This window comes from Dendrobates tinctorius, unplaced genomic scaffold (assembly GCF_039654945.1).
Source record: "Dendrobates tinctorius isolate UK_male_01 unplaced genomic scaffold, ASM3965494v1 ptg000157l, whole genome shotgun sequence".
Lineage (NCBI taxonomy): Eukaryota > Metazoa > Chordata > Amphibia > Anura > Dendrobatidae > Dendrobates > Dendrobates tinctorius.
In genome coordinates, this window is record NW_027361824.1 from 10,457,144 (window position 1) to 10,529,232 (window position 72,089).

The 72,089-nt window shown below is 47.7% G+C and overlaps 3 protein-coding genes across 3 annotated transcripts in view; 1 reads left to right on the top strand and 2 right to left on the bottom strand.

Annotated features, from left to right (window-relative positions):
- The window catches only part of LOC141051483 (odorant receptor 131-2-like), a 912-nt gene extending 825 nt beyond the window's left edge, over positions 1-87 (top strand). The window contains exon 1 of the mRNA XM_073548405.1: positions 1-87. This exon is cut by the window's left edge and continues 825 nt beyond it. Within this exon, the coding sequence (XP_073404506.1) occupies positions 1-87 (87 nt within the window).
- A 24,293-nt stretch (positions 88-24,380) lies between these two features.
- LOC141051417 (odorant receptor 131-2-like) lies at positions 24,381-25,349 on the bottom strand. The gene has a single exon (XM_073548355.1). It carries the CDS (start codon positions 25,317-25,319, stop codon positions 24,450-24,452), a length of 870 nt encoding a protein of 289 aa, XP_073404456.1. The 5' UTR covers positions 25,320-25,349; the 3' UTR covers positions 24,381-24,449.
- Positions 25,350-61,464: 36,115 nt separating this feature from the next.
- LOC141051484 (odorant receptor 131-2-like) lies at positions 61,465-62,391 on the bottom strand. The gene has a single exon (XM_073548406.1). It carries the CDS (start codon positions 62,389-62,391, stop codon positions 61,465-61,467), a length of 927 nt encoding a protein of 308 aa, XP_073404507.1.
- Positions 62,392-72,089: the final 9,698 nt, after the last annotated feature.

Genomic DNA, 72,089 nt, shown 5'->3' on the forward strand with positions numbered 1-72,089 from the left:
TGTTTGCCTCGACTCCTCAGTCCTCTTATATACGGGATCCGAGATGAAGTGTTCAGCAAATGCATTCGGAGAATGTGGAAGCAATGAGAAAATGTTCGTCACGAGCACCACAATTCAATGACTAAAGCTGGCCAGACACATGAGATTGAGATAGCTGTCGGCTGAACCACAACTATTTCTCCAGACTCAAAGAGCTTCATGAGTTTTCCACAAGGTGAGAGTAGAATGCCGCAATCAGACAGCTCGGCAAGCAACTTATCAGCTGAAAACAAAAGGATGGCATGGAAAATACTAATGGCCCAATCATTTTTTCCTCAAAAATTATGTGTCAAGATGGAGTCTGGAGGCCCCAAAACACATGAAATGGTTGGCCCGTCGTGTCAATATCTAGTGTATTTGGAGACCATAAAGTTTACCCCAATAGTCCACCCTCAACAATGTCATACTCATAGAGGTCCAGGAAGCTAAGATCTGAGAAACTTTTGGATGGGGTTAAGTCATGGCCTAAGGTTTTGAGACTGACACAAGTTTTGTTTCTTTTTTGCCTTGTTACATGGTTTCCATCATGCTAAAAAGCATTATTCGTCACCAAAATTGCTCCTGGATGATGGAATAAGTTGTCATGGCAGAGGTTTAGATCCCATTCTGTATTGATGGTCGTGTTCATAGGGAGAATTGTGAGTGAGCCCCCGCCATGGACGAGAAACCCTTACACGTAAGTGGCCTCAGGACACTTTACTGTTGCATGGCACAGGACTCAAGTTAGGGCCCAGCTTTCCTTCTCTGGACTTTAATTCTTCCAAATGTCCCAAACATTCTAAAGGGACTTCATCAGAGAAAATAATCCTGTGCAGTCCAAACCCTGCACTTATTGCAGAAAATCAGTCTGTCTTTGAAGTTTTTCTTGAAGAGAACTGGCTTCTTTGCTGGCCTTCTTGATGTCTTCAAACGCCTTTTCTACCACGAGTCATCTGTCTGCCAATAGTAAAGCATCCTGAGACCATTCTTGTGTGGGGGCTTCTCATCCATGGAGGAGGTCACTCACAATTTTTCCTAAGATCACGGCCATGAATAAAGAGTTGGATCTAAACCTCTTCCAAGAGCAATTTCTCCCATCATCCATTACAAAGTGGTGATGATTCTTTTTCCAACATGATGGCTACTATGCAACAAGGTAAAAGTGGCTTGGTGAGAAAGCCCATGGCCAGAAAACTCCCCAAATCTCAATATGATCGAGAAACTATTGTCAATCCTCAAAAAGCAACAAACACAAAACTTGTGATAACCTCTGAGTACTGATAAGACATCAGTCAGGATGTGCCCAAAAGCCAATACCAATTTGCTGAGGCAAAGGACAGACGTCTGGAGAATAAAGGCCCCTTTACACATAACGATGTCCCAGCGATCCCACCAACGATCCAACATGGATGGGATCGCTGGGACATCGTTAGGCTGATCACTGGTGAGCTGTCACACAGGCAGCCCCTCCAGCGATCAGGACCAGCGAGCAAGCTGGTTTCCAATGTAAGCAGCGGGTATCCAAGAGCCGTGCGGCTCTTAGATACCCGCTGTTTACATTGGAAACCAGCGTCGCTGATCGCTGGTCTCTCGCTGCCACACGCAGTAATGGGTGCTGGCCAGCAGGAGACCAACGATCAAAAAATGGCCCAGGACGATTAAGCGCGATCAGCGATACTCGGCAGGGGGGCCGGTCGCTGATCCCCGTCACACACAGCGATATCGCTGGTAAGATCGCTGTGGCGTCATAAAATCAGCGATCTCGCTGGCAATATTGCTGTGTGTGATGAGGCCTTAAGGGGCAGCAGCGGGAATATTGAGACTTTACAGAAAATTCATGTATTTGTCAGGTGAAAAATCTGACTAAAAAAAGAACGAAAACACTGAAGAGGCAAAATGTGAAAAAAAATACTTGTGTCATTCTCAAAACGTTTGGCCAGGATTGTGTTGGCCACCGGTGTTTTTTCCATATCAGGTTGTGCTGGCTCCAGTGGTCAAAAACAGATTTTTATGTCCCAGTGCATGGTTCCTCCACCCTGAAAGTCCGATCCTCCAACATCAATAACAAATGTGTATCCTAACTCTTAAGGGCATGTGAGCACAACGTTAGTTTTTGTTTTTTTTAGGCAGGTCCATTTCTACTAAACAATAGAAGTCAGTGGGAAGACTCAAAAGATGCCTCATCTTAATGAATGTTTTGTTAGTGTCTTTAGCTTGAAAAACTATTAGTAACATAGTAACATAGTTATTAAGGTTGAAGGGAGACTTTAAGTCCATCTAGTTCAACCCATATCCTATCCTAACTTGCCCTAACATGTTGATCCAGAGGAAGGCAAAAAAAACCCATGTGGCAAACAGTAAGCTTCACATTGGGGGAAAAAAATTCCTTCCCGACTCCACATACGGCAATCAGACTAGCTCCCTGGATCAACGCAATATTAAGGAAACTAGTGCATATACCCTGTAATATTATACTTTTCAAGAAAGGCATCCAGTCCCTTCTTAGATTTTAGTAGGGAATCACTCATTACAACATCATATGGCAGAGAGTTCCATAGTCTCACTGCTCTTACAGTAAAGAATCCGCGTCTGTGAGTATGCTTAAACCTTCTTTCCTCCAGACGTAGAGGATGCCCCCTTGTCCCCGTCACAGGTCTAAGAGTAAAAAGATCACTAGAAAGGTCTCTGTATTGTCCCTGCATATATTTATACATTGTAATAAGATCACCCCTAAGTAGTGTTGAGCTTTCCGATACCGCAAGTATCGGGTATCGGCCGATATTTGCCGTATCGGAATTCCGATACCGAGTACCGATACTTTTTTCGTATCGGATACCGGAATCGGAAGTCCAAAATGCAATGAGCCACTTTTGTGGCTCTGATTGGCTGCCGAAATGACGTCATCATGATGCGCTGTCTGTGCGCATCATGATGCGCCGTCAGTTCGGGCCTTCGGGGGGGCTGTGCCGACTGTCCGGGGGGCTGTGCCGGCCTGCCGGTGGTCTGTGCAGGCCTGCCGGTGGTCTGTGCAGGCTCCGGGGGTCTGTGCCGGCCTGCCGGGGGAGCTGTGCCGGCCTGCCGGTGGTATGTGCAGGCTCCGGGGGTCTGTGCCGGCCTGCCGGGGGAGCTGTGCCGGCCTGCCGGTGGGGTGTGCAGGCTCCGGGGGTCTGTGCCGGCCTGCCGGTGGGCTGTGCAGGCTCCGGGGGTCTGTGCCGGCCTGCCGGGGGAGCTGTGCCGGCCTGCCGGTGGGCTGTGCAGGCTCCGGGGGTCTGTGCCGGCCTGCCGGGAAGCTGTGCCGGCCTGCCGGTGGTCTGTGCAGGCTCCGGTGGTCTGTGCCGGCCTGCCGGGGAGCTGTGCAGGCTCCGGTGGCCTGTGCCGGCCTGCCGGTGGGCTGTGCAGGCTCCGGTGGTCTGTGCCGGCCTGCCGGGGAGCTGTGCCGACCTGCCGGTGGGCTGTGCAGGCTCCGGGGGTCTGTGCAGGCATCGTCTGATGGGACTACAAGTCCCATCGGGCGATGCCTGCTACCATGACAGTGATTCACACATTAGCCAATGATGGGACAGTAGTAGACCCATCATCCGACTAATGTGTTGAACGTAAAAAAAAAATTTACATGCTACATACATACTACATACATACTACATGTAACATACATACTACATGCAACATGCATACTACATGCAACATGCATACTACATACATGCTACATGTAACATACATACTACATGCAACATGCATACTACATACATGCTACATACTACATGCATGCTACATACATGCTACATACTACATACATGCTACATACATACTACATACATACTACATATATACTACATGTAACATACATACTACATGCAACATGCATACTACATACATGCTACATACTACATGCATGCTACATGCTACATACATGCTACATACATGCTACATACATGCTACATACTACATACATGCTACATACATACTACATACATACTACATATATACTACATGTAACATACATACTACATGCAACATGCATACTACATACATGCTACATACTACATGCATGCTACATGCTACATACATGCTACATACATGCTACATACATGCTACATACATGCTACATGTAACATACATACTACATGCAACCTGCATACTACATACATGCTACATACATGCTACATACATACTACATATATACTACATGCATGCAACATACATACAACATATACTACATGCATGCAACATGCATACTACATATATACTATATATACTACATGTAACATACAAACTACATATATACTACATGCTACATACATGCAACATACATACTACATACATGGTACATACATACTACATACATAATACATATATACTACATACATGCAACCTGCATACAACATATATACTACATGCATGCAACATGCATACTACATATATACTATATATACTACATGTAACATACATACTACATGCTACATACATGCAACATACACACTACATACATGCTACATACATACACACTACATGCTACATACAGTCATGGCCAAAAGTATTGACACCCCTGCAATTCTGTCAGATAATACTCAGTTTCTTCCTGAAAATGATTGCAAACACAAATTCTTTGGTATTATTATCTTCATTTAATTTGTCTTAAATGAAAAAACACAAAAGAGAATGAAGCAAAAGGCAAAACATTGATCATTTCACACACAACTCCAAAAATGGGCCGGACAAAAGTATTGGCACCCTCAGCCTAATACTTGGTTGCACAACCTTTAGCCAAAATAACTGCGACCAACTGCTTCCGGTAACCATTAATGAGTTTCTTACAATGCTCTGCTGGAATTGTAGACCATTCTTCTTTGGCAAACTACTCCAGGTCCCTGATATTTGAAGGGTGCCTTCTCCAAACTGCCATTTTTAGATCTCTCCACAGGTGTTCTATGGGATTCAGGTCTGGACTCATTGCTGGCCACCTTAGAAGTCTCCAGTGCTTTCTCTCAAACCATTTTCTAGTGCTTTTTGAAGTGTGTTTTGGGTCATTGTCCTGCTGGAAGACCCATGACCTCTGAGGGAGACCCAGCTTTCTCACACTGGGCCCTATATTATGCTGCAAAATTTGTTGGTAGTCTTCTGACTTCATAATGCCATGCACACAGTCAAGCAGTCCAGTGCCAGAGGCAGCAAAGCAACCCCAAAACATCAGGGAACCTCCGCCATGTTTGACTGTAGGGACCGTGTACTTTTCGTTGAATGCCTCTTTTTTCTCCTGTAAACTCTATGTTGATGCTTTTGCCCTAAAAGCTCTACTTTTGTCTCATCTGACCAGAGAACATTCTTCCAAAATGTTTAAGGCTTTTTCAGGTAAGTTTTGGCAAACTCCAGCCTGGCTTTTTTATGTCTCGGGGTAAGAAGTGGAGTCTTCCTGGGTCTCCTACCATACAGTCCCTTTTCATTCAGATGCCGACGGATAGTACGGGTTGACACCGTTGTACCCTCGGACTGCAGGGCAGCTTGAAGTTGTTTGGATGTTAGTGGAGGTTCTTTATCCAACATCCGCACAATCTTGCATTGAAATCTCTTGTCAATTTTTCTTTTCCGGCCACATCTAGAGAGGTTAGCCACAGTGCCATGGGCTTTAAACTTCTTGATGACACTGCGCACGGTAGACACAGGAACATTCAGGTCTTTGGAGATGGACTTGTAGCCTTGATATTGCTCATGCTTCCTCACAATTTGGTTTCTCAAGTCCTCAGACAGTTCTTTGGTCTTCTTTCTTTTCTCCATGCTCAATGTGGTACACACAAGGACACAGGACAGAGGTTGAGTCAACTTTAATCCATGTCAACTGGCTGCAAGTGTGATTTAGTTATTGCCAACACCTGTTAGGTGCCACAGGTAGGTTATAGGTGCTGTTAATTACACAAATTAGAGAAGCATCACATGATTTTTCGAACAGTGCCAATACTTTTGTCCACCCTCTTTGTTATGTTTGGTGTGGAATTATATCCAATTTGGCTTTAGGACAATTCTTTTTGTGTTTTTTCATTTTAGACAAATTAAATGAAGATAATAATACCAAAGAATTTGTGTTTGCAATCATTTTCAGGAAGAAACTGAGTATTATCTGACAGAATTGCAGGGGTGTCAATACTTTTGGCCATGACTGTACATGCAACATACATACATGCTACATACATGCTACATACCACATGCATGCAACATGCATACTACATATATACTGCATATATACTACATGCATGCAACATACATATATACTACATACAATACATACATATAGACATACAGTACATATAACATAGAGTACATACTCACCGTCACTTGTCACTTTGATCCCCGAAGCCATTGTCCCCTTGAGGAATAAATAGCAAAATAAAAAAACACCAATATACTTACCCCGATCCGCAGAAGTCCACGAGGGTCCCACGTCGATCTTGCATGGAGAACAGCAGCATCAGCTGATGCTACCGTTCTCTACCAGCTCCAGGAATACAATGACGGAAGGTAGGTATCCTTCCGCACTGTATTCCTCCACCACTTTAAAAAAAAAAAAAAAGTCCCTAGTCTCACTTTATGCCATTGCTGCGTGGGAAATTCCCATGCAGCAATGGCATAAAGTGAGACTAGGGACTTTTTTTTTTAAAGTGGTGGAGGAATACAGTGCGGAAGGATACCTACCTTCCGTCATTGTATTCCTGGAGCTGGTAGAGAACGGTAGCATCAGCTGATGCTGCTGTTCTCCACGCAAGATCGACGTGGGACCCTCGTGGACTTCTGCGGATCGGGGTAAGTATATTAGTGGTTTTTTATTTTGCTATTTATTCCTCAAGGGGACAATGGCTTCGGGGATCAAAGTGACAAGTGACGGTGAGTATGTACTCTATGTTATATGTACTGTATGTCTATATGTATGTATTGTATGTAGTATATATGTATGTTGCATGCATGTAGTATATATGCAGTATATATGTAGTATGCATGTTGCATGCATGTGGTATGTAGCATGTATGTAGTATGTATGTAGCATGTAGTATATATGTAGTATGTATGTTACATGTAGTACATATAGTATATATGTAGTATGCATGTAGTATATATGTTGTATGTATGTTGCATGCATGTAGTATATATGTATTATGTATGTAGTATGTAGCATGTATGTAGTATGTATGTAGCATGTATGTAGCATGTAGTATATGTAGTATGTATGTTACATGTAGTATATATAGTATATATGTAGTATGCATGTTGCATGCATGTAGTATATATGTTGTATGTATGTTGCATGCATGTAGTATATATGTATTATGTATGTAGTATGCATGTTACATGTATGTATATATGTAGTATGTATGTAGTATGTATGTAGCATGTATGTAGCATGTACATTTTTTATTTTTTTTTACATTCAACACATTAGCCGGATGATGGGACTACAACTGTCCCATCATTGGCTAATGTGTCAATCACTGTCATGGTAGCAGGCATCACCCGATGGGACTTGTAGTCCCATCGGACGATGCCTGCACAGACCCCCGGAGCCTGTACAGCCCACCGGCAGGCCGGCACAGACCACCGGAGCCTGCACAGCCCACCGGCAGGCCGGCACAGACCACCGGAGCCTGCACAGACCACCGGCAGGCCGGCACAGCCCCCCCGGCAGGCCTGCACAGACCACCGGAGCCTGCACAGACATGTATGCAACATGCATACTACATATATACTATATATACTACATGTAACATACATACTACATATATACTACATGCTACCTACATGCAACATACATACTACATACATGCTACATACATACTACATACATAATACATATATACTACATACATGCAACCTGCATACAACATATATACTACATGCATGCAACATGCATACTACATATATACTATATATACTACATGTAACATACATACTACATGCTACATACATGCAACATACACACTACATACATGCTACATACATACACACTACATGCTACATACATGCTACATACTACATACATGCTACATACCACATGCATGCAACATGCATACTACATATATACTGCATATATACTACATGCATGCAACATACATATATACTACATACAATACATACATATAGACATACAGTACATATAACATAGAGTACATACTCACCGTCACTTGTCACTTTGATCCCCGAAGCCATTGTCCCCTTGAGGAATAAATAGCAAAATAAAAAAACACCAATATACTTACCCCGATCCGCAGAAGTCCACGAGGGTCCCACGTCGATCTTGCATGGAGAACAGCAGCATCAGCTGATGCTACCGTTTTCTACCAGCTCCAGGAATACAATGACGGAAGGTAGGTATCCTTCCGCACTGTATTCCTCCACCACTTTAAAAAAAAAAAAAAAGTCCCTAGTCTCACTTTATGCCATTGCTGCGTGGGAAATTCCCACGCAGCATTGGCATAAAGTGAGACTAGGGACTTTTTTTTTAAAGTGGTGCACAGACCACCGGAGCCTGCACAGACCCCCCGGCAGGCCGGCACAGCCCCCCGGCAGGCCGGCGCAGACCACCGGAGCCTGCACAGCCCACTGGCAGGCCGGCACAGCCCCCCGGCAGGCCGGCACAGACCATCGGAGCCTGCACAGACCACCGGCAGGCCGGCACAGACCACCGGAGCCTGCACAGCCCACCGGCAGGCCGGCACAGCCCCCCGGCAGGCCGGCACAGACCACCGGAGCCTGCACAGACCACCGGCAGGCCGGCACAGCCCCCCCGGCAGGCCTGCACAGACCACCGGAGCCTGCACAGACCCCCCGGCAGGCCGGCACAGCCCCCCGAAAGGCCCGTACAGACCCCAGAGAGGCTGTACAAGGCAAAAATAGGGTTTTTCTTATTCCGATACCGGAAGTCCCATAGACTTGAATGGGACTTCCGGTATCGGAATCGGCGATACCCGATATTTTTTTTAGATCGGCCGATACCATCCGATACGATACTTTTAAGTATCGGACAGTATCGCTCAACACTACCCCTAAGCCTTCGATTCTCTAAACTAAATGACCCCAAGTGTAATAACTTGTCTTGGTATTGCAGTCCCCCCAGTTCCCTAATAACCTTGGTCGCTCTTCTCTGCACCCGCTCCAGTTCAGCTATGTCTTTCTTATACACCGGAGACCAGAACTGTACACAGTATTCTAAGTGTGGTCGCACTAGTGACTTATATAGAGGTAAAATTATGTTCTCCTCATGAGCATCTATTCCTCTTTTAATGCATCCCATTATTTTATTTGCCTTTGCAGCAGCTGCCTGACACTGGCCACTAAATGTGAGTTTGTCGTCCACCCATACACCCAGGTCTTTTCAGTGACTGTTTTGCCCAGTGTTTCACAATTAAGCACATAATTATACATCTTGTTCGCTCTACCCAAGTGCATGACCTTACATTTATCCCCATTAAAGTTCATTTGCCATTTATCAGCCCAAGCTCCTAGTTTACATAAATCCTCCTGTAATATAAAATTGTCCTCCTCTGTATTGATTACCCTGCAGAGTTTAGTGTCATCTGCAAATATTGAAATTCTACTCTCTATGCCCCCTACAAGGTCATTAATAAATATGTTAAAAAGAAGCGGGCCCAAAACTGACCCCTGTGGTACCCCACTGCTAACCGTGACCCAGTTCGAGTGTGCTCCATTAATAACCACCCTTTGTTTCCTATCCCTGAGCCAGCTCTTAACCCACCTACACATATTTTCCCCTATCCCCATTGTTCTCATTTTATGTATCAACCTTTTGTGTGGCACCGTATCAAAAGCTTTTGAAAAGTCCATGTACATCATGTCCGCTGCATTCCCTTGGTCCAGTCCGGAACTTACCTCTTCATAAAAGCTTATCAGATTAGTCTGACCGGAACGGTCCCTTGTAAACCCATGTTGATATTGGGTCATGAGGTTATTCTTCTCCAGATACTCCAGGATTTTACCCACAGTTGAGGTTAAACTTACTGGCCTATAATTTCCAAGTTCAGTTTTTGTCCCCTTTTTGAATATTGGCACCACATTTGCTATACGCCAGTCCTGTGGTACAGACCCTGTTAATATGGAATCTTTAAAGATTAAAAATAATGGTCTATCTATGACTGTGCTTAATTCCTGCAGTACTCGGGGGTGTATCCCATCCGGGCCCGGGGATTTGTCAATTTTAGTGATTTTTAGACGCCGCCATACTTCCTGCTGGGTTAAGCAGGTGACATTTAACGGAGAATTTTTATCCCTGATCATGTTATCCGTCATGGGATTTTCTTGTGTAAATACTGATGAAAAAAAGTCAGCATATTGGCTTTTTCCTCATCCTCATCCACCATTTCACCCAGACTATTTTTAAGGGGGCCAACACTATCATTTTTTAGTTTCTTACTATTTATGTAGTTAAAGAATATTTTGGGATTATTTTTACTTTCTCTGACAATGAGTCTCTCTGTCTCAATCTTTGCTGTCTTGATTTGCTTTTTACAGAATTTATTTAATCTTCTGTATTTAGTTAATGCCTCATCACTACCTACTTGCTTTAATTCTCTAAATGCTTTATTTTTATCTCTTATTGCTCCCCTTACAGCTCTATTTAGCCATAGTGGTCTCCTCCTATTTCTCGCATGTTTATTCCCATACGGTATATATTGTGCACAGCTCCTATTCAGGAGGATAATAAACATCTCCCATTTTCTTTGTGAATTTTTATGTCTCAGGATATCGTCCCAGGACGATAGGTTTCTTCATTATTGAATAGAGTTAAAAAACGTGAAAAATTTCAGTAAAAAAGACACAAAACTCTAGAAAAACGCTTCTACATATAAGTCCAATGGGTGGTCCAATTAGTGATTGACAGTGCTCATTGCATGCACTGTCTTGTAGGGAAGACTGAATTGGACCGCAAACTGGACTCCTATGCAAATAAGCAAACATCTGTGATTTTAATGAAGAAAATGCATATTGTCTCTTCAAAGATAACGAGGACTAGAACTCTAGTGTCACCTATTGGAAGCAAGGCTTGTGAAAGAGTCGATATTGACTTTTAGGATCGCTGCTTCCAATATTTGGCGCTAGAGTTCTAGTCCTCTTCATCGCTGAAGAGACTATTTGCATATTTAATTTCCCAGAGGAGCATGCATGGCCTATAAGTCTCCTCACTATGACTTGAAAGGCTTGGCTTGTCACTCTCCACAAGGAGAAACATTAACCTTTTGTTAGGAGTCAGATTTCGGCCATTGCTAGGCAGGAATCTAGACCCTCACATGCTGCGGTCTCCTGCTCTGTGTTTAATGCAAAGGAGATTGCAGAGGAGATTGCTTTACAGCAACTCTCCCCGGAGGCTAAGTCCTTCGTCCCTTCTTCTGAGCATGCTCGTGGGATAACCTCCCATTGGAGTTCAGGAGTCAGGTGCTTGTGATGTTGTCACATCTCCTGCTGTTTGTGGGCTGTTGCCCTTGTTTGCATTCTTTGCCTAGTAACAGTGATGTAGGGGAAAGGAGGAGTCGGGGGAGGGACGTAGAGAGGAAGGAGGAAGTAAGGAATAAAAAAAAGAGCACGGCCTGGCAGCCAAGCACTAGCACATCCGTGTATGTCTCTGAATTCTTTATCGCCGACATCACGACACTACAACTGGCGACGAGGAAGCGTTCATTCATCAGCCACAGGTATTTCAGTCCCACGAACAGTCTACAAGGCTATCAGCCTCACTATGGCTTGTCTACCCGCATTTCCTGCTTTTGATGTGCATCAGTCCCAAGCAAACCTGGCAGTATCTTGGGATAAATGGCTAAAGCGATTCGAGATATTTCTGCAAGCCATGAATGTCTCTGATGATACCCGGAAAAAAGCCATGCTGTTACACTACGCAGGGGAGCAGGTTTACGATATATTCACTACTCTGCCGAATACAGGGGAGGACAAGGACTATGAGCTCAGCAAAGCTGCGTTAAGCAAGCACTTCTCCCCTCACAGAAATCCGGCATTTGAAATTTTTAAGTTCAGGCAGTCAAAGCAGTCGCCAACAGAAAGCATGGCTGAGTATCATGTCCGGCTACAACACCTTGCAGCGCACTGTGAATTTGCGGAAGTAGACAAAGAAATCCAAATGCAGATCGTACAAGGATGTATTTCCTCCAAGTTAAGGAGACAAGCACTCAGAGACCCCACCATGACGTTAGCGAAGTTGCTAGATACAGCGCGTATAAATGATGCTGCAGACAAACAAGCTAAACTGATAGAGAACATCGAGCATGAGCCAGACGCGACATCTTCTATAGCAAAGCTTACACAGAAACCAAATGTGCCTCGCACGCAGGCAGCCACATGTTACAACTGCGGTGGATCGTATCCTCACCAGAATGTCTGCCCAGCAAAGGGAGGAACTTGTCATAATTGCGGAAAGCAAAATCATTTTGCAAAGGTGTGTAGATCCAAGCCACAATCTCCTCATACCACCGCACAACCTAGGCCACCGAAGATCCAAACACTGCAGATTAATGACGAGTCCCACAGCACCTATTTATTCTCCGTGACGGAAGAGGGATCTAATACTGTGCACGCAGTTACTAATCCAAAACGAGTAATCCTAGTGAATGGCAATCCAATAGAAGCCCTGGCAGTTGTGTGGGGGTGCCTTCATTTCCATTTATACCTTTTTGGACATCAATTCACAGTGATAACTGACCACAAGCCACTCGTTCCAATTTTCAATAAGCCCTCGTCAAAGCCTCCCCCGCGTCTTGAACGCTGGTTGCTCCGCTTACAGAACTATCATCTCCAGTTGAGATACGAGGCGGGAGCTGGAAATCCCGCAGACTATTTCTCGAGACACCCAGCACCACAGCCCACCACAGACGACATCCCCGCGACGATTCTGGCGGAGGAGCATGTCAACTTTGTCGTCGCCCATTCGGTACCGAAAGCTATGACCATACAGGAAATTAAGCAAGCGCTGGATGCCGATCACCAACTTCAATTTGTGATAGAGACGGTTCGGTCCAAGAACTGGAGCAGTTTTCTCTCTGAGGCCCGCCTTCACCCTCCTGATCAGGCTGGGTACCTGGAGGTTTTCTTTAACGCGAGACATTCACTATCAGTATCAGACTCAAATATGCTTTTAAGAGATAATCGCCTGGTGATACCTCAGAAACTTCAGAGCAGGGTACTGGATCTGGCGCATGAAGCTCATCAAGGGGTCGTGAAAACGAAGCAGCTACTTCGGGAGAAAGTGTGGTTTCCCGGACTTGACAAAAAGGTAGAGGCACTCGTTGAAACATGCATACCGTGCCAAGCCACTACAGTTGCCCATAGACGTGCACCATTACAAATGACACCCCTGCCAGCCGGCCCATGGATAGCTGTTAGCATCGATTTCTGCAGTTTACCAGATAGCTCCTATCTGCTGGTGATCATGGATGACTTTTCAAGGTTTCCAGTCATCGAACATGTTTCTACAACCTCGGCCAAGGCTGTTTTACCAAAATTAGACAAGATCTTCTCAGCATATGGCATACCTGAGATCGTGAAATCTGACAATGGACCGCCTTTCGATAGCACAGACTTTCAGTCCTTCGCAACCTACCTGGGTTTCACACACCGGAAAATAACTCCTTGCTGGCCTCAGGCCAACGGTGAAGTCGAACGATTCATGCAATCGCTCAACAAGACCCTAAGGATTGCTACCATGGAGCACAAGGACTTACAGCAAGAGTTGAACGCATTCCTCAGACAGTACAGGGCTACGCCCCACTCTACAACGGGAATACCACCTGCAACGGCACTGTTCAACTGGCCCTTACGGGTCAAACTTCCAAGCATTCCAGCAATCTCCGTCTAGACCCCGATTTCTATCAATGACTCCATATCAAAGGAAAAGATGAAACGGTATGCAGATAAGCGCAACCATCGAGGCAGACAGCCGGCAATACAGGTGGGCGATTGGGTCCTGGCACAAAGGTTAAAAGCGACTAGCAAGTTTGTGTCACCGTACTATCCGGAACCCTTTCAAGTTATAGACGTTAAGGGCACCATGGTTACTGCCCGGAATCAAAGTCGTCAGGTCACATGGAATGTGTCCCACTTTAAAAAACTCCGGGGCCACGTCCCAAAAACCATGCCTAGTGAGGAAGCGGAGAGCGACGACTCCCTGCCAGAGACTGGAGATGCCGTAAGCCTAACAGGGGATGTCTCCGGGGATACTCAGGGCTCATCTGGTGATGGGCTGTCTCACCGCTATCTGACTAGGACCTATCGAAGACCACCTGCCCACCTTACAGACTATGTTCTGCAGTGAGACTTAATGTTTGAACGACAATATTCTTCAAATGTTTCAGGTTTTTTTTTGTTGTGAGAAAAGAAGAGGTGTGATGTTGTCACATCTCCTGCTGTTTGTGGGCTGTTGCCCTTGTTTGCATTCTTTGCCTAGTAACAGTGATGTAGGGGAGAGGAGGAGTCGGGGGAGGGACGTAGAGAGGAAGGAGGAAGTAAGGAATAAAAAAAAGAGCACGGCCTGGCAGCCAAGCACTAGCACATCCGTGTATGTCTCTGAATTCTTTATCGCCGACATCACGACACTACAGTGCTCAGGTCTTGCTCCTGATTCCATTGGTTCATCCCAGGGCTCTGGAGATTTCCGGAAGGTCCCGGTCACTATAAAAAGTGCGCATGGCTGTTCTGCCATGCGCTAGTAATTCATACTTGCTGCTGTGTGTATGGTGATGGATGCTTAGACTGGTGACTAACTTATTAAGAAACCCCTTCCCTCTGATAATACGTCTGTGTGAGTGGTTGGGCATCGGCCAGTAGCAGCGCTAGCGCCAGCGCGCTTATGCTCCATCTACTTCAGCAGCTAGCGTCCTGCATCGCGCTTGCGACATAGCGGTGCCTTCTCTGCGGCTCAGTTCACGCCGCGCTGTGGTTGCAGTTCTGCCGGGCGTTCGCAGTTGCGATGCCACGCGCCTTACTTTATGGTAGGTCTAGAAGGAGTAGTCCTGTTGTTTAAGGCTACTCCTGTGACCTTTAATACCGTGTCTGTATCGCTGAGAGTCTGTGACCCTGAACAGACTCAGCGTTTTATTTATGCTGTATGCCTACAGCTCTGTGAGTGTAACAGAGTTTGCGTTAGTGCACTTTGGGTGCAGTCAAACCCTGTGCACATTACCGCCATAGTGTTCTGCCTCTTTTAGGAACAGTTTTTCCATCCACCGCACGGTGGACCCCGAGTGGCGAAGGCACTTTATTTATTTTTTATTTAGTGTCTTCCGCCACTCCTAACACCTTTAGACCCAATGAATAAAATGCAAAGTTTATACTTTTTTCCAAAAATATGTAGACCAACCTGACTGGCTCCTCCTGCTCTATAACCTCCTGCCTGCAGATCAGATACCATTTTCAACATCATAAGTTCTGTTATATTTAGAACTAAATTCCTGACTTTAGACTTAAAATAGTCATTAAACTCCCTTCCAATTTTTTGTCTTTTTGCACTTTAGTTTTTCATCCCTTTTGTCCGAGAGCCATGACTTTTTTATTTCTCCATCCATAACTTTTCTTTTCATCGATGGCGCTGTGTGAGATCTTGTTATTTTTTGCCTTGCAAGATGATGATTTATTAATACCATTTTGGAAACACTTTTTATTGGAATTTTTGATTGCTCTTTATTGCATTTTTGGGGAAATCATAGAGACTTAAAATAGAAATTCTGGCATTTTCTTTTTATAGTTTTCTTTTTCTCCTTACAACATTTACAGTATGAGTTAAATAATTTTGACATTTTTGTAGATTGGGTTTTTACAGACTTGATGCTGCTGAATATATTACATTTTTTCTAATTCTTTGTCTTTGAACTGAGAAAATGGGGTTGTTTCAAATTTTTGTGCTTTTTTTATATTTTAGCAACTTTTTTATTATTGTCTTTATTTCTTATTTCCCTTTGGGTACTTCAATCTGACATTGTTTGATTGCTTTTATTATGGTATGGCAGTATAGTGAAAAAAACTACAGCCCCCCATCAAGCTCTCACTATGGCTGGTCTGCACAGAAGTAGAAAGATGGAGGTGACATGGGCCTTCAATAGACCCCCAGATGTAAATCTATCGGGAAGACAGAAAAAAATCAGCACATCCATCCAACAATGAATAAAATATATCAAAAATGTATTGTAAAATCTTTAAAAACAAGGATTCCAAGGATATAAAGCGTTTCTGGCATCCAAGCGCCCTTAGTCATAGGATACAACAAAAGATCTGAGCAAGTCGCAAACGAGGCAAAACATTATTCCAAATGAAGCTCAGGTGCTTGTTATTAGCCACACCGGAGTTCCAAAAGGCTAAAGAACTTTATACCGCAAAGACACTACAAGTAACACCCTTCTTCTGTCCAGTAGTTGCCAATCGAGACACGCTATGGAGGCCATCACGGTTGGGGAGTTCACGCGTTCGAGAGGAATCTGTTCTTTCGACACTTCTTTCCTCCAAGAAGGTAACATCATTAGTGATTGCTTCAAAGCTAGGGGCTACCGTAAGTCAAACATTAATAAAGTTAAAAACGGATCTAGAACTAGCCTACGATACACAGCTGGAAAGGACGAATCGAATCCCTCATCTTGCGTTACTTTTTCTACACCATACAGTGCACAATTTAATGACATCAAAAAAATAATTTTCAAATACTTACCAGGACGAGAATCTTCGTAAAGTGTTTCAAGAGGTCTCACCTAGTATGCCACGTTTTCCCAGCCCTCTCCCTCATGGTTATCCTGTAAAGGTTTTCATAGGTGTAACGATTCTATCAATCATCTTACCACATGGTGTGGACAGCATCATCAAGACCTTCATCAACTGTGATCCACACCATGCGGTCTACTGTTACGAGTGCCACTCATGCAACGTGCGTTACGTAGGATGCAAGACATGTAAATTAAAAAGACGCCTTGCAGAAGACACACCTAACATTGGAAACAAAACAGTGCATATCCCGGGGTGGTCAAACATTTCATAACCTTACACAACGGTGACATGTCAAATTTTTCTTTTTTTTTTGGCATTGAAAGAGTTGGATGCCAAAGCTTTTTTCCCAAACGGGATGGATTACAGAAATGATCTGTTTTATGTGTCTAAACTGTAAAGTGCTGTGGAATATGTTGGCGCTATAGAAATAAAATTATTATGAGTATTCGTTTTTATTTTTCATGTATTTAGGCTCAAAATCCCACCATTCAAATTAATTTAACAATTATGTATTTATATAAATTTTTTGATCAATTTCATATTTTCCTCTCCTGAATATATATATATTTTTTGGTCCTAGTTCCGCCTATTTATTTTCCGTTTTCATTCCTTAGACGGATCCTTTCTGTGTTTCATTGAAAGTTCACGATTATTGGACACATACAATCCCATTCAGCTTCAACCACAGGTTTTTGGTGAATGTGCAAGATACGTTAGGCATGAATTTATCTCCGAATCCTCATCCTATGTCTGCTTTAATCAAGAAGTATACACTTATAATCTGGACTCCTCAGACTTTGAGTTATACTTTCCTCTTTTCTAGGTTTTTATCATTAATTATTCGCACCTAACATTCGTACTTCCCTCTCCTCAGAAATTGAGGAATCCTCTTACTTTCCTTGGATGCCGCACACATCAGACCGGTCTCATCTTCTTATCGGCTCTTCATCTAGATGTTACAGCGATGTCGTCTCCGTCTTTCTCTACCTTTGTGTATCTGCAGTCACCAGTCATCTGCTCTTATCGGTATTCGTTTTCAATAACCATTAAACCTCCAGTCACTCTTATGTGTTTTCAAGAATTCGCTTTTACAGCTCCCTTCACCCAGTGGTGTGTCCGCGACAGCTGCCCAGAAAGTTTACTCAATGTTGGATGATATATTTATATATTCGTCAAAAACCCTTATCCCTTGCTCTTATAGTGAAATTTGTGACAGTTTTTTTTTTACATTTCAACACTTTGTAAGTATTTTTGTACAGACATATTTGTATGTGTATATATATATATGTATATATATATATATACACAGGGTGTTACGGGCTGGCAGAACTCACCAAATAATGAGAAGATGGTAATAAGGTGCGTTCGCAGCCCGGGGTCCACCATGCAGAGATGTTAACTACGGCTCAGTAATGGCGGACACTAAATGGCGGTATCGCACTGGACACGTGGGTTAAACGCCACCCAGTGTGTAGTAGCGACGGGCTCTGTTGCTTCACAGAGCCACGGAACCGCAGAACACAGATACTGTACCCTGTTGACTGTCACAGGGCACAGCTGAGTCAGCGCTAGTGTACGGTCACAAGACTCTGCCTCTCTAGTCCCACTGGCCCCACTACCATCCTGTAGTTCACTCCAAAAATAAAAGCCCATGCCGGGTTTTCTTAAATCTGCCTTAGGCAAAAACTTTGTCCAAGACCAAACTTACTTTTATTCTGCACTGCAACCACAGCTACACCTGTGACTTGCAGCGGCCTCAATACACTTCTATGCGCATCCTAGGGGATACATACTGACCTTCGCATATAATTCCTCTCACTGCCTCACAGGGTGTAGTGAGTATTTTTAACCCAAAGAATTTTATAACATTGATATGTGGAAATATGAGATTTTAGTGGTAAAAAAATGTAATTTTTGCATTTCCTGCAAATTTGTCAGGTGCACAAGGGTTAATAGATTAAACTAGACCCCACAATTTATTGTGCAACATCTCCCGAACTCCTTCTTGCCCCCTATGTTGTCAGAACTTACTGTTAGGCCACACGTCATGGCTCAGAAGGAAGGAGTGCTATTTGGCTTTTGGAGCAAAGATTTTGCTAGAATAGTTTACGGGCGACATTTGCGGAACCCCAAAGAAAAAGAAAAGAAAAAAACAAAGTGACCCCATTATAGAAAGTGCACCTCTCATTTAATTCATATACGGCTGCAGTGACTAATTTGTAACATCCACGCCAGGCTTTTTTTCTGGAGAATTGCAAATCTGCCAATGTAGTGCCCATACATTGTGTACCCATACAGTGTAGCGCCACATTGTGCCCAGCTTCTGATTCTGGTGACACGCACCCGTAAATTTACTGCATTTTCTCCATTACAAAAATGCCAAACATGTGACCGCTTACTGTGGTTTAGGCACAATGGGGCTGAGGAGGGGGGGCATCTGGATTTGAGAGCGCAGAATTCACTGGATTTTATTTGACAGGGTGAAGCAGTAAGGTGTGAACCCCCTACAGTTCCAGTGACAGATGACGCACTTGAGTGGAAGTTCATTTTGTGCAGGATAAATTAGGGTTTTCAGTTGTAACGTTTTGGGGTAAATAATATTATTCCATCGCTTCCAGAATAAGGCTGGGATCACATTCTTGTGTTCTACACTGTACACTTACCTCAGAGCTTCCGTGTAAATCCAGTGGTCTCCATTCTTTTAAGTGTGCACAAATATGTGGTCGCCCACATTTGTGTGCTAAAAAGACACCTAAAATGATGTGACACTGCGGGAACACAGACCAGTCAAAAGTGACTCCATCTGACTCATAAGTGAGTGGTTGTGTCCTGGTTTTTGTCTGAATTGCAGTTTTTGAGAATCTACATGGAAACCCCGACGTAAGCGCTCAGCGGAGAGCACAGGATAAATGTAAACCTAGCCTGATTCTGATTTTAGGAGGTAGAAAGAACAAATAGACAGCAGTACAAGAAAGAATCATTCTTATTTTTATTTCCGTGGTTCACTGTGCAGTATTAGGCTACTTTTACACTTACTGCATTTTTTGAGGTCCGTTATTGTGGCCCGTTTTTGCGGGCCGTATTGCCGCATGTTTTGTGGTCTGCCGCAATAACAGGCCGCAAAAAAGTTTGCGGATTGACTTTTTTTTTACAATACTATGGAAATAGTATCTGAAAAAAACGGCGTTCCGCAAAACCGGAAGTGACGATGCACCACAAAAACAAACTTCCGTTTGTATTTGCGGCCCCATTGATTTACAATGGGGGGCCATGTTCGTATGCTGTATAAAAGATTGAGCAAACTCGATCTTTTATCACAGCCGCAAAAATAACCCTTATGGCCATACGGCACACGGCACACCGTGGAATTTTTGCGGGCTGATTTTGCGGCCCGCTAGAAATCTATTATGGCCGCAAAATCTGCCTGCAAAAACACAGTAAGTGTAAAAGCTGCCTAACTGATAAGGAGGATTTATTGTTCCGGTCGGTGTGATTATAGTGATACCTGATTTATATTTTTTTTAGCTTTTGCTTCTATCACATAGTAAAAATGCTTTTTTATAAAAAGCAGTTTTTTGTCACCGTATTCTGAGAGCTGTAACGCTTTTGTCACTTATCGAATAGAGTTGTACGAGGGCTTATTTTTTAAAGGACGAGTTGCAGATTTTTTTGGTTACCATTTTGGGGTACATTGTATTTTTTATCACTTTTTATTCAGATTTTTCAGGCACAGAATGAACAAAAACCAGCAATTCAGTTATTGATTTTTTGGAGGGGTGGGTTGCGCCATTCACCAAGTGGTAAAAGCGATAAATCCTCGCCCTGGCAACAGACACGGTGGAGGAGTGGGTCTTCTCCTTTATTCCAACTGCACCTTCAACCCAAACCCACCTCTTCCCTCCCTTATCCTCCCCTCTTTTAAAGTCCACTCTGTCCGCATCTACTCTCCCTCCAACCTCCAAGTGGCCGTCATATACCGACCTCCAGGCCCGACCACTGCCTTCATTGACCAATTCTCTACCTGGCTTCTTCATTTTCTTTCAACTGACACCCCCACTATCATCATGGGTGACTTCAACATCCCCACTGATACCCTTCAGTCAGCAGCCTCCAAACTCCTGTCCCTTACATCATCCTTTGGACTTACTCAGCGGTCCTCCACAGCCACCCACACAGACGGACATACATTAGACCTGGTCTTCACCCGTCTCTGCCCTCTTTCTAACTTCACCACCTCCCCTCTCCCTCTATCTGACCACCATCTACTCACTTTCTCATCCCTGTCCTCCTCACCTGGCACCCATGTCCAGCAACACGCGCACCCCTGCAGAAACCTTGCACACCTAGACACCCGCGCGCTCTCTGACTATTCTACCACTGGCATCCAAATCCTCACTCCATGACACAGACGATGCCACTGCTTTCTACAATGCCACTCTCGCATCAGCTATTGACGCGGTTGCCCCTCTCGTTCATGGCAGAATGCGACGTATCAACAGACAACCCTGGTCAAACAACACCACTAAAAAGCTCCGGCAAGCGTCCAGGATTGCAGAGCGGCGCTGGAAGAAAACAAATTCGCAAGATGACTTCACCACATTCAAATAGGCAACACTCGATTTCAAATCTGCCCTCACTTCTGCTAAACAGGCCTACTTCACAACCCTCGTATCTTCCCTATCTTACAACCCCAAACAGTTATTCAAAACTTTTAACTCCCTCCTCCTCCCACCACTGCCTCCTTCAACCTCCCTCATCTCTGCCGAGGACTTTGCCACACACTTCAAAAACAAGATTGACCAAACAAGGCACGTCTTCATCACTCAACCACCACAACCCCTTTGTATACCAGACCAGTGCCCAAACCCCATAACCTCACTCTCCAACATCACTGAAGGGGAGCTTAATCATCTCTTCTCCAAATCGCACCTCACAACCTGTGCACTCGACCCCATCCCACCTCCTCTCCAACCTCACCCACCACACTTATCCCGTCCCTAACCCACCTCTTCAACCTATCATTAACGTCCGGTACCTTCCCTTCTGCTTTCAAACATGCCACAATCACGCCTATCCTTAAAAGCCAACCCACAAACCAACCGCTATATCCAGCTATCGCCCAATATTGTTGCTCCCACTCGCTTCCAAACTCCTGGAACAGCACGTCCACGCTGAACTTTCCTCCCACCTATCATCTACCTTGCTCTTTGACAATCTACAATCTGGTTTCCGCCCCCATCACTCCACTGAGACAGCCCTGACCAAAATTACTAACGACCTACTTACAGCCAAATCAAATGGACAATACTCTATACTCCTGCTTCTAGACCTGTCCTCTGCATTCGACACAGTTGACCACTGCCTCCTACTACAGATCCTCTCCTCCTTCGGCATCAAAGGCCTTGCCCTATCCTGGATCTCCTCATACCTTTCAAATCGTACAATCAGCGTCTCCCACTCCCACACCACCTCCTCATCCCATCCTCTCTCTGTTAGAGTCCCCCAAGGCTCTGTTTTAGGACCCCTACTCTTCTCAATCTATACACTTGGTCTGGGGCAACTCATAAAGTCCCACGGATTCCACTACCACCTTTATTCTGATGACTCTCAGATCTACCTCTCTGGCCCAGACGTCACCTCTCTGCTGTCCAGAATCCCAGAGTGTCTATCAGCCATATCCTGCTTCTTCTCCTCTCGCTTCCTCAAGCTCAATGTGAACAAATCTGAACTCATCATCTTTCCTCCATCTCTCAGATCTTCCTTACCCGACCTAGCTATAACAATTAATCACATCACACTTTCCCCAGTACCGGAAGTCCGCTGCCTCAGACTAACCTTTGACTCTGCCCTGTCCTTCAAACCGCACATCCAAGCTCTTTCTACCTCCTGTCGCCTCCAGCTAAAAAATATTTCCAGAATCCGTCCTTTCCTCAACCCTCAGTCTACTAAAATGCTTGTGAATGCCCTCATCATCTCTCGCCTCGACTACTGCAACATCCTTTTCTGTGGTCTCCCTGCTAACACCCTTGCACCTCTCCAGTCCATCCTTAACTCTGCCGCCCGACTAATTCATCTCTCTCCTCGCTACTCCTCCGCTTCTCCCCTCTGCAAATCTCTTCACTGGCTCCCATTCCCTCAGCGTATCCAGTTCAAATTACTAATACTGACCTACAAGGCCATCTATAACCTGTCTCCCCCATATGTCTCTGAACTAATCTCCCGATACCTTCCCTCACGTAATCTCTGATCTTCCCAAGACCTCCTTCTCTCCTCCACACTTATTCGCTCCTCACCCAACCACCTCCAAGACTTCTCCCGAATAGCCCTTATTCTCTGGAATTCTTTGCCCCAACAAGTCCGACTATCAACCACATTTGCATCCTTCAGACGGAACATGAAAACCCACCTCTTCACGAAAGCCTACAGCCTGCAATGACCCCGCTACCTCCTTCTCTCTCACCACTACCGGTGATATCACCTCAACCAACACCAGAACTACTGCAACCCACCAACCTATTGTCTCCTTCCTCACCATCCTGTAGCATGTAAGCCCGAAAGGGCAGGGTCCTCTTCCCTCTGTATCAGTCTGTGATTGTTAGTTTGTTTACTGTAAGTGATATCTGTAATTTGTATGTAACCCCTTCTCATGTACAGCACCATGGAACCAATGGTGCTATATAAATTAATAATAATAATAATAATAATAATAATAAAACCGATTTGTTCATCAGCTCGACACCAGATTTACATTTTTTTATGCTTTTTTATGCTCTTTTTACACACGAAAACAATATTTTACAAAAATGAATTTGATTTTACATCATCCTATTCTGAGAGTTGTAACTTTTTTGTTTGTTTGCTGAATGATTCATGTTAAGGCTTGTTTTTTTGCGAGACAGTATTTGTGTGTGCTTTTTTGTGTGTTTTTTTACTTTTTTACATATTTTAATTTACTTTTTTTTTTTACACTTTTTCACTGTGGAACATGTATAATATTTACACTGTTCACTTGTCTCAGGTACAGCAGTGTATGAGATTGTCAGTATCTCACTGACTCAGCCTGTGAGATCTAGCTTATTGCTGGATCTCAGAGGCCACCTTACCCTGGGGACATCACATGACCTCAGGGTACCATGGTAACCATCAGGACCCTCGATTCTCATTGCGGGGTTCCGATGGTTACTAAGGGGGATCTGCCTTAAAATGGAGAGTGCTTCCATTTAAACAATGTAAATTGCGTGGTGTTTTAGAGACAATGTATATTTTGATACAGGTACAGAGTCAAACTATACAATATCACTAGTCCTTAATTGATAGCATCCTTTTCCCGCAGGAACCCTCTTGCACATACTTGCCAAAATTCCAGTTAAGTTTGGGAGGATTCAAGAAAAAGGTGAGTACTCCTTGATTTCTAAAACGGGAGGCAATAGTCTCAGGTGCCTCAGAAACCTCCTAGAACGTCCTGGAAAGTGAGGATGCTTCCTGACATGGTGTAGGGGTCAGACTGACTTCCATCAACAGCTTGACCTTCAGGTTAAGAGAAAGGGGCAAGGTCTGTATAATGAGGGTTTGCTACAAAACTACAATTTCCCCCACAAAACCGAGTTGGCAAGGATACACATCAGGGTTGTGATCCTCCTAAAAAATATTTGGGACAACTAGACTCAAATTCATGGATGGCCTCACATTTTTACAGACATTTGACACGCACTCTTATGACGTCCGTAGCCTAAAGCTTTGCAGATACATTTACGGAGAATTTCATCTCTAAGGCCATAAATTACCGGACTGATAAATCTGGGAAGGCAGGTAAGAGCAAAGAAATGCATAAACCGCACTAAATGCGCATCGTGTTTCATCTCTGCGACAGGTAGAGACAAAGAAGCAAAGCATAGAAGGAGCTGAAACGCGTGGAGGAGGACAGTTCGAGCTGCCTTGAAGGCAGAAGACTTCCCTGAGCTGATCTTTAAGGCCACCGCCATGATGTTGACATAAGTATATAGTATTATCAACACTCCCAAAGCTAGGCTAAGGATGAGCGTGATGGACTGAAGAGACTTTTGCATTTCAGTAATTTCAAATAAATCCACGTTACATTTGATATAAGAGGCAAAAAAATCCATGCGTACTGATGTCATGAGTGAAATGAAATCCGCAGCACTGGGGACCAGTCCGACCACCCAGATCACAATGGCGGTGGCTTTGCAACGTGGCCCCGTACACAGTTCAACATGTCGCAATGGGAAGCAAACAGATATGTAACGTTCCAGGGCCATGGCCATCAAGATGTACAGGGTCGCTCTAAATGTAGACGCTCCGAGTGTGATCAAGATGTAGCAGACGGGAACTAGAAAAGTTATAGCAAACACGGTGGCCAAAAGTAAGAGGAAACCCACCAGAAGATACAAAGTGTCATTGATAAGCATGTGGGCAAACAGGGTGTAACGAGCGCTGTCCCGAATATTGGGTGTGGTAACATAGATCTTCAACATGATGACCACGAGGTAGACGAAGACACCAAAGCAAAACACAGCTGGTGGTATCACGGACATATTCACAAAGGTCCAACTACTAACGGAATACGTAGAGTTTCCCGACCAAACATGTTCCTTGAAGAAGTCCTCCTGGAATAGAGTCATTTGGGCAGTTTGGTTTAATAGGTTATTAGTTGGTCAATCAAACATTTGTCATATTGTCAGAAGATAGGTTGGGGCAAAGAATTATGGTGTCCGACTCCTAGTTACCAGAATTATTACCTTATATCTGCACTTTTTCTTAAATTATGCCCCTAATCACACCTAACCTACTGGATTTATATCAAATTTTTCACAAATGACTCCATCATCAAGCCCCAAAAATGTAAAAGCTCCAGCCTTGAATTTAAAATAAATAATTTGCAATTTTTTTAATAATATCAGCTGAGGGGGAGGTGGCGCCATAGGTTATTGTCTACCCCACCAAAACCATTGATGCCTGTAGAGGCAATCTTTAATTAATTTTTCATACCTACATGACATATTATAGGGTATATTCTCAACAAACAGGTCTCATTAATAGAAAAAAAACTTTTATCATAAAACAGATTTTTGTGAGGCTAAAAGTTTTAAAAACAAATGAAAAAAAAAATTAAATTGTAAAATTTCAGAGGGGGTGGGTTACCCTCTCCTAAAAATAGAAAGCAAGTTGGTGAATAAACAATGCATGCCCAAAATGGAGTCAATGATAAATACAAGTTATAAAAAGGAAGAAATGCTGAACTCACCATTCTTAGTTTCACGTCCCATGTGGGGTCCAATGGAACTCCTGCCCAGCAGTAATATAGGAGAAATTTTGCCTAAAAAGCAGGAACTTCCACTTATAAAACAATATCATTTATTTCAAATTAGTTAAACCATTCTGCCGGCTCATGAAGTCGCCTCTGAATCTGATGCGTTTCCGGCATGTTCTCTTCCAAGGGTAATTCTTAGGGAGATATATTATCTCCTAATTTGTTCTCCAAATGGGAGAAACGCACCTGGATATCGCAAAAAAGGTTTTTGCACTTGAGACAAAAAATGCAGAATTTGTCCTTTCATTAAAAAAATGAAATCTATCGCCTTGCCGGATGGTACGGAATATGAGATAAGGACAATCATCACTTGTGATTCTGACCGTATCATTCATTGCCTGGAATGTACGAGGCGTCATTTATTCTACATCAGATGCACAACTAGGAAATTACAGCAGAGAATATCGGAACCTACATATAATATTACTAGATATAATAGTACATACTCAGGGGTGACAGAGCATGTCACAAATGTACAGAGAGCGAATGTCCAGAGTCTAACATGTTATGGGAGTGAGAAGGCGACCTGTCCGGAGACAGCGGAGATCGGCAGGAGTTTATAAGGAAATGGACTGGAACATTAGAAAGAATAGAAAACAACCGAACGGAATGAATTTCTAAATGCTACGATGCTCTTGTGTTAATGGTATATATGTATATGATAATGATTTGATATATTTTATACACCACTGTTTTCTGATTGGTGGATCATTATTTTGAATAGCTTCTGACATAGCACAGACAATATCTCTATGACTAAGGCCGGTCTAATATGCCGGAAACGCATCAGAGACGTCTTCATGAGCCGGCAGATTGGGTTTTAACTAATTTGAAAGAAAGAATATTGTTTTATAAGTGAAGTTCCTGCTTTTTTTGCCAAATTTTTTCCCGTACAGCTTTTGTGAAGTGGCTGCATGCAGCCGTACTTCACCAAGCACAATGCCGAGCGTCGGATGGAGTGGTGTAAAGCCGCCTCCACTGGACTCTGGAGGAGACGTGTTCTGTTTAGAGACCGATCACACTTTTCTATTTGCATCTGATGGAGGAGTCTGGGTTTGGTGACTCCAGGAGGACATTACCCCCTGACTGTTTGTGACCGCTGTACAGATGGTGGAGAAGGAAAACACTATGGGCTGTTATCAGGTGGCGGCCTCAGCCCCTTAATTTTAGTAAAGGGAAATCTTAATCTTCAGCACAAGACATTGAGGACAATCGTAATTTCAGCTTTGTGGAAACAGTTTGGAGAAGGCCCTTTTGTGTTCCCCATGACTGTTCCCAGTGCACAGGCACCAGATAAACATGGTTGGGAGGGTCTGATGGAAGAAGATGACCGGCCACCCAGAGACCGACCTCAAGCTAACTGTGTCCAAGACCGAGGTTCACCAAGGTAAATGGTGGTTAGAGCTATAAACGAGAGCAAACAACTCCCACAATAGATGAGGTGTAGCAATCACTGACTTACCATAGAAGAACTAGTGTTGCTCATAGATCAGCAAGTAATAAAAAAATACAGAAAAAAATTTGGATCTTGAAACCAATGGCAAAAATGTATAATTCACGAGTCGCTAATTTTGAGATGTCTTCAGTACTTTTAGATTTTCTTTATAAAGTAAGAAAGTATCCAGAAGAAACCATTCCCCATTGTAAGATCTCCACCCGGTTCGGGTTTTGTCCCATCCTCATAAATGATTCCATGCAGGAAGATTCTGAGATTTATACATCTGACATCTTCTCCCTTAAGAAATAGAAACTAATAGTGTTTTCTTGGAAATGTTTCTTCAGGTGAGAAACATCTCCCACATGGTGAGCACCGGCGCCAACATGTGTATCCTCGCGGAGAGCTCAATGCCAGGAGGCTTCTCACTTGTTTTGCCCATTTTACGCTTGACCAAGAAAATGATTCCCTAGTCCTCTGTGTAAAGATGAGCAAAACTTTGCTTTTTGTTTTACTGGTGATTTTATAAGATGTAAATGTTTAGTTAGGATATCACATATATGATATATATGATGATGGAGGCTGAAAAACTGTAATACTCAATAACGGCACAGAAAATACTGACAGACCCCGCAATATACATGGAGGACAGGTAGAAAGTGACAGACCCCGCACAATACATGGAAGACAGGTAGAAAGTGACAGACCCCGCACAATACATGGAGGACAGGTAGAGAGTGACAGACCCCGCACAATACATGGAGGACAGGTAGAAAGTGACAGACCCCGCACAATACATGGAGGACAGGTAGAGAGTGACAGACCCCGCACAATACATGGAGGACAGGTAGAGAGTGACAGACCCTGCACTATACATGGAGGACAGGTAGAGAGTGACAGACCCTGCTCTATACATGGAGGACAGGTAGAGAGTGACAGACCCTGCACTATACATGGAGGACAGGTAGAGAGTGACAGACCCCGCACTATACATGGAGGACAGGTAGAGAGTGACAGACCCTGCACTATACATGGAGGACAGGTAGAGAGTGACAGACCCTGCACTATACATGGAGGACAGGTAGAGAGTGACAGACCCCGCACTATACATGGAGGACAGGTAGACAGTGACAGACCCAGCACTACACATGGAGGACAGGTAGAGAGTGACAGACCCCGCACTATACATGGAGGACAGGTAGAGAGTGACAGACCCCGCACTATACATGGAGGACAGGTAGAGAGTGACAGACCCTGCACTATACATGGAGGACAGGTAGAGAGTGACAGACCCTGCACTATATATGGAGGACAGGTAGAGAGTGACAGACCCCGCACTATACATGGAGGACAGGTAGAGAGTGACAGACCCCGCACTATACATGGAGGACAGGTAGAGAGTGACAGACCCCGCACAATACATGGAGGACAGGTAGAGAGTGACAGACCCTGCATTATACATGGAGGACAGGTAGAGAGTGACAGACCCTGCACTATACATGGAGGACAGGTAGAGAGTGACAGACCCCGCACTATACATGGAGGACAGGTAGAGAGTGACAGACCCCGCACTATACATGGAGGACAGGTAGAGAGTGACAGACCCCGCACTATACATGGAGGACAGGTAGAGAGTGACAGACCCTGCACTATACATGGAGGACAGGTAGAGAGTGACAGATCCTGCACTATACATGGAGGACAGGTAGAGAGTGACAGACCCCGCACTATACATGGAGGACAGGTAGAGAGTGACAGACCCCGCACTATACATGGAGGACAGGTAGAGAGTGACAGACCCCGCACTATACATGGAGGACAGGTAGAGAGTGACAGACCCCGCACTATACATGGAGGACAGGTAGAGAGTGACAGACCCCGCACTATACATGGAGGACAGGTAGACAGTGACAGACCCTGCACTACACATGGAGGACAGGTAGAGAGTGACAGACCCTGCACTATACATGGAGGACAGGTAGAGAGTGACAGACCCCGCACTATACATGGAGGACAGGTAGAGAGTGACAGACACCGCACTATACATGGAGGACAGGTAGACAGTGACAGACCCTGCACTATACATGGAAGACAGGTAGACAGTGACAGACCCTGCACTACACATGGAGGACAGGTAGAGAGTGACAGACCCCGCACTACACATGGAGGACAGGTAGACAGTGACAGACCCTGCACTACACATGGAGGACAGGTAGAGAGTGACAGACCCTGCACTATACATGGAGGACAGGTAGAGAGTGACTGACCCTGCACTACACATGGAGGACAGGCAGAGAGTGACTGACCCTGCACTACACATGGAGGACAGGTAGAGAGTGACAGACCCCGCACTATACATGGAGGACAGGTAGACCGTGACAGACCCTGCACTATACATGGAGGACAGGTAGAGAGTGACAGACCCTGCACTATACATGGAGGACAGGTAGAGAGTGACAGACCCTGCACTATACATGGAGGACAGGTAGAGAGTGACAGACCCCGCACTATACATGGAGGACAGGGAGAGAGTGACAGACCCTGCACTATACATGGAGGACAGGTAGAGAGTGACAGACCCTGCACTATACATGGAGGACAGGCAGAGAGTGACAGACCCTGCACTATACATGGAGGACAGGTAGAGAGTGACAGACCCTGCACTATGACAGACCCCACACTACACATGGAGGACAGGTAGAGAGTGACAGACCCTGCACTATACATGGAGGACAGGTAGAGAGTGACAGACCCCGCACTACACATGGAGGACAGGTAGAGAGTGACAGATCCTGCACTATACATGGAGGACAGGTAGAGAGTGACAGACCCCGCACTACACATGGAGGACAGGTAGAGAGTGACAGACCCTGCACTATACATGGAGGACAGGTAGAGAGTGACAGATCCTACACTATACATGGAGGACAGGTAGAGAGTGACAGACCCTGCACTATACATGGAGGACAGGTAGAGAGTGACAGACCCCGCACTATACATGGAGGACAGGTAGAGAGTGACAGATCCTGCACTACACATGGAGGACAGGTAGAGAGCGACAGACCCCGCACTACATATGGAGGACAGGTAGAGAGTGTCAGACCCCACACTACACATGGAGGACAGGTAGAGAGTGACAGACCCTGCACTATACATGGAGGACAGGTAGAGAGTGACAGACCCTGCACTATACATGGAGGACAGGTAGAGAGTGACAGACCCTGCACTATACATGGAGGACAGGTAGAGAGTGACAGACCCTGCACTATACATGGAGGACAGGTAGAGAGTGACAGACCCTGCACTATACATGGAGGACAGGTAGAGAGTGACAGACCCCGCACTATACATGGAGGACAGGTAGAGAGTGACAGACCCCGCACTATACATGGAGGACAGGGAGAGAGTGACAGACCCCACACTACACATGGAGGACAGGTAGAGAGTGACAGACCCCGCACTATACATGGAGGACAGGGAGAGAGTGACAGACCCTGCACTATACATGGAGGACAGGTAGAGAGTGACAGACCCCGCACTATACATGGAGGACAGGTAGAGAGTGACAGACCCCGCACTATACATGGAGGACAGGTAGAGAGTGACAGACCCCGCACTATACATGGAGGACAGGTAGAGAGTGACAGACCCCGCACTATATATGGAGGACAGGTAGAGAGTGACAGACCCCACACTACACATGGAGGACAGGTAGAGAGCGACAGACCCTGCACTACACATGGAGGACAGGTAGAGAGCGACAGACCCCGCACTACACATGGAGGACAGGTAGAGAGCGACAGACCCCGCACTACACATGGAGGACAGGGAGAGAGTGACAGACCCCGCACTATACATGGAGCACAGGTAGAGAGTGACAGACCCCACACTACACATGGAGGACAGGTAGAGAGGACAGACCCCGCACTATACATGGAGGACAGGTAGAGAGTGACAGACCCCGCACTATATATGGAGGACAGGTAGAGAGTGACAGACCCCGCACTACACATGGAGGACAGGTAGAGAGTGACAGACCCCGCACTATACATGGAGGACAGGTAGAGAGCGACAGACCCCGCACTATACATGGAGGACAGGTAGAGAGCGACAGACCCCACACTACACATGGAGGACAGGGAGAGAGCGACAGACCCCGCACTATACATGGAGGACAGGGAGAGAGTGACAGACCCTGCACTATACATGGAGCACAGGTAGAGAGTAACAGACCCTGCACTATACATGGAGGACAGGTAGAGAGTGACAGACCCTGCACTATACATGGAGGACAGGTAGAGAGTGACAGACCCCGCACTACACATGGAGGACAGGTAGAGAGTGACAGACCCCGCACTACACATGGAGGACAGGTAGAGAGTGACAGACCCCATACTACACATGGAGGACAGGTAGAGAGTGACAGACCCTGCACTATACATGGAGGACAGGTAGAGAGTGACAGACCCTGCACTATACATGGAGGACAGGTAGAGAGTGACAGACCCCGCACTATACATGGAGCACAGGTAGAGAGTGACAGACCCTGCACTATACATGGAGGACAGGTAGAGAGTGACAGATCCTGCACTATACATGGAGGATAGCAGGCCCGGATTGGCAATATAACCAACCGGGCATTTTCCCGCTGGGCCGCTGTCACGTGGGCCGCGGGCGGCAGCGACCGATCATCTGTCCGCTTGCCAGCTGCTGCGGCCACTGTTGCTCCTGCCGCCGGCCCTCTGTGAGCATGGCGGTGATAGATTCAAGTTCCTCCCACACTGCAGGGAGATAAGCCGCCACGCCCCCCCACGCACCCCATCCTCGCCTTAGCATAAGACCCCCTCCCCCCGCAGCCACTCACAGCGTCGCACTCGCTTGCCTGCTGGCTCGGTTCGCAGGACCTGTGATGAGGTCACAGGAGGGGAGGAGTCAGGGGGTCACATGATCAGCAGGAGCCTTTGTTCAGACCCGCCCCCGATCATGTCACCCCTGACTCCGCCCCTCCTGTGACCTCATCACAGGTCCTGTGCTCTCAGCCTTGCCTCTACCGTCTGCAAGACTCTGCTTTGCTGTTGTCATGGTGCTGGTTGAGGTAAGTATGTGTGGGGTCAGGATTTACAGTGTAGATGTAGCAGAGCTGTGTGTGTACGAGGTGTACGGAGAGGAGCCGCGTGTGTACGAGGTGTACGGAGCGGAGCCGTGTGTGTACGAGGTGTACAGAGCGGAGCCCTGTGTGTACGAGGTGTACGGAGAGGAGCCACGTGTGTACGAGGTGTACGGAGCGGAGCCGTGTGTGTACGAGGTGGACGGAGCGGAGCCCTGTGTGTACGAGGTGTACGGAGAGGAGCCGTGTGTACGAGGTGTACGGAGCGGAGCCGCGTGTGTACGAGGTGTACGGAGAGGAGCCGCGCGTGTACGAGGTGTACGGAGAGGAGCCACGTGTACGAGGTGTACGGAGAGGAGCCGCGTGTGTACGAGGTGTACGGAGTGGAGCCGCGTGTACGAGGTGTACGGAGAGGAGCCGCGTGTGTACGAGGTGTACGGAGAGGAGCCGCGTGTGTACGAGGTGTACGGAGTGGAGCCGCGTGTACGAGGTGTACAGAGTGGAGCCGCGTGTACGAGGTGTACAGAGTGGAGCCGCGTGTACGAGGTGTACAGAGTGGAGCCGCGTGTACGAGGTGTACAGAGTGGAGCCGCGTGTACGAGGTGTACAGAGTGGAGCCGCGTGTACGAGGTGTACAGAGTGGAGCCGCGTGTGTACGAGGTGTACGGAGAGGAGCCGCGTGTGTACGAGGTGTACGGAGTGGAGCCATATGTGTACGGGATGTACGGAACGGAGCCAAATGTGTACAAAGCATACAAAGCGGGCTTTTCCCACGGACACAGGAGTACACGGCGGAGCCCCGAGGAGCATTTTAAAACACACACATGATGTTCCACCTGAAGTGATGTGCTGGAAGCTGGCCGGAAATGAGATAATTTCTTGAGGAGATTGTGACGGAACCAGCAATGCTTCAGATCCATCACCGTGTCCTCCTCCGACAGCGCAGACAGCAGGATCGCCTTGGAATCGGGGATGCAGGCCATGTGAGCGGATCATGATAGGTCCTGCACCGGGAGGCTCAGGTGGGCACTACAATGGGAGCCAGGCTGCTATAGTATCTTTGTAGAATCTTTCTTTATTTCTTTCTCTCTTTTTCTTTCTTTCTCTGTTCTTTCATTCTCTGTTCTGTCTTTCCCTCATTTTCTTTCTCTCTCTAATATTTCTTTCTTTCTCTCTGTTCTTTCTTTCTTTTCTTTACTTCTTTCTTTCTCTCTCTGTTCTTTCTCTGTCTCTCTCTGTTCTTTCTTTCTTTCCCCTCTTTCTTTCTCTCTCTGTTCTTTCTCTGTCTCTCACTGTTCTTTCTTTGTCTCTCACTGTTCTTTCTTTCTTTCCCCTTTCTTTCTCTCTGTTCTTTCTTCTTTCTCTCCGTGTTCTTTCTTTCTCTCTCTCTCTGTTTTCTCTCTTCCTTAGTGCCAGTCAGTGTGCCCATAATGCCAGCCACTGTGCCCTCAGTACCAGTCAGTGTGATCAGCAGTGCTGAATGGGTGCGATTAGGTGTGGACATGGGTGTGACTAGTTGTGAAATGGGCGTGACTGGGCGTGGCCAAAATTTGCAGCTGCGCGCGCCGCAGTCTTTGTCCATCTTTCCCTTCTTCAAAAGATGGGAGGTATGATAGGGGCGGCTATGACCAGGGGGTCTGGTTGCCCAATAGAGAGCAGTTCTGCCAGGAATTCTGTAATCATGCATACAAAAGGGGACAGAGATTTGGGAGGAGTACTGTACCTAAAAGCACTAAATAGGACTGAGCTGAGATGTTGGGCACAGCTGTGACTACATGTTATATAGTCGTGTTAATCTCCTTTCACTTCTTGTAAACTACAAGTGTACAAAGATATTATATAGTCACCATGTGACTAGTGGGCCTGTGTAACTTCAAATGCCAGGGCTGAATTTTAGTCCCAGTCCGGCCCTGGAGGACAGGTAGAGAGTGACAGACCCGGCACTATACATGGAGGACAGGTAGAGAGTGACAGACCCTGCACTATACATGGAGGACAGGTAGAGAGTGACAGATCCTGCACTATACATGGAGGACAGGTAGAGAGTGACAGACCCCGCACTACACATGGAGGACAGGTAGAGAGTGACAGACCCTGCACTATACATGGAGGACAGGTAGAGAGTGACAGACACCGCACTATACATGGAGGACAGGTAGACAGTGACAGACCCTGCACTACACATGGAGCACAGGTAGAGAGTGACAGACCCCGCACTACACATGGAGGACAGGTAGAGAGTGACAGACCCTGCACTACACATGGAGGACAGGTAGAGAGTGACAGACCCTGCACTATACATGGAGGACAGGTAGAGAGTGACTGACCCTGCACTACACATGGAGGACAGGTAGAGAGTGACAGACCCCGCACTATACATGGAGGATAGGTAGAGAGTGACAGACACCGCACTATACATGGAGGACAGGTAGACCGTGACAGACCCTGCACTATACATGGAGGACAGGTAGAGAGTGACAGACCCCGCACTATACATGGAGGACAGGGAGAGAGTGACAGACCCTGCACTATACATGGAGGACAGGTAGAGAGTGACAGACCCTGCACTATACATGGAGGACAGGCAGAGAGTGACAGACCCTGCACTATACATGGAGGACAGGTAGAGAGTGACAGACCCTGCACTATGACAGACCCCACACTACACATGGAGGACAGGTAGAGAGTGACAGACCCTGCACTATACATGGAGGACAGGTAGAGAGTGACAGACCCTGTACTATACATGGAGGACAGGTAGAGAGTGACAGACCCTGCACTATACATGGAGGACAGGGAGAGAGTGACAGACCCTGCACTATACATGGAGGACAGGTAGAGAGTGACAGACCCCACACTATACATGGATGGGTGCGATTAGGTGTGGACATGGGTGTGACTAGTTGTGAAATGGGCGTGACTGGGCGTGGCCAAAATTTGCAGCTGCGCGCGCCGCAGTCTTTGTCCATCTTTCCCTTCTTCAAAAGATGGGAGGTATGATAGGGGCGGCTATGACCAGGGGGTCTGGTTGCCCAATAGAGAGCAGTTCTGCCAGGAATTCTGTAATCATGCATACAAAAGGGGACAGAGATTTGGGAGGAGTACTGTACCTAAAAGCACTAAATAGGACTGAGCTGAGATGTTGGGCACAGCTGTGACTACATGTTATATAGTCGTGTTAATCTCCTTTCACTTCTTGTAAACTACAAGTGTACAAAGATATTATATAGTCACCATGTGACTAGTGGGCCTGTGTAACTTCAAATGCCAGGGCTGAATTTTAGTCCCAGTCCGGCCCTGGAGGACAGGTAGAGAGTGACAGACCCCGCACTATACATGGAGGACAGGTAGAGAGTGACAGACCCTGCACTATACATGGAGGACAGGTAGAGAGTGACAGATCCTGCACTATACATGGAGGACAGGTAGAGAGTGACAGACCCCGCACTACACATGGAGGACAGGTAGAGAGTGACAGACCCTGCACTATACATGGAGGACAGGTAGAGAGTGACAGACACCGCACTATACATGGAGGACAGGTAGACAGTGACAGACCCTGCACTACACATGGAGCACAGGTAGAGAGTGACAGACCCCGCACTACACATGGAGGACAGGTAGAGAGTGACAGACCCTGCACTACACATGGAGGACAGGTAGAGAGTGACAGACCCTGCACTATACATGGAGGACAGGTAGAGAGTGACTGACCCTGCACTACACATGGAGGACAGGTAGAGAGTGACAGACCCCGCACTATACATGGAGGATAGGTAGAGAGTGACAGACACCGCACTATACATGGAGGACAGGTAGACCGTGACAGACCCTGCACTATACATGGAGGACAGGTAGAGAGTGACAGACCCCGCACTATACATGGAGGACAGGGAGAGAGTGACAGACCCTGCACTATACATGGAGGACAGGTAGAGAGTGACAGACCCTGCACTATACATGGAGGACAGGCAGAGAGTGACAGACCCTGCACTATACATGGAGGACAGGTAGAGAGTGACAGACCCTGCACTATGACAGACCCCACACTACACATGGAGGACAGGTAGAGAGTGACAGACCCTGCACTATACATGGAGGACAGGTAGAGAGTGACAGACCCTGTACTATACATGGAGGACAGGTAGAGAGTGACAGACCCTGCACTATACATGGAGGACAGGGAGAGAGTGACAGACCCTGCACTATACATGGAGGACAGGTAGAGAGTGACAGACCCTGCACTATACATGGAGGACAGGTAGAGAGTGACAGACCCCGCACTATACATGGAGGACAGGTAGAGAGTGACAGACCCCGCACTATACATGGAGGACAGGTAGAGAGTGTCAGACCCCACACTATACATGGAGGACAGGTAGAGAGTGTCAGACCCCACACTATACATGGCGGACAGGTAGAGAGCGACAGACCCTGCACTACACATGGAGGACAGGTAGAGAGTGACAGATCCTGCACTATACGTGGAGGACAGGTAGAGAGTGACAGATCCTGCACTATACATGGAGGACAGGTAGAGAGTGACAGACCCCGCACTACACATGGAGGACAGGTAGAGAGTGACAGACCCTGCACTATACATGGAGGACAGGTAGAGAGTGACAGACCCTGCACTACACATGGAGGACAGGTAGAGAGTGACAGATCCTGCACTATACATGGAGGACAGGTAGAGAGTGACAGATCCTGCACTATACATGGAGGACAGGTAGAGAGTGACAGATCCTGCACTATACATGGAGGACAGGTAGAGAGTGACAGACCCCGCACTACACATGGAGGACAGGTAGAGAGTGACAGACCCTGCACTATACATGGAGGACAGGTAGAGAGTGACAGATCCTGCACTATACATGGAGGACAGGTAGAGAGTGACAGATCCTGCACTATATATGGAGGACAGGTAGAGAGTGACAGATCCTGCACTATACATGGAGGACAGGTAGAGAGTGACAGACCCCGCACTACACATGGAGGACAGGTAGAGAGTGACAGATCCTGCACTATACATGGAGGACAGGTAGAGAGTGACAGACCCCGCACTACACATGGAGGACAGGTAGAGAGTGACAGACCCTGCACTATACATGGAGGACAGGTAGAGAGTGACAGATCCTGCACTATACATGGAGGACAGGTAGAGAGTGACAGACCCTGCACTATACATGGAGGACAGGTAGAGAGTGACAGACCCCGCACTATACATGGAGGACAGGTAGAGAGTGACAGATCCTGCACTACACATGGAGGACAGGTAGAGAGCGACAGACCCCGCACTACATATGGAGGACAGGTAGAGAGTGTCAGACCCCACACTACACATGGAGGACAGGTAGAGAGTGACAGACCCTGCACTATACATGGAGGACAGGTAGAGAGTGACAGACCCTGCACTATACATGGAGGACAGGTAGAGAGTGACAGACCCTGCACTATACATGGAGGACAGGTAGAGAGTGACAGACCCTGCACTATACATGGAGGACAGGTAGAGAGTGACAGACCCTGCACTATACATGGAGGACAGGTAGAGAGTGACAGACCCCGCACTATACATGGAGGACAGGTAGAGAGTGACAGACCCCGCACTATACATGGAGGACAGGGAGAGAGTGACAGACCCCACACTACACATGGAGGACAGGTAGAGAGTGACAGACCCCGCACTATACATGGAGGACAGGGAGAGAGTGACAGACCCCGCACTATACATGGAGGACAGGTAGAGAGTGACAGACCCCGCACTATACATGGAGGACAGGTAGAGAGTGACAGACCCCGCACTATACATGGAGGACAGGTAGAGAGTGACAGACCCCGCACTATACATGGAGGACAGGTAGAGAGTGACAGACCCCGCACTATATATGGAGGACAGGTAGAGAGTGACAGACCCCACACTACACATGGAGGACAGGTAGAGAGCGACAGACCCTGCACTACACATGGAGGACAGGTAGAGAGCGACAGACCCCGCACTACACATGGAGGACAGGTAGAGAGCGACAGACCCCGCACTACACATGGAGGACAGGGAGAGAGTGACAGACCCCGCACTATACATGGAGCACAGGTAGAGAGTGACAGACCCCACACTACACATGGAGGACAGGTAGAGAGGACAGACCCCGCACTATACATGGAGGACAGGTAGAGAGTGACAGATCCCGCACTATATATGGAGGACAGGTAGAGAGTGACAGACCCCGCACTACACATGGAGGACAGGTAGAGAGTGACAGACCCCGCACTATACATGGAGGACAGGTAGAGAGCGACAGACCCCGCACTATACATGGAGGACAGGTAGAGAGCGACAGACCCCACACTACACATGGAGGACAGGGAGAGAGCGACAGACCCCGCACTATACATGGAGGACAGGGAGAGAGTGACAGACCCTGCACTATACATGGAGCACAGGTAGAGAGTAACAGACCCTGCACTATACATGGAGGACAGGTAGAGAGTGACAGACCCTGCACTATACATGGAGGACAGGTAGAGAGTGACAGACCCCGCACTACACATGGAGGACAGGTAGAGAGTGACAGACCCCGCACTACACATGGAGGACAGGTAGAGAGTGACAGACCCCATACTACACATGGAGGACAGGTAGAGAGTGACAGACCCTGCACTATACATGGAGGACAGGTAGAGAGTGACAGACCCTGCACTATACATGGAGGACAGGTAGAGAGTGACAGACCCCGCACTATACATGGAGCACAGGTAGAGAGTGACAGACCCTGCACTATACATGGAGGACAGGTAGAGAGTGACAGATCCTGCACTATACATGGAGGATAGCAGGCCCGGATTGGCAATATAACCAACCGGGCATTTTCCCGCTGGGCCGCTGTCACGTGGGCCGCGGGCGGCAGCGACCGATCATCTGTCCGCTTGCCAGCTGCTGCGGCCACTGTTGCTCCTGCCGCCGACCCTCTGTGAGCATGGCGGTGATAGATTCAAGTTCCTCCCACACTGCAGGGAGATAAGCCGCCACGCCCCCCCACGCACCCCATCCTCGCCTTAGCATAAGACCCCCTCCCCCCGCAGCCACTCACAGCGTCGCACTCGCTTGCCTGCTGGCTCGGTTCGCAGGACCTGTGATGAGGTCACAGGAGGGGAGGAGTCAGGGGGTCACATGATCAGCAGGAGCCTTTGTTCAGACCCGCCCCCGATCATGTCACCCCTGACTCCGCCCCTCCTGTGACCTCATCACAGGTCCTGTGCTCTCAGCCTTGCCTCTACCGTCTGCAAGACTCTGCTTTGCTGTTGTCATGGTGCTGGTTGAGGTAAGTATGTGTGGGGTCAGGATTTACAGTGTAGATGTAGCAGAGCTGTGTGTGTACGAGGTGTACGGAGAGGAGCCGCGTGTGTACGAGGTGTACGGAGCGGAGCCGTGTGTGTACGAGGTGTACAGAGCGGAGCCCTGTGTGTACGAGGTGTACGGAGAGGAGCCACGTGTGTACGAGGTGTACGGAGCGGAGCCGTGTGTGTACGAGGTGGACGGAGCGGAGCCCTGTGTGTACGAGGTGTACGGAGAGGAGCCGTGTGTACGAGGTGTACAGAGCGGAGCCGCGTGTGTACGAGGTGTACGGAGAGGAGCCGCGTGTGTACGAGGTGTACGGAGAGGAGCCACGTGTACGAGGTGTACGGAGAGGAGCCGCGTGTGTACGAGGTGTACGGAGTGGAGCCGCGTGTGTACGAGGTGTACGGAGAGGAGCCGCGTGTGTACGAGGTGTACGGAGAGGAGCCGCGTGTGTACGAGGTGTACGGAGTGGAGCCGCGTGTACGAGGTGTACAGAGTGGAGCCGCGTGTACGAGGTGTACAGAGTGGAGCCGCGTGTGTACGAGGTGTACGGAGAGGAGCCGCGTGTGTACGAGGTGTACGGAGTGGAGCCATATGTGTACGGGATGTACGGAACGGAGCCAAGTGTGTACAAAGCATACAAAGCGGGCTTTTCCCACGGACACAGGAGTACACGGCGGAGCCCCGAGGAGCATTTTAAAACACACACATGATGTTCCACCTGAAGTGATGTGCTGGAAGCTGGCCGGAAATGAGATAATTTCTTGAGGAGATTGTGACGGAACCAGCAATGCTTCAGATCCATCACCGTGTCCTCCTCCGACAGCGCAGACAGCAGGATCGCCTTGGAATCGGGGATGCAGGCCATGTGAGCGGATCATGATAGGTCCTGCACCGGGAGGCTCAGGTGGGCACTACAATGGGAGCCAGGCTGCTATAGTATCTTTGTAGAATCTTTCTTTATTTCTTTCTCTCTTTTTCTTTCTTTCTCTGTTCTTTCATTCTCTGTTCTGTCTTTCCCTCATTTTCTTTCTCTTTCTGTTCTTTCTTTCTCTCTCTAATCTTTCTTTTTTCTCTCTCTGTTCTTTCTTTCTTTTTCTTTCCTCTCCTTCTCTCTGTTCTTTCTTTCTTTTCTTTACTTCTTTCTTTCTCTCTCTGTTCTTTCTCTGTCTCTCTCTGTTCTTTCTTTCTTTCCCCTCTTTCTTTCTCTCTCTGTTCTTTCTCTGTCTCTCACTGTTCTTTCTTTGTCTCTCACTGTTCTTTCTTTCTTTCCCCTTTCTTTCTCTCTGTTCTTTCTTCTTTCTCTCCGTGTTCTTTCTTTCTCTCTCTCTCTGTTTTCTCTCTTCCTTAGTGCCAGTCAGTGTGCCCATAATGCCAGCCACTGTGCCCTCAGTACCAGTCAGTGTGATCAGCAGTGCTGAATGGGTGCGATTAGGTGTGGACATGGGTGTGACTAGTTGTGAAATGGGCGTGACTGGGCGTGGCCAAAATTTGCAGCTGCGCGCGCCGCAGTCTTTGTCCATCTTTCCCTTCTTCAAAAGATGGGAGGTATGATAGGGGCGGCTATGACCAGGGGGTCTGGTTGCCCAATAGAGAGCAGTTCTGCCAGGAATTCTGTAATCATGCATACAAAAGGGGACAGAGATTTGGGAGGAGTACTGTACCTAAAAGCACTAAATAGGACTGAGCTGAGATGTTGGGCACAGCTGTGACTACATGTTATATAGTCGTGTTAATCTCCTTTCACTTCTTGTAAACTACAAGTGTACAAAGATATTATATAGTCACCATGTGACTAGTGGGCCTGTGTAACTTCAAATGCCAGGGCTGAATTTTAGTCCCAGTCCGGCCCTGGAGGACAGGTAGAGAGTGACAGACCCCGCACTATACATGGAGGACAGGTAGAGAGTGACAGACCCTGCACTATACATGGAGGACAGGTAGAGAGTGACAGATCCTGCACTATACATGGAGGACAGGTAGAGAGTGACAGACCCCGCACTACACATGGAGGACAGGTAGAGAGTGACAGACCCTGCACTATACATGGAGGACAGGTAGAGAGTGACAGACACCGCACTATACATGGAGGACAGGTAGACAGTGACAGACCCTGCACTACACATGGAGCACAGGTAGAGAGTGACAGACCCCGCACTACACATGGAGGACAGGTAGAGAGTGACAGACCCTGCACTACACATGGAGGACAGGTAGAGAGTGACAGACCCTGCACTATACATGGAGGACAGGTAGAGAGTGACTGACCCTGCACTACACATGGAGGACAGGTAGAGAGTGACAGACCCCGCACTATACATGGAGGATAGGTAGAGAGTGACAGACACCGCACTATACATGGAGGACAGGTAGACCGTGACAGACCCTGCACTATACATGGAGGACAGGTAGAGAGTGACAGACCCCGCACTATACATGGAGGACAGGGAGAGAGTGACAGACCCTGCACTATACATGGAGGACAGGTAGAGAGTGACAGACCCTGCACTATACATGGAGGACAGGCAGAGAGTGACAGACCCTGCACTATACATGGAGGACAGGTAGAGAGTGACAGACCCTGCACTATGACAGACCCCACACTACACATGGAGGACAGGTAGAGAGTGACAGACCCTGCACTATACATGGAGGACAGGTAGAGAGTGACAGACCCTGTACTATACATGGAGGACAGGTAGAGAGTGACAGACCCTGCACTATACATGGAGGACAGGGAGAGAGTGACAGACCCTGCACTATACATGGAGGACAGGTAGAGAGTGACAGACCCTGCACTATACATGGAGGACAGGTAGAGAGTGACAGACCCCGCACTATACATGGAGGACAGGTAGAGAGTGACAGACCCCGCACTATACATGGAGGACAGGTAGAGAGTGTCAGACCCCACACTATACATGGAGGACAGGTAGAGAGTGTCAGACCCCACACTATACATGGCGGACAGGTAGAGAGCGACAGACCCTGCACTACACATGGAGGACAGGTAGAGAGTGACAGATCCTGCACTATACGTGGAGGACAGGTAGAGAGTGACAGATCCTGCACTATACATGGAGGACAGGTAGAGAGTGACAGACCCCGCACTACACATGGAGGACAGGTAGAGAGTGACAGACCCTGCACTATACATGGAGGACAGGTAGAGAGTGACAGACCCTGCACTACACATGGAGGACAGGTAGAGAGTGACAGATCCTGCACTATACATGGAGGACAGGTAGAGAGTGACAGATCCTGCACTATACATGGAGGACAGGTAGAGAGTGACAGATCCTGCACTATACATGGAGGACAGGTAGAGAGTGACAGACCCCGCACTACACATGGAGGACAGGTAGAGAGTGACAGACCCTGCACTATACATGGAGGACAGGTAGAGAGTGACAGATCCTGCACTATACATGGAGGACAGGTAGAGAGTGACAGATCCTGCACTATATATGGAGGACAGGTAGAGAGTGACAGATCCTGCACTATACATGGAGGACAGGTAGAGAGTGACAGACCCCGCACTATACATGGAGGACAGGTAGAGAGTGACAGATCCTGCACTATACATGGAGGACAGGTAGAGAGTGACAGATCCTGCACTATACATGGAGGACAGGTAGAGAGTGACAGACCCCGCACTACACATGGAGGACAGGTAGAGAGTGACAGACCCTGCACTATACATGGAGGACAGGTAGAGAGTGACAGATCCTGCACTATACATGGAGGACAGGTAGAGAGTGACAGATCCTGCACTATATATGGAGGACAGGTAGAGAGTGACAGATCCTGCACTACACATGGAGGACAGGCAGAGAGTGACAGATCCTGCACTATACATGGAGGACAGGTAGAGAGTGACAGATCCTGCACTATATATGGAGGACAGGCAGAGAGTGACAGACCCCCGCACTATACATGGAGGACAGGTAGAGAGTGACAGACCCCGCACTACACATGGAGGACAGGTAGAGAGTGACAGACCCTGCACTACACATGGAGGACAGGTAGAGAGTAACAGACCCCGCACTATACATGGAGGACAGGTAGAGAGGACAGACCCCGCACTACACATGGAGGACAGGTAGAGAGTAACAGACCCTGCACTATACATGGAGGACAGGTAGAGAGGACAGACCCTGCACTATACATGGAGGACAGGTAGAGAGGACAGACCCTGCACTACACATGGAGGACAGGTAGAGAGTGACAGATCCTGCACTATATATGGAGGACAGGTAGAGAGTGACAGATCCTGCACTACACATGGAGGACAGGCAGAGAGTGACAGATCCTGCACTATACATGGAGGACAGGTAGAGAGTGACAGATCCTGCACTATATATGGAGGACAGGTAGAGAGTGACAGATCCTGCACTACACATGGAGGACAGGCAGAGAGTGACAGATCCTGCACTATACATGGAGGACAGGTAGAGAGTGACAGATCCTGCACTATATATGGAGGACAGGCAGAGAGTGACAGACCCCCGCACTATACATGGAGGACAGGTAGAGAGTGACAGACCCCGCACTACACATGGAGGACAGGTAGAGAGTGACAGACCCTGCACTACACATGGAGGACAGGTAGAGAGTAACAGACCCCGCACTATACATGGAGGACAGGTAGAGAGGACAGACCCCGCACTACACATGGAGGACAGGTAGAGAGTAACAGACCCTGCACTATACATGGAGGACAGGTAGAGAGGACAGACCCTGCACTATACATGGAGGACAGGTAGAGAGGACAGACCCCGCACTACACATGGAGGACAGGTAGAGAGTAACAGACCCTGCACTATACATGGAGGACAGGTAGAGAGGACAGACACCGCACTACACATGGAGGACAGGTAAAGAGAGTAGACAGACCCCACACTATACATGGAGGACAGGTAGAGAGTAACAGACCCTGCACTATACATGGAGGACAGGTAGAGAGGACAGACCCCGCACTACACATGGAGGACAGGTAGAGAGTGACAGACCCTGCACTATACATGGAGGACAGGTAGAGAGTGACAGATCCTGCACTATACATGGAGGATAGCAGGCCCGGATTGGCAATATAACCAACCGGGCATTTTCCCGCTGGGCCGCTGTCACGTGGGCCGCGGGCGGCAGCGACCGATCATCTGTCCGCTTGCCAGCTGCTGCGGCCACTGTTGCTCCTGCCGCTGGCCCTCTGTGGGCATGGCGGTGATAGTTTCAAGTTCCTCCCACACTGCAGGGAGATAAGCCGCCACGCCCCCCCACGCACCCCATCCTCGCCTTAGCATGAGACCCCCTCCCCCCCGCAGCCACTCACAGCGTCGCACTCGCTTGCCTGCTGGCTCGGTTCGCAGGACCTGTGATGAGGTCACAGGAGGGGAGGAGTCAGGGGGTCACATGATCAGCAGGAGCCTTTGTTCAGACCCCCCCGATCATGTCACCCCTGACTCCGCCCCTCCTGTGACCTCATCACAGGTCCTGTGCGCTCAGCCTTGCCTCTACCGTCTGCAAGACTCTGCTTTGCTGTTGTCATGGTGCTGGTTGAGGTAAGTATGTGTGGGGTCAGGATTTACAGTGTGGATGTAGCAGAGCTGTGTGTGTATGAGGTGTACGGAGAGGAGCCGCGTGTGTACGAGGTGTACGGAGCGGAGCCGTGTGTGTACGAGGTGTACGGATCGGAGCCCTGTGTGTACGAGGTGTACGGAGAGGAGCCACGTGTGTACGAGGTGTACGGAGAGGAGCCGTGTGTACGAGGTGTATGGAGCGGAGATGTGTGTACGAGGTGTACGGAGCGGAGCCGTGTGTGTATGAGGTGTACGGAGAGGAGCCGTGTGTACGAGGTGTACGGAGAGGAGCCGTGTGTACGAGGTGTACGGAGAGGAGCCGTGTGTACGAGGTGTATGGAGCGGAGCCGTGTGTACGAGGTGTACGTAGCGGAGCCGTGTGTGTATGAGGTGTACGGAGAGGAGCCGTGTGTGCGAGGTGTATGGAGCGGAGCCGTGTGTACGAGGTGTACGGAGCGGAGCCCTGTGTGTACGAGGTGTACGGAGAGGAGCCACGCGTGTACGAGGTGTACGGAGCGGAGCCGCGTGTGTACGAGGTGTACGGAGCGGAGCCGCGCTTGTACGAGGTGTACGGAGAGGAGCCGCGCGTGTACGAGGTGTACGGAGAGGAGCCGTGCGTGTACGAGGTGTATGGAGCGGAGCCCTGTGTGTATGAGGTGTACGGAGCGGAGCCGTATGTACGAGGTGTACGGAGCGGAGCCGCGTGTGTACGAGGTGTACGGAGAGGAGCCGCGTGTGTACGAGGTGTATGGAGCGGAGCCGCGTGTGTACGAGGTGTACGGAGCGGAGCCGCGTGTGTACGAGGTGTACGGAGTGGAGCCGTGTGTGTACGGAGTGGAGCCATATGTGTACGGGATGTACGGAGCGGAGCCAAGTGTGTACAAAGCATACAAAGCTGGCTTTTCCCACGGGCACAGGAGTACACGGCGGAGTCCCGAGGAGCATTTTAAAACACACACATGACGTTCCACCTGAAGTGATGTGCTGGAAGCTGACCGGAAATGAGATAATTTCTTGAGGAGATTGTGACGGAACCAGGAATGCTTCAGATCCATCACCATGTCCTCCTCCGACAGCGCAGACAGCAGGATCGCCTTGGAATCGGGGATGCAGGCCATGTGAGCTGATCATGATGGGTCCTGCACCGGGAGGCTCAGGTGGGCACTACAATGGGAGCCAGGCTGCTATAGTATCTTTGTAGAATCTTTCTTTATTTCTTTCTCTCTTTTTCTTTCTTTCTCTGTTCTTTCATTCTCTGTTCTGTCTTTCCCTCATTTTCTTTCTCTCTCTAATCTTTCTTTCTTTCTCTCTGTTCTTTCTTTCTTTTCTTTACTTCTTTCTTTCTCTCTCTGTTCTTTCTCTGTCTCTCTCTGTTCTTTCTTTCTTTCCCCTCTTTCTTTCTCTCTCTGTTCTTTCTCTGTCTCTCACTGTTCTTTCTTTGTCTCTCACTGTTCTTTCTTTCTTTCCCCTTTCTTTCTCTCCGTGTTCTTTCTTTCTCTCTCTCTCTGTTTTCTCTCTTCCTTAGTGCCAGTCAGTGTGCCCATAATGCCAGCCACTGTGCCCTCAGTACCAGTCATTGTGATCAGCAGTGCTGAATGGGTGCGATTAGGTGTGGACATGGGTGTGACTAGTTGTGAAATGGGTGTGGCTGGGTGTGGCCAAAATTTGCAGCTGCGCGCGCCGCAGTCTTTGTCCATCTTTCCCTTCTTCAAAAGATGGGAGGTATGATAGGGGCGGCTATGACCAGGGGGTCTGGTTGCCCAATAGAGAGCAGATCTGCCAGGAATTCTGTAATCATGCATACAAAAGGGGACAGAGATTTGGGAGGAGTACTGTACCTAAAAGCACTAAATAGGACTGAGCTGAGATGTTGGGCACAGCTGTGACTACATGTTATATAGTCGTGTTAATCTCCTTTCACTTCTTGTAACCTACAACTGTACAAAGATATTATATAGTCACCATGTGACTAGTGGGCCTGTGTAACTTCAAATGCCAGGGCTGAATTTTAGTCCCAGTCCGGCCCTGGAGGACAGGTAGAGAGTGACAGACCCCGCACTATACATGGAGGACAGGTAGAGAGTCACAGACCCTGCACTATACATGGAGGACAGGTAGAGAGTGACAGATCCTGCACTATACATGGAGGACAGGTAGAGAGTGACAGACCCCGCACTACACATGGAGGACAGGTAGAGAGTGACAGACCCTGCACTATACATGGAGGACAGGTAGAGAGTGACAGACACCGCACTACACATGGAGGACAGGTAGAGAGTGACAGACCCTGCACTACACATGGAGGACAGGTAGAGAGTGACAGACCCTGCACTATACATGGAGGACAGGTAGAGAGGACAGACCCTGCACTACACATGGAGGACAGGTAGAGAGTGACAGATCCTGCACTATACATGGAGCACAGGTAGAGAGTAACAGACCCTGCACTATACATGGAGGACAGGTAGAGAGTGACAGACCCTGCACTATACATGGAGGACAGGTAGAGAGTGACAGACCCCGCACTACACATGGAGGACAGGTAGAGAGTGACAGACCCCGCACTATACATGGAGCACAGGTAGAGAGTAACAGACCCTGCACTATACATGGAGGACAGGTAGAGAGTGACAGACCCTGCACTATACATGGAGGACAGGTAGAGAGTGACAGACCCCGCACTATACATGGAGGACAGGTAGAGAGTGACAGACCCCGCACTACACATGGAGGACAGGTAGAGAGTGACAGACCCTGCACTATACATGGAGGACAGGTAGAGAGTGACATACCCTGCACTATACATGGAGGACAGGTAGAGAGTGACAGACCCTGCACTATACATGGAGGACAGGTAGAGAGTGACAGACCCCGCACTACACATGGAGGACAGGTAGAGAGTGACAGACCCTGCACTATACATGGAGGACAGGTAGAGAGTGACAGACCCCGCACTACACATGGAGGACAGGTAGAGAGTGACAGACCCTGCACTACACATGGAGGACAGGTAGAGAGTGACAGATCCTGCACTATACATGGAGCACAGGTAGAGAGTAACAGACCCTGCACTATACATGGAGGACAGGTAGAGAGTGACAGATCCTGCAATATACATGGAGGACAGGTAGAGAGGACAGACACCGCACTACACATGGAGGACAGGTAAAGAGAGTAGACAGACCCCACACTATACATGGAGGACAGGTAGAGAGTAACAGACCCTGCACTATACATGGAGGACAGGTAGAGAGTGACAGACCCCACACTACACATGGAGGACAGGTAGAGAGTGACAGACCCTGCACTATACATGGAGGACAGGTAGAGAGTGACAGATCCTGCACTATACATGGAGGATAGCAGGCCCGGATTGGCAATATAACCAACCGGGCATTTTCCCGCTGGGCCGCTGTCACGTGGGCCGCGGGCGGCAGCGACCGATCATCTATCCGCTTGCCAGCTGCTGCGGCCACTGTTGCTCCTGCCGCCGGCCCTCTGTGGGCATGGCGGTGATAGTTTCAAGTTCCTCCCACACTGCAGGGAGATAAGCCGCCACGCCCCCCCACGCACCCCATCCTCGCCTTAGCATGAGACCCCCTCCCCCCCGCAGCCACTCACAGCGTCGCACTCGCTTGCCTGCTGGCTCGGTTCGCAGGACCTGTGATGAGGTCACAGGAGGGGAGGAGTCAGGGGGTCACATAATCAGCAGGAGCCTTTGTTCAGACCCCCCGATCATGTCACCCCTGACTCCGCCCCTCCTGTGACCTCATCACAGGTCCTGTGCGCTCAGCCTTGCCTCTACCGTCTGCAAGACTCTGCTTTGCTGTTGTCATGGTGCTGGTTGAGGTAAGTATGTGTGGGGTCAGGATTTACAGTGTAGATGTAGCAGAGCTGTGTGTGTACGAGGTGTACGGAGAGGAGCCGCGTGTGTACGAGGTGTACGGAGCGGAGCCGTGTGTGTACGAGGTGTACGGAGCGGAGCCCTGTGTGTACGAGGTGTACGGAGAGGAGCCACGTGTGTACGAGGTGTACGGAGAGGAGCCACGTGTGTACGAGGTGTACGGAGCGGAGCCGTGTGTACGAGGTGTACGTAGCGGAGCCGTGTGTGTATGAGGTGTACGGAGAGGAGCCGTGTGTACGAGGTGTACGGAGAGGAGCCGTATGTACGAGGTGTACGGAGCGGAGCCGTGTGTACGAGGTGTACGGAGCGGAGCCCTGTGTGTACGAGGTGTACGGAGAGGAGCCACGCGTGTACGAGGTGTACGGAGCGGAGCCGCGTGTGTACGAGGTGTACGGAGCGGAGCCGCGTGTGTACGAGGTGTACGGAGAGGAGCCGTGTGTGTACGAGGTGTATGGAGCGGAGCCGTGTGTGTACGAGGTGTATGGAGCGGAGCCCTGTGTGTACGAGGTGTACGGAGTGGAGCCGCGTGTGTACGAGGTGTACGGAGCGGAGCCGCGTGTGTACGAGGTGTACGGAGCGGAGCCGCGTGTGTACGAGGTGTACGGAGCGGAGCCGCGTGTGTACGAGGTGTACGGAGCGGAGCCGCGTGTGTACGAGGTGTACGGAGAGGAGCCACGCGTGTACGAGGTGTACGGAGTGGAGCCGTGTGTGTACGGAGTGGAGCCATATGTGTACGGGATGTACGGAGCGGAGCCAAGTGTGTACAAAGCATACGAAGCGTGCTTTTCCCACGGGCACAGGAGTACACGGCGGAGCCCCGAGGAGCATTTTAAAACACACACATGACGTTCCACCTGAAGTGATGTGCTGGAAGCTGACCGGAAATTAGATAATTTCTTGAGGAGATTGTGACGGAACCAGGAATGCTTCAGATCCATCACCGTGTCCTCCTCCGACAGCGCAGACAGCAGGATCGCCTTGGAATCGGGGATGCAGGCCATGTGAGCGGATCATGATAGGTCCTGCACCGGGAGGCTCAGGTGGGCACTACAATGGGAGCCAGGCTGCTATAATATCTTTGTAGAATCTTTCTTTATTTCTTTCTCTCTTTTTCTTTCTTTCTCTGTTCTTTCATTCTCTGTTCTGTCTTTCCCTCATTTTCTTTCTCTTTCTGTTCTTTCTTTCTCTCTCTAATCTTTCTTTTTTCTCTCTCTGTTCTTTCTTTCTTTTTCTTTCCTCTCTTTCTCTCTGTTCTTTCTTTCTTTCTTTTCTTTACTTCTTTCTTTCTCTCTGTTCTTTCTCTGTCTCTCTCTGTTCTTTCTTTCTTTCCCCTCTTTCTTTCTCTCTCTGTTCTTTCTCTGTCTCTCACTGTTCTTTCTTTGTCTCTCACTGTTCTTTCTTTCTTTCCCCTTTTTTTCTCTCTGTTCTTTCTTCTTTCTCTCCGTGTTCTTTCTTTCTCTCTCTCTCTGTTTTCTCTCTTCCTTAGTGCCAGTCAGTGTGCCCATAATGCCAGCCACTGTGCCCTCAGTACCAGTCAGTGTGATCAGCAGTGCTGAATGGGTGCGATTAGGTGTGGACATGGGTGTGACTAGTTGTGAAATGGGTGTGGCTGGGCGTGGCCAAAATTTGCAGCTGCGCGCGCCGCAGTCTTTGTCCATCTTTCCCTTCTTCAAAAGATGGGAGGTATGATAGGGGCGGCTATGACCAGGGGGTCTGGTTGCCCAATAGAGAGCAGATCTGCCAGGAATTCTGTAATCATGCATACAAAAGGGGACAGAGATTTGGGAGGAGTGCTGTACCTAAAAGCACTAAATAGGACTGAGCTGAGATGTTGGGCACAGCTGTGACTACATGTTATATAGTCGTGTTAATCTCCTTTCACTTCTTGTAAACTACAAGTGTACAAAGATATTATATAGTCACCATGTGACTAGTGGGCCTGTGTAACTTCAAATGCCAGGGCTGAATTTTAGTCCCAGTCCGGCCCTGGAGGACAGGTAGAGAGTGACAGACCCCGCACTATACATGGAGGGCAGGGAGAGAGTGTCAGACCCCGCACTATACATGGAGGACAGGTAGAGAGTGACAGACCCCGCACTATACATGGAGGACAGGTAGAGAGTGTCAGACCCCGCACTATACATGGAGGACAGGTAGAGAGTGACAGACCCCGCACTATACATGGAGGACAGGTAGAGAGTCACAGACCCTGCACTATACATGGAGGACAGGTAGAGAGGACAGACCCCGCACTACACATGGAGGACAGGTAGACAGTGACAGACCCCGCACTACACATGGAGGACAGGTAGAGAGTGACAGACCCTGCACTACACATGGAGGACAGGTAGAGAGTGACAGACCCCGCACTATACATGGAGGACAGGTAGAGAGTGACAGACCCTGCACTATACATGGAGGACAGGTAGAGAGGACAGACCCCGCACTACACATGGAGGACAGGTAGAGAGGACAGACCCCGCACTACACATGGAGGACAGGTAGAGAGTGACAGACCCTGCACTACACATGGAGGACAGGTAGAGAGTGACAGACCCTGCACTACACATGGAGGACAGGTAGAGAGTGACAGACCCCGCACTATACATGGAGGACAGGTAGAGAGTGACAGACCCTGCACTATACATGGAGGACAGGTAGAGAGGACAGACCCCGCACTACACATGGAGGACAGGTAGAGAGGACAGACCCCGCACTACACATGGAGGACAGGTAGAGAGTGACAGACCCTGCACTATACATGGAGGACAGGTAGAGAGTGACAGACCCTGCACTATACATGGAGGACAGGTAGAGAGGACAGACCCCGCACTACACATGGAGGACAGGTAGAGATTGACAGACCCTGCACTATACATGGAGGACAGGTAGAGAGTGACAGACCCTGCACTATACATGGAGGACAGGTAGAGAGGACAGACCCCGCACTACACATGGAGGACAGGTAGAGAGTGACAGACCCTGCACTATACATGGAGGACAGGTAGAGAGTGACAGACCCCGCACTACACATGGAGGACAGGTAGAGAGTGACAGACCCTGCACTACACATGGAGGACAGGTAGAGAGTGACAGACCCTGCACTACACATGGAGGACAGGTAGAGAGTGACAGACCCTGCACTATACATGGAGGACAGGTAGAGAGTGACAGACCCTGCACTATACATGGAGGACAGGTAGAGAGGACAGACCCCGCACTACACATGGAGGACAGGTAGAGAAGACAGACCCCGCACTACACATGAAGGACAGGTAGAGAGTGACAGACCCCGCACTACACATGGAGGACCCCTCGGCTGTGCCACCTCTCTCCTCCCATATCTGAGGATCCTTTGCTAGGTGAAGAGAATATGGCATCAGGCTGCGCTGCTCGCCTGTCAGGATGTTATACCAGAGGAGTCCAAGTGGATGTAATAGAAAATGGACTTTATTTGAAATAAAGTGTTTTCTATTACATCCATTTGGACTCCCCTGGCCCATGCGTTCATTTTTATTCCATTGGTTTCTTGCTTTTGCAAGACTTTGGGAGGTCTCCACCCCTCCCATGCGGGCCATGCACATATAAAGCCGTCTCACACAGCATGCCCACATCAGACATTACCTCTCTGAACCCTGCTCATATAGGTACTGTTCACATGGTCAGGTTTTAAATACATTGGTTGGGACTGCTCTGAGGGGTATACCTTGGCGTTGGTAGAGCGGCTTAGCGTACATTTTTTGCAAAAAACTTATGAACTAAATACCCTGTTTTGTTATCATCTTTTTACTAGCGCTTGCTGTTCATTGTTGGAATTTTTTTACAGCAGAGTATTTTTTCACGTTTGTTGTACTGTGTTTCTCTGTGTTCCAGTCTCTTGGTGGTGTGAACACTGTCTTACCGACCTGTTCACTGTATGTGCATGGCCCATGCGTTCGTTTTTAATCCTGACAGGCGAGCAGCGCAGCCTGACGCCCCATTCTCTTCACCTAGCAAAGGATCAGCAGCCGCCAATGTTAAGTGCATTGGTGGTGTCTCACAAAACCATAATAGGTGAGTGAATTTGATTATCCCTCACAAATATTCCTTTTATCTCGGATAAGACCCTATGTGCGCTCTATATTCCTTCTAGGTACATTGTCTCCCATATCTGAGAGCATAGTTTTCCGGCCAGAACGGTGGATGCCCATAACTTTCCGCCTGAAGCTCTAAATGAGGCGGCACCAATGAGTTCTGCTGTATTTTATCTGTGCAGGGAGATCAAATACGGCTACTGTATTTATTTCTGGTAGCTATGCTTTAAAATTCAACAATGCAGAGTTGTAGAGGTGGCTGCATGGTATGGGCTTGTGGGGAAAAGAATGCAGATTCTGATTATGTTCTCGGCTAGGTTCAGAGATATTACATTCTTTTATTATAGGTAATTTTCTAGATTCAATATCAGAGCCTTGTGCTGTTGAACCTTGGATCTGTGGTGCCACTATGTCTGCGTGTCAGTCCAACAAAGGAAGCCAGTTGGCTGGTGACTGCACAAGAGTTCACATCCCTGTGATAATTGCTTTACTTGGTGCTGGGGGACACAGGGTCTATGCCTTTTGCCCTCCTGGGGAGAGTTTCAAAGGCCTTTTTGCTCGAGCTAATTAAAAATGCCATTGGTCTGCCCGGCTGTAGGGAGCTTGGCACATCTGGCGGACTTTATGTATCGTTGCCTTTCCCGTGACCCTCGCATTACATTCACCTTGGCCAAAAAAGAGTACTGTTATTCCTGCTAGACCCACGCTGCAAGGAGAACTTTTCATCTCTCCTTCCTGTGGTGGATAGGGCTACTAACATGGTGCTATACCAGAATGTTTAGTTTGCAAAAGAGAAGACTGAGAGGAGACTTAATAGCTGTCTACAAATATCTAAAGGGCTGTCACACTGTAGAAGGATCAACTTTATTCTCATTTGCACAAGGAAAGACTAGAAGCAATGGGATGAAACTGAATGGGAGGAGACACAAATTAGATATTAGAAAAAACTTTTTGACAGTTAGAGTGATCAATGAGTGTAACAAGCTGCCACGAGAGGTGGTGAGATCTCCTTCAATGGAAGTCTTCAAACAGAGGCTGGACAGACATCTGACTGGGATGATTTAGCGAATCCTGCTTTGAGCAGGGGGTTGGACCAGATGGCCCAGGAGGTCCCTTCCAACTCTACGATTCTGTGATTCTATGATTCTATGAAGGCCATTATGGAAAATATGTTGAAAGAAATACCATCCGACAACGCTAGCAGTAGGGGGCAAAGTTACTTACCCAACCAAGGAGGAGAGGCGAGGGAGACACACATCAGGTACAGCAGAGGCAGGGGTACACTGTCAAAGGCCTGGGCCAATTTCATGACACTCTCAAACTTTCAAACCCTGATGACCGGATATTTTTGATGAGGGAAAAGTTTTTAACTATGGTCAAGCAATATGCAACATGCTGCGTTCGGCGCACATGGGCGCACCTTCAAAAGTGCGCAGCGCACGCCAAAATCCTACTAGCGCACGGCCAGCGCACGATCTGCACACCCTATGCTAAAGATAGGGTGCGCAGATCGCAAGCGTCCATGTGCGATAGTAGGCGGCGATGACCGGATGGGGCGGGCAGGGAGCCAGCAGTGGGCGGGGCTTAGCTAGTGTGAAACTAGCCTTAGCTATCCCTCCTAGCTTTGTGTCATCAGCAAATTTAATCAGTTTACCCTCAATTCCTTCATCTAAATCGTTGATAAAGATGTTGAACAATACAGGGCCCAGGACAGAGCCCTGTGGTACCCCACTTGAGACATTCTTCCAACTGGATGTGCAGCCATTTATGACCACTCTTTGGGTCCGATCACTAAGCCAGTTATGAATCCACCTAACAGTTGCCTTGTCCATTCCATACTTAGTCATTTTTTCAATAAGGATTGTGTGAGATACTTTGCCAAATGCTTTGCTGAAGTCAAGATATACTATATCTACAGCATTTCCTTGATCCACCCAATCAGTGATTCCGTCATAGAAGGAAATTAAGTTAGTCTGACATGACTTATTAGTTACAAACCCATGCTGACTCTGTTTAATCACTTCATTCTTATCCAGGTACTGACATACATGTTGTTTAATAATTTGTTCAAAGATCTTTCCTGGTATAGAAGTCAGACTCACCGGCCTATAGTTGCCTGGGTCCACCTTCTTCCCCTTTTTGAAGATAGGAACAACATTTGCTCTTCTCCAGTCTTCTGGGACTTCTCCTGTTCTCCAAGAATTTACAAAGATTATGGAGAGGGGTTCAAAAATTTCTTCTGCTATCTCCTTCAGTACTCTGGGGTGTAATTCATCTGGACCTGGAGATTTTTGGCAGGTTTTGCACTTAGTATATAACCTTTATGAATCTAAGGCCGGGGTCACACTGGCGAGGAATACAGACGAGTGAGAGGCGTTAAAAGCACGCATTACACACGGACAAATGATTCTCTATGGGGCGGCTCCCATCAGCTGTATATTTCTCGTGAAATTTGGGAGGTGTAGGTATTAATTTAAGGGGTTAATTCGTTGTTAAAAAATGTGTGGGCTCCCGTATTGACAAATTACCGCGGGAGCCCACACATTTTTTTACAACGAATTAACCCCTTAAATTAACACCTACACCTCCCAAATTTCACACATCAACCCTCATCTAATTACTAATGAAAGACATACAAAACAAAACATGAAATGAAATGCTTTACTGTATGTAACCATGTGTCATTTCATGGCGCGTTGGGGAATGATTTGACAGAAGCCGGCAATTGAATTAGCGGCTATTCTGCTATGAAGAACTCTGTGAAATATAAATATATATATATATATGTGTCACAATGACATGTATATATATATATGTATGTATTATATGTGTCTATATCTATTCTTTCGTTTGTGTTATAAAACCTGTCATAGGGCTCCATTAAATGTCCATTTTGCAGCCTGCGAGCAAATCTCGCCATACGGATTGCATACGGATGCTGACATGCGCAAAATACGCGACCACACCTTGCTTACGGATGACATACGGAGCACTGTTTAGGGGTCATTCATCCGTATTACGCATGTAAACTACGGACCGTATTTTGCGTCGGTTAGTGTGACCCCGGCCTAAGAGCACCAATACATGACAATTTGAACAGAACATGTATGAGGCCCTCTTTTATATCTAATACAGGGTGTATCTGAGTCCCTCTTCCATCTAAGTTTTGGCTGTTCTTACTTCCCTCATAAATTACACTGAAATTTCCTATTTTTCTATAATTTGGTTTACTTAAATTATTATTATTTTTTTAAATCCTTTTTAAATTTTGCCTTATATAAAAGTCACTATACAGGAACGAATGTCTCTTAACATTTTTTTTTTTTTGTAAACTCCAATTTGTCTTCGATTTTGAATGTTTTATTGTCAGTCCTTTAAGTGGAGTAAAAGTGTGATCTCATTGTTCTCAGCAGGATCTGGGAGTCAGAGATGTTTCCAGGGGTCTTCCCCATGCTATTCTCCTTCCATTCAGTACTTTTTCCCATCCATTTCAAGATTTTCCGTGCCCCCAGACCTCCTTATAGGGTCTGCCGGATAAATGCTTGAATTTCACATCTGAGGATTAGGAATTGCTTGGTTTCGCATAACAAGCACCCAAACATTTTAGTGCCTATTGCTAAATCCAAGGTGAGCAGGAAGGGCAGAGGATATTTGTCATAGTTGCCTCCTCTGTAAAATTTCTTTATCTCTATGTGAAATTGAAGGAGCTGTCATTAAAATCAAAAATGAAATTATACCTAATCAGCCTCCCCCATGGAGTAAGGCCAATAGGTGCTGAAAGGACAGGAGTAGAGATGAGCAAACCTTTCAACATGTTTACTGAATGGTTCGTCGAACACACATGAACCCCATTGAATTCAATGGGAGGCAAAACTAAACACAAAGACAACAACTTCAGGGGGCCAAAAAGCTGCCAAAACAACTCAAATCAGGCTCAGACACCAGAAAAAGTGGCATGAATTGACCATGAGACCTGGTGGTTGAAAGGTTACCTGAGTTCAAGTCACTGCATCTCATGGTAACTCCAGTGCTTGACTGTGGATTGTCGGGGTGCAGAGTGCCGGACTCGTAGCCGTTCATCGGTCCGGCACTGGCACTTCGAGGCAAGAGAAACAACTGCCACAAACTCAGGTGACCTTACTGTTCTTTTTGATTGATCATATCATGGATTCCAGGTTGGTGCAGCGGTCGGTACATTACCTGGTTCATTGGAAGGGGTATGGGCCGGCCTGTTGGTGCATTTCATTCTAGGTATCCTGGTAAGCCTTGGGGTCCAGTGGCCCCCCCGTTGAGAGGGGGTACTGTCATGGTTTGTATGGCTAGGATATTTTAGGGTTAATTCCTGTAGCCTCACTCTGACCCTGGGTGGACTTCTTATAGCTTCCATTTGGGAATTTCCCTTGTCAGTGATACTTTCGCCCTTGGCCAAGTGTGTTGACCCCTGAGTGTGTTTTGTGCCGTGTGCTATTTTGCCTGATACCATGGTTTTTGACTTGGTCTGATCTCTGGATACTGCTTGCTGGATTCTGTTTCTGTACCTTCTCTGTCCGTTTGGTATTGATCTCTGCCTGGCCCCCACTATCCGTTCTGCCTAATCCCTTAGTACTGTTGTGCTATCCAGTGCTCTGACCCCGGCCTGATCTGGTTTATGTCCCTGTCTATGCCCCTTGGTAGCTCTGTCCTGTAGTTACTGTTCTAGCAGTTTTCCTTCAGCTCCTAGCTCTCTGGAGTTTAGACCATGCCCCCCCACCAGTCAGGTGCTTCAGGTCCTATCTGGCCTGAAGCAATCTCTCTTCAGTCCCCTTCGCCCCGTGTTCCTGGGAGCCTGAGGCTGTCTTCAGGACCTGTCTTCCCGGGAGATTGCATTGGTGAGTTTCATTTGCAACCCTTCCCGTGACAGTGAGGACACGGAAGGCTTGCCTGTTAGCATGGTTGACTTTATGTTGCGCTGCCTTTCCCGTGACCTTCGTATTCTCAAAAGTTTGGGTGACAGTCATTACTGGTCGTTGACACTTCCAGACCCACGCTACAAGGAGAGCTTTCAATCTCTTCTTCCAGAGGAAGATAGGTGTACAAAAATGGTGCAGTACCAGAAGGTCCTTGTTACGGAATTATTTAAAAAAATTCCCATCTGAAAACGCTGGAGGTCACAGTTCATTGGACAACGAAGGAGTACAGGTGAGAGAGACACAGCTCCAATCCAGCAGAGGCAGGGGAACACTGGCAAAGTTCTGGCAGAGTTCTCTCAGACCCTACCATCGCAGTGGTCCTGAGGCGTGGGGTACTCTCACAAGGAGTGCAACATTTTTGAAGATGGTGAGGGAGTACCTTGTTGAGCATACCAACGTCCTCCAAGATTCCTCTGTACCTTTTAATTATTGGGTCTCAAAGCTGGTCACGTGGCATGAACTGGCTCTCTATGCCTTGGAGGTCCTGGCCTGTCCTGCCGCTAGCATTTTGTCAAGAGCACATTTTTAGTGCCGCTGGTGGAATTATAACTGATAAGCGCATTCGCCTGTCAACTGAAAATGCGGACAGGCTGACTCTTATAAAAATGAACAAGGGCTAGATTGGGCCAGACTTCTGTACACCACCGCATGATAACAGCGAAACATAACCTCAAATCCAGTGTCTTTTTTTGGGAGGTGTATTCCCATGCACCTCTTCACACCCACACATGGGTATACACATCCTGATTTTGGCTATTTGCTGTTATCCTCCTCCTTCTCCTCAATGTGTACCAAATGAATAATGTGAACTTGCTTTTCCTGTCGCCATCTAATACGTGTGTTCAAAGGCTTATTGGGGTGCGTGTTACTTTGGGGCAGGGCAGGCCTTGCATTTAATGCATAAGCAAACAGTATGTGAGTAGCAAATGAATAATGTGAACTTGGTTTTCCTGTGGCCATCCATCCAGCACGTGGGTTTAAAGCAGGGGTCTCAAACGAGCGGCCCGCGGGCCGCATGCGGCCCCTGAGGCAGGCATCTGCGGCCCGCGGTGCACCACATGTCTCACTCCCTGAGGCAGGGGCAGGGTGTATGGAGCGGAGCCGTGTGTGTACAAGGTGTACGGCGCAGAATCCTGTGTGTACGAGGTTTATGGAGCGGAGCCATGTGTGTACGAAGTGTACGGAGCCCTGTGTGTACGAGGTGTACGGAGAGGAGCCCTGTGTGTACGAGGTGTACGGATCGGAGCCGCGTGTGTACGAGGTGTATGGAGACCTGTGTGTACGAGCTGTACGGAGCGGAGCTGCGTGTGTACGAGGTGTATTAAGTTTGAAAGGAATGCGTCCCCCCAGCTCAAATTTTGTTTTATGTGCGGCCCCTTTACTCTGCCGAGTTTGAGACCCCTGGTTTAAAGGCTTATTGGGGTGCGTGTAACTTGAATGTGTAGGGGTCGGCCAGAGCAGTAGTCGTGGCTGAGCTTAACAGACTTTGCATGCCCTGGCCTCCCTCTACATAAATCACGTTTCACTTTCAGCCTATTTGCCTGGGCATTCTCTTCGCCGTCAGGGTTCTTCCTTTGCTCTTTAAGGTCACCTTTGGCCCTTTGTGCAGTAACAGACACACAGTCCACTTGTAACATGAAACAATAAACTACTTTCAGGAATTCTCAGCGCATCCAGACTTAACACAGCATTCACAGCAGTTTCCACATGATCTTTCCCTTCTCTGCTCTCCCTGTCACATGGCTCGAGATCAGGTCATACCGTGCTGTACATTTTCCCGGCATCCTCCCTGTGCAACCTTGCCTAGTGTGGGGGTTCCCTCAGCTTTCAGTTCACCCCGATTCTGAGGGCATCAGTCGATGCAATGATCTGCCACATGGTGAGAGACCCACCCATCTATCCTGCCGTGTCCTTCTCTGTAGCCTTTCTCTCTCTCTCTGCAGCTCCTGTGGTGGTGCCTGTGTAGTATCCCATGTTCTGGATGCCTGGGCTCTCACTTAGATGAAACGTTACGGGTATTTACTGCTGCTCGGGCCTTTGCCCACCCGAGCTCTATGGGTGCCCTCGCCTTCTCCCACTAATCAGGAAGCTCCCTTCCTCCAACCAAACTGACCCCTCCTATAGTTAACTATTTACATGGTGGTTTATCCTGTGCCCCATCTAGTGGCCAATTTGTAAACTGCTATGTCCCGAGCTAACACATCAGTTGCATATTTACATATGTACATAATATACATCTAAAGACCACCCCCTAAATATCACACCCCTAAAAACCACCCACTAAATACAACACCACTAAAGACCACCCCCTAAATACCAGACCCCAAAATGGCCTGAATAACAGCTAGAGGAGATCATTAGAATTACATTAAAGAACAGAAGAGTAACTGTGCAGTGATATATAGAGAGAGATATCTGTGCCCCATTACACAGTCAGTGCCCCCTATGCACCCCTTTATTACACAGTCTGTGCCCCCTATGAACCTCTTTAGTACACAGTCTTTGCCACCCATGCACTTCTCTTTCACACCAGCTCACTCAACTCTAGCCGCTCATTACCGACCACCAATGCAGTGCTCTTCCTCTCCTCCTGCTCCTTCACTGACATTTGGTGTCTTCTTCTCCCAGGGAAACCACTAAAGCTTACTGCCCCCTCTATCTCCTCCCACCAGCCGCCATGTCAGGTCCTTCAGCTCTCCGCTCTTGCTGCCAGCCAAGAACACTGAGCGTTGAGTGCGGAAGATGGGTTATGTCCTGTTTGTACGGCGCATGGCAGCCTTTTTAGTGCAAGCGCGGCACAAACTTCGGGAGTGGGGGAAAAATTCACAAACGGTACTTTTTTCTACCGGACACTACGGAGGGCAAAGAAAATCACCGGGTTTTCATGGACTGTCCGTAAATGTACGGACGGTTGGCATCCGTGATATACATACACCACTCATATTCTATAGTTTAATAATATAAACACCTGTCATATTTACACTCAATGACGTCTGTATCCTAAAGTTTTCCAGATACATTTACGGAGAAATTCATCTCTAAGTCCATAAATTACAGGACTGATAAATCTGGGAAGGCAGGTAAGAGCAAAGAAATGCATAAACCGCATGTAATGCGCATCATGTTTCATCTCTGTGTAAGGTGGAGACCAAGAAGCAAAATATAGAAGGAGCTGAAACGCGTGGAGGAGTACAGTTCGAGCTGCCTTGAAGGCAGAAGACTTCCCTGAGCTGATCTTTAAGGCCACCACCATGATGTTGACATAAGTATAAAGAATTATCAACACTCCCAAAGCTAGGCTAAGGATGAGCGTGATGGACCAAAGAGACTTTTGCATTTCAGTAATTTCAAATAAATCCACGTTACATTTAATATAAGAGGCAAAAAAATCCATGCGTACTGATGTCATGAGTGAAATGAAATCCGCAGCGCAGGGGACCAGTCCGACCACCCAGATCACAATGGCGGTGGCTTTATACCGTGGTCCCGTACACAGTTCAACATGTCGCAATGGGAAGCAAACAGATATGTAACGTTCCAGAGCCATGGCCATCAAGATGTACAGGGTCGTTCTGAATGTAGACGATCCGAGTGTGATCAAGACGTAGCAGACGGGAACTAGGAAAGTTATAGCAAACACGGTGGCTAAAAGTAAGAGGAAACCCACCAGGAGATACAAAGTGTCATTGATAAGCATGTGGGCAAACAGAATGTAACGGGCACTGGCCCATATGTTGGGTGTGGTAACATAGATCTTCAACATGACGGCCATAAGGTAGAGGAAGACACCAAAGCAGAACACAGCTGGTGGTATCACGGCCATCCTCACAAAGGTCCAACTACTAACGGAATAAGTAGAGTTTTCAGACCTAACATGGTCCTTGAAGAAGTCCTCCTGGAATAGAGTCATTCGGGCAGTTTGGTTTAATAGTTTATTAGTTGGTCAATCAAACATTTGTCATGTTGTTAGAAGATGGGCTTGGACAAAGAATTATGGTGTCCGACTCCTAGTTACCAGAATTTTTACTTTATGTCTGCACTTGTTCTTAGACTATGCTCCTAAACACACCTAACCTACTGGATTTACATCAAACTTCTTGCAAATGACTCCATCATCAAGCCCCCAAAAATGTAAAAGCTCCAGCCTTGAATTTAAAATAAATAATTTCCAATTTTTTCTAATAATATTATCAGCTGAGGGGGAGGTGGCGCCATAGGTTATTGTCTACCCCACGAAAACCATTGTACCAACCCAAATTACAGCTTGTAGTGGCAATTGAATTAACCTACATAACATGTTATAGGATATATATGGTCCTCTCAAGAAATTAATGGAAAAAACTTTTCTCATAAAACAGATTTTTGTGGGGCTAAAAGTTTTAAAAACAAATGAAACAAAAAACTGTCAAGTTTGGGGTTCTTTTTTACCCTCCTTTAATAATTGAAAGCAAGTTGATGAATAAACAAAATGTGCCCAAAATGGAGTCATGAAAAATACAATTCGTTAGGCAAAAAATAATCTATAAAAATCAAAAAAAGAAAAAAATGCTGAACTCACCACTGTATAATGCTTCTTAGTTTTGTATGTCCTTATCGCATTTCTTACCAACCAACAAGGCGACAAATTTATTTTTTTTTAATGAAAGGACAAATACTGCAAAAAAACTTTTTGCAATTGCCAGGTGTGTTTCTCGGTTTCTTGTTTGTCGGTTATTACCCTTTATTGCCACTATTCTGTCCCCGTTATCTAAAATTTAGTTTAATGAGGTGCCTTGATATAACATGGGCAGATAGTTATGTATGATTATTTTATATCCATACACTGACAACTGTATGGAACACTGAAAGTAGGTATTGCATTATTATTTTATTCAAATTTTTAAAGCCTTTGGGGTCTTTAAGTGAATGTTTTTGTTCTTTATCCAAATCTGTTTTTAACCCCTTAACCCCCGGAGCTTTTGTCGGTTTTGCGATTTCGTTTTTTGCTCCCCCCCCTCTTCCCAGAGCCATAACATTTTTATTTTTCCGTCAGCATGCGCCATGTGAGGGTTTGTTTTTTGTGGGATGAGTTGTACTTTTGAACGACACCATTGGTTTTACCATTTTGTGTACGGGAAAAAAATTCCAAGTGCGATAAAATTGCAAAAAAAAGTGCAATCCCACGCTTGATTTTTGTTTGGCTTTTTTGCTAGCTTCACTAAATAATAAAACTCACCTGCCATTATGATTCTCCAGGTCATTACGAGTTCACAGACACCAAACATGTCTAGGTTCTTTTTTATCTAAGTGGTGAAAAAAAATTCCAAACCTTTGTTAAAAAAAAAAAAAATTGCGCCATTTTCCGAGACCCATAGTGTCTCCATTTTTGGTGATCTCAGGTTGGGTGAGGGCTTATTTTTTGAGTGCCAAGCTGACATTTTTAGTGATACTATTTTGGTAAAGATACAATTTTTTGATCTCCCGTTATTTGTCGCAACGACCAAAAAGACGTAATTCTGGCGATTTTGCTTTTTTTTACGCTACGCTGTTTAGTGATCGGGTTATTATTTTTATTGATAGATCGGGCGATTCTGAACATGGTAAAACCAAATATGTGTATGTTTAATGTTACTTTTATTGTTTTATTTTGAATGTGGCAAAAGGGGGGTGATTTGAACTTTTACATTTTTTTATTTTTTTATATTTTTAAAAACATTTTTCTTTGGCTGTGTGTGCACATGTTACAGATTTAGATGTGGATGTGGATCAGATCACCTCTATATAGCAGATTTACTGACTTGCTATGAACGCTGACCACTGGGTGACACTCACAGCAAAGCGCTTGTTAAATGCCGCTGTCAGAGTTTGACAGGGGCATTGAACTGGTTAATAGCCGTGAGTGGATCGCGATTCCACCCTTGGCTATTGCGGGCACAAGTCAGCTGTTCGAAACAGCTGACATGACCTGGGAAAGATGTGGGCTCACCACCGGAGCCCACATCAAGGAGAGGGAGTCCGACATCGGCGTACTATTACGCCCGATGTCGGAAAGGGGTTAAAGAGTTAATTATTAGTGATGAGCGAGCGGGCGTCCCTCCTTGTGGAGTGTGTCAGTGACTGCCTTCTGGACATCTGTCAGGTCAGCAGTCTTCCCCATGATTGTGGAGCTACTGAAACAGACTAAGTGACCTTTATAAACTCTTAGGAGCCTTTACAGGGGTTTACTGTTAATTATTCTAATTTACTGAGATAATGACTTTTGGGTTTTCATTGGCTGTAAGCCATAATCATCAACATTACCAGAAATAAACACGTGAAATAGATCACTCTGTGTGTAATGACTCTATAGAATAGAGGAGAGTCACTTTTTGTATTGAAGAACTGAAATAAATTCACTTATTGATGATATTCTAATTTAGTGAGCAGCCCCTGCACATAGAGCGAATGTCCAGAGTCTAACATGTTATGGGAGTGAGAAGGCGACCTGTCCGGAGACAGCGGAGATCGGCAGAAGAAGGAGTTTATGAGGAAATGGACTGGAACATTAGAAAGAATAGAAAACAACCGAACGGAATGAATTTCTAAATGCTACGATGCTCTTGTGTTAATGGTATATATGTATATGATAATGATTTGATATATTTTATACACCACTGTTTTCTGATTGGTGGATCATTATTTTGAATAGCTTCTGACATAGCACAGACAATATCTCTATGACTAAGGCCGGTCTAATATGCCGGAAACGCATCAGAGACGTCTTCATGAGCCGGCAGATTGGGTTTTAACTAATTTGAAAGAAAGAATATTGTTTTATAAGTGAAGTTCCTGCTTTTTTTGCCAAATTTTTTCCCGTACAGCTTTTGTGAAGTGGCTGCATGCAGCCGTACTTCACCAAGCACAATGCCGAGCGTCGGATGGAGTGGTGTAAAGCCGCCTCCACTGGACTCTGGAGGAGACGTGTTCTGTTTAGAGACCGATCACACTTTTCTATTTGCATCTGATGGAGGAGTCTGGGTTTGGTGACTCCAGGAGGACATTACCCCCTGACTGTTTGTGACCGCTGTACAGATGGTGGAGAAGGAAAACACTATGGGCTGTTATCAGGTGGCGGCCTCAGCCCCTTAATTTTAGTAAAGGGAAATCTTAATCTTCAGCACAAGACATTGAGGACAATCGTAATTTCAGCTTTGTGGAAACAGTTTGGAGAAGGCCCTTTTGTGTTCCACATTACTGTTCCCAGTGCACAGGCACCAGATAAACATGGTTGGGAGGGTCTGATGGAAGAAGATGACCGGCCACCCAGAGACCGACCTCAAGCTAACTGTGTCCAAGACCGAGGTTCACCAAGGTAAATGGTGGTTAGAGCTATAAACGAGAGCAAACAACTCCCACAATAGATGAGGTGTAGCAATCACTGACTTACCATAGAAGAACTAGTGTTGCTCATAGATCAGCAAGTAATAAAAAAATACAGAAAAAAATTTGGATCTTGAAACCAATGGCAAAAATGTATAATTCACGAGTCGCTAATTTTGAGATGTCTTCAGTATTTTTAGATTTTCTTTATAAAGTAAGAAAGTATCCAGAAGAAACCATTCCCCATTGTAAGATCTCCACCCGGTTCGGGTTTTGTCCCATCCTCATAAATGATTCCATGCAGGAAGATTCTGAGATTTATACATCTGACATCTTCTCCCTTAAGAAATAGAAACTAATAGTGTTTTCTTGGAAATGTTTCTTCAGGTGAGAAACATCTCCCACATGGTGAGCACCGGCGCCAACATGTGTATCCTCGCGGAGAGCTCAATGCCAGGAGGCTTCTCACTTGTTTTGCCCATTTTACGCTTGACCAAGAAAATGATTCCCTAGTCCTCTGTGTAAAGATGAGCAAAACTTTGCTTTTTGTTTTACTGGTGATTTTATAAGATGTAAATGTTTAGTTAGGATATCACATATATGATATATATGATGATGGAGGCTGAAAAACTGTAATACTCAATAACGGCACAGAAAATACTGACAGACCCTGCACTATACATGGAGGACAGGTAGAAAGTGACAGACCCCGCACAATACATGGAAGACAGGTAGAAAGTGACAGACCCCGCACAATACATGGAGGACAGGTAGAGAGTGACAGACCCCGCACAATACATGGAGGACAGGTAGAGAGTGACAGACCCTGCACTATACATGGAGGACAGGTAGAGAGTGACAGACCCTGCTCTATACATGGAGGACAGGTAGAGAGTGACAGACCCCGCACTATACATGGAGGACAGGTAGAGAGTGACAGACCCCGCACTATACATGGAGGACAGGTAGAGAGTGACAGACCCTGCACTATACATGGAGGACAGGTAGAGAGTGACAGACCCTGCACTATACATGGAGGACAGGTAGAGAGTGACAGACCCCGCACTATACATGGAGGACAGGTAGACAGTGACAGACCCTGCACTACACATGGAGGACAGGTAGAGAGTGACAGACCCCGCACTATACATGGAGGACAGGTAGAGAGTGACAGACCCCGCACTATACATGGAGGACAGGTAGAGAGTGACAGACCCTGCACTATACATGGAGGACAGGTAGAGAGTGACAGACCCTGCACTATATATGGAGGACAGGTAGAGAGTGACAGACCCTGCACTATACATGGAGGACAGGTAGAGAGTGACAGACCCCGCACTATACATGGAGGACAGGTAGAGAGTGACAGACCCCGCACAATACATGGAGGACAGGTAGAGAGTGACAGACCCTGCATTATACATGGAGGACAGGTAGAGAGTGACAGACCCTGCACTATACATGGAGGACAGGTAGAGAGTGACAGACCCCGCACTATACATGGAGGACAGGTAGAGAGTGACAGACCCCGCACTATACATGGAGGACAGGTAGAGAGTGACAGACCCTGCACTATACATGGAGGACAGGTAGAGAGTGACAGATCCTGCACTATACATGGAGGACAGGTAGAGAGTGACAGACCCCGCACTATACATGGAGGACAGGTAGAGAGTGACAGACCCCGCACTATACATGGAGGACAGGTAGAGAGTGACAGACCCCGCACTATACATGGAGGACAGGTAGAGAGTGACAGACCCCGCACTATACATGGAGGACAGGTAGAGAGTGACAGACCCCGCACTATACATGGAGGACAGGTAGACAGTGACAGACCCTGCACTACACATGGAGGACAGGTAGAGAGTGACAGACCCTGCACTATACATGGAGGACAGGTAGAGAGTGACAGACCCCGCACTATACATGGAGGACAGGTAGAGAGTGACAGACACCGCACTATACATGGAGGACAGGTAGACAGTGACAGACCCCGCACTATACATGGAAGACAGGTAGACAGTGACAGACCCCGCACTACACATGGAGGACAGGTAGAGAGTGACAGACCCCGCACTACACATGGAGGACAGGTAGACAGTGACAGACCCTGCACTACACATGGAGGACAGGTAGAGAGTGACAGACCCTGCACTATACATGGAGGACAGGTAGAGAGTGACTGACCCTGCACTACACATGGAGGACAGGCAGAGAGTGACTGACCCCGCACTACACATGGAGGACAGGTAGAGAGTGACAGACCCCGCACTATACATGGAGGACAGGTAGAGAGTGACAGACCCTGCACTATACATGGAGGACAGGTAGAGAGTGACAGACCCTGCACTATACATGGAGGACAGGTAGACCGTGACAGACCCTGCACTATACATGGAGGACAGGTAGAGAGTGACAGACCCTGCACTATACATGGAGGACAGGTAGAGAGTGACAGACCCCGCACTATACATGGAGGACAGGTAGAGAGTGACAGACCCCGCACTATACATGGAGGACAGGGAGAGAGTGACAGACCCTGCACTATACATGGAGGACAGGTAGAGTGACAGACCCTGCACTATACATGGAGGACAGGCAGAGAGTGACAGACCCTGCACTATACATGGAGGACAGGTAGAGAGTGACAGACCCTGCACTATGACAGACCCCACACTACACATGGAGGACAGGTAGAGAGTGACAGACCCCGCACTATACATGGAGGACAGGTAGAGAGTGACAGACCCCGCACTACACATGGAGGACAGGTAGAGAGTGACAGATCCTGCACTATACATGGAGGACAGGTAGAGAGTGACAGACCCCGCACTACACATGGAGGACAGGTAGAGAGTGACAGACCCTGCACTATACATGGAGGACAGGTAGAGAGTGACAGATCCTGCACTATACATGGAGGACAGGTAGAGAGTGACAGACCCTGCACTATACATGGAGGACAGGTAGAGAGTGACAGACCCCGCACTATACATGGAGGACAGGTAGAGAGTGACAGATCCTGCACTACACATGGAGGACAGGTAGAGAGCGACAGACCCCGCACTACATATGGAGGACAGGTAGAGAGTGTCAGACCCCACACTACACATGGAGGACAGGTAGAGAGTGACAGACCCTGCACTATACATGGAGGACAGGTAGAGAGTGACAGACCCTGCACTATACATGGAGGACAGGTAGAGAGTGACAGACCCTGCACTATACATGGAGGACAGGTAGAGAGTGACAGACCCTGCACTATACATGGAGGACAGGTAGAGAGTGACAGACCCCGCACTATACATGGAGGACAGGTAGAGAGTGACAGACCCCGCACTATACATGGAGGACAGGGAGAGAGTGACAGACCCCACACTACACATGGAGGACAGGTAGAGAGTGACAGACCCCGCACTATACATGGAGGACAGGTAGAGAGTGACAGACCCCGCACTATATATGGAGGACAGGTAGAGAGTGACAGACCCCACACTACACATGGAGGACAGGTAGAGAGCGACAGACCCTGCACTACACATGGAGGACAGGTAGAGAGCGACAGACCCCGCACTACACATGGAGGACAGGTAGAGAGCGACAGACCCCGCACTACACATGGAGGACAGGTAGAGAGTGACAGACCCCACACTACACATGGAGGACAGGTAGAGAGGACAGACCCCGCACTATACATGGAGGACAGGTAGAGAGTGACAGACCCCGCACTATACATGGAGGACAGGTAGAGAGTGACAGATCCTGCACTATATATGGAGGACAGGTAGAGAGTGACAGATCCTGCACTACACATGGAGGACAGGCAGAGAGTGACAGATCCTGCACTATACATGGAGGACAGGTAGAGAGTGACAGATCCTGCACTATATATGGAGGACAGGCAGAGAGTGACAGACCCCCGCACTATACATGGAGGACAGGTAGAGAGTGACAGACCCCGCACTATACATGGAGGACAGGTAGAGAGTGACAGACCCCGCACAATACATGGAGGACAGGTAGAGAGTGACAGACCCTGCATTATACATGGAGGACAGGTAGAGAGTGACAGACCCTGCACTATACATGGAGGACAGGTAGAGAGTGACAGACCCCGCACTATACATGGAGGACAGGTAGAGAGTGACAGACCCCGCACTATACATGGAGGACAGGTAGAGAGTGACAGACCCTGCACTATACATGGAGGACAGGTAGAGAGTGACAGATCCTGCACTATACATGGAGGACAGGTAGAGAGTGACAGACCCCGCACTATACATGGAGGACAGGTAGAGAGTGACAGACCCCGCACTATACATGGAGGACAGGTAGAGAGTGACAGACCCCGCACTATACATGGAGGACAGGTAGACAGTGACAGACCCTGCACTACACATGGAGGACAGGTAGAGAGTGACAGACCCTGCACTATACATGGAGGACAGGTAGAGAGTGACAGACCCCGCACTATACATGGAGGACAGGTAGAGAGTGACAGACACCGCACTATACATGGAGGACAGGTAGACAGTGACAGACCCTGCACTATACATGGAAGACAGGTAGACAGTGACAGACCCTGCACTACACATGGAGGACAGGTAGAGAGTGACAGACCCCGCACTACACATGGAGGACAGGTAGACAGTGACAGACCCTGCACTACACATGGAGGACAGGTAGAGAGTGACAGACCCTGCACTATACATGGAGGACAGGTAGAGAGTGACTGACCCTGCACTACACATGGAGGACAGGCAGAGAGTGACTGACCCTGCACTACACATGGAGGACAGGTAGAGAGTGACAGACCCCGCACTATACATGGAGGACAGGTAGAGAGTGACAGACACCGCACTATACATGGAGGACAGGTAGACCGTGACAGACCCTGCACTATACATGGAGGACAGGTAGAGAGTGACAGACCCTGCACTATACATGGAGGACAGGTAGAGAGTGACAGACCCTGCACTATACATGGAGGACAGGTAGAGAGTGACAGACCCCGCACTATACATGGAGGACAGGGAGAGAGTGACAGACCCTGCACTATACATGGAGGACAGGTAGAGTGACAGACCCTGCACTATACATGGAGGACAGGCAGAGAGTGACAGACCCTGCACTATACATGGAGGACAGGTAGAGAGTGACAGACCCTGCACTATGACAGACCCCACACTACACATGGAGGACAGGTAGAGAGTGACAGACCCCGCACTATACATGGAGGACAGGTAGAGAGTGACAGACCCCGCACTACACATGGAGGACAGGTAGAGAGTGACAGATCCTGCACTATACATGGAGGACAGGTAGAGAGTGACAGACCCCGCACTACACATGGAGGACAGGTAGAGAGTGACAGACCCTGCACTATACATGGAGGACAGGTAGAGAGTGACAGATCCTGCACTATACATGGAGGACAGGTAGAGAGTGACAGACCCTGCACTATACATGGAGGACAGGTAGAGAGTGACAGACCCCGCACTATACATGGAGGACAGGTAGAGAGTGACAGATCCTGCACTACACATGGAGGACAGGTAGAGAGCGACAGACCCCGCACTACATATGGAGGACAGGTAGAGAGTGTCAGACCCCACACTACACATGGAGGACAGGTAGAGAGTGACAGACCCTGCACTATACATGGAGGACAGGTAGAGAGTGACAGACCCTGCACTATACATGGAGGACAGGTAGAGAGTGACAGACCCTGCACTATACATGGAGGACAGGTAGAGAGTGACAGACCCTGCACTATACATGGAGGACAGGTAGAGAGTGACAGACCCCGCACTATACATGGAGGACAGGTAGAGAGTGACAGACCCCGCACTATACATGGAGGACAGGGAGAGAGTGACAGACCCCACACTACACATGGAGGACAGGTAGAGAGTGACAGACCCCGCACTATACATGGAGGACAGGTAGAGAGTGACAGACCCCGCACTATATATGGAGGACAGGTAGAGAGTGACAGACCCCACACTACACATGGAGGACAGGTAGAGAGCGACAGACCCTGCACTACACATGGAGGACAGGTAGAGAGCGACAGACCCCGCACTACACATGGAGGACAGGTAGAGAGCGACAGACCCCGCACTACACATGGAGGACAGGTAGAGAGTGACAGACCCCACACTACACATGGAGGACAGGTAGAGAGGACAGACCCCGCACTATACATGGAGGACAGGTAGAGAGTGACAGACCCCGCACTATATATGGAGGACAGGTAGAGAGTGA

Bases quoted from the DNA above. Each gene is read 5' to 3' on its own strand.
- LOC141051417 (XM_073548355.1), bottom strand. From the start codon at position 25,319: ATGTCCGTGATACCACCAGCTGTGTTTTGCTTTGGTGTCTTCGTCTAC.
- LOC141051484 (XM_073548406.1), bottom strand. From the start codon at position 62,391: ATGACTCTATTCCAGGAGGACTTCTTCAAGGACCATGTTAGGTCTGAA.